This window comes from Pyrus communis, chromosome 5, assembly GCF_041283825.1.
Source record: "Pyrus communis isolate YQ-2024b chromosome 5, ASM4128382v1, whole genome shotgun sequence".
Taxonomy (NCBI): domain Eukaryota; kingdom Viridiplantae; phylum Streptophyta; class Magnoliopsida; order Rosales; family Rosaceae; genus Pyrus; species Pyrus communis.
Genome location: NC_142569.1, coordinates 30056047 through 30118817, shown reverse-complemented (window position 1 = coordinate 30118817; position 62771 = coordinate 30056047). Strand labels below are relative to the sequence as shown.

At 38.4% G+C, this 62771-nt stretch overlaps 5 protein-coding genes, 1 long non-coding RNA gene and 2 pseudogenes across 6 annotated transcripts; 3 read left to right on the top strand and 5 right to left on the bottom strand.

The window, feature by feature from the left end:
• Window positions 1-9476: 9476 nt before the first annotated feature.
• Window positions 9477-11777, bottom strand: LOC148697115 (uncharacterized). Its single transcript, XM_088693453.1, has 4 exons — window positions 11559-11777; window positions 10413-10586; window positions 9969-10361; window positions 9477-9803 (listed from the first exon to the last, which is right to left on the bottom strand). The coding sequence occupies exons 1-4, from the start codon at window positions 11775-11777 to the stop codon at window positions 9477-9479; spliced, it is 1113 nt and encodes a 370-aa protein (XP_088549579.1).
• Window positions 11778-14451: 2674 nt separating this feature from the next.
• LOC137725006 (uncharacterized) lies at window positions 14452-16640 on the bottom strand (annotated as a pseudogene).
• A 2604-nt stretch (window positions 16641-19244) lies between these two features.
• Window positions 19245-19984, top strand: LOC148697114 (auxin-induced protein 15A-like; annotated as a pseudogene).
• Window positions 19985-22049: 2065 nt separating this feature from the next.
• LOC137726825 (auxin-induced protein 15A) lies at window positions 22050-22677 on the top strand. The gene has a single exon (XM_068465780.2). The coding sequence runs from the start codon at window positions 22184-22186 to the stop codon at window positions 22487-22489; it is 306 nt and encodes a 101-aa protein (XP_068321881.2). The 5' UTR covers window positions 22050-22183; the 3' UTR covers window positions 22490-22677.
• A 1562-nt stretch (window positions 22678-24239) lies between these two features.
• On the bottom strand, window positions 24240-25117 carry LOC137725008 (auxin-induced protein 15A-like). Its single transcript, XM_068463626.2, has one exon. It carries the CDS (start codon window positions 24750-24752, stop codon window positions 24447-24449), a length of 306 nt encoding a protein of 101 aa, XP_068319727.2. The 5' UTR covers window positions 24753-25117; the 3' UTR covers window positions 24240-24446.
• Window positions 25118-27162: 2045 nt separating this feature from the next.
• Window positions 27163-35626, bottom strand: LOC137727056 (uncharacterized). Its single transcript, XR_015963073.1, has 2 exons — window positions 35150-35626; window positions 27163-27516 (listed from the first exon to the last, which is right to left on the bottom strand). It is a non-coding gene; the product is annotated as an uncharacterized LOC137727056 (long non-coding RNA).
• A 3098-nt stretch (window positions 35627-38724) lies between these two features.
• Window positions 38725-40313, top strand: LOC137723323 (2-oxoglutarate-dependent dioxygenase 19). Its single transcript, XM_068462490.2, is given in 2 exon segments — window positions 38725-39064; window positions 39234-40313. Coding segments are annotated over 2 exon segments (1089 nt in total). The 5' UTR covers window positions 38725-38794; the 3' UTR covers window positions 40053-40313.
• A 7884-nt stretch (window positions 40314-48197) lies between these two features.
• Window positions 48198-48826, bottom strand: LOC137726793 (auxin-induced protein 15A-like). Its single transcript, XM_068465753.2, has one exon. It carries the CDS (start codon window positions 48700-48702, stop codon window positions 48397-48399), a length of 306 nt encoding a protein of 101 aa, XP_068321854.2. The 5' UTR covers window positions 48703-48826; the 3' UTR covers window positions 48198-48396.
• Between the last annotated feature and the right edge of the window lie 13945 nt (window positions 48827-62771).

Sequence of the window (62771 nt, the reverse complement as noted above, 5' to 3'; positions counted from 1 at the left end):
GAATATATTAGGATTAGTGGTGTGTGTTGCTTATTGTCTCAGTTTACTACTGCGGTGAACAGTTCAAGATTCTATATTCACTGCGTCACCAAGTAACTTCGATAAGTATTCACTAGGGTAGGTTCAAGTCCAAAAGACACCTCTCCCGATGCATCTCTTGTCCGCTTGTACTCTCAAATTCTTCCTAATTTTTCATTCATGTGGGGGATTGTTGGAAATTATATATTATAATATGAAATATTGTAATATATAATTTTAATAATTGAATGAAAATAGTGTTAACCATATTTCTTAGAAAGGTTGTGTTATTTAGGTGCATTCCTTTGTCAAATGATGTATACTTATAGATGAAAAGTTACATCACTTTAACAAGAAGTATTTGGGTTCTATATAAACTCATGAAACCATCATCATTAAGATATAGAAAATTAGAGTTAATTTTTACTCTTGAGAAATAGGGTTTCCCCACTTTGTTTCTCTCATGGTTTGTGAGTCAAATTTCGAGTTGTGTTTTGAGAGTACGGAATATATAAACTTCACCAAAGTAGATTAAAGTGCTTTGACTTTGGATTATAGATTGTTGAATCCTGGGAGATGGACGCCTACCGAACTACAAGCACAAGAGTAGAGGCGAAATTCTATCTTTACGACATTGTGTTTATGCAAGCCTCGATCTCCAAGTTTGTCAGTTATTCTAACTTTCTCTCTAGTTGTTTGTATTAATCTCATATATAATTGATGTTGTGAATTTTTTTATGATTATTATTATTGGAATTCTTTTATATTTCTCATATTTTCTAATATTGTTTCAACATGAGCTAGATAGTATTCAAAACTTTCAGTAGGAGTAATTCCTTCATATTTAATTGCGACTTTAATTTGATTGAACATGGGAATTTCCTATGACATATATAGAAATGTAATAAACTTTTATAAAAAGCATTGTTTCGAGCGCAGTCCTAAATCCTTTCCCCTCACCATTGCGTCTAGCCCATTAGCAGGTTTAAAGACAATAATGGCTTAACTGAGTATACAAGAACTCAATTACAACCTCGTTAGCCCTTCATTTGGAAATCCATATATTAGGACAGTATACAAGAAATAGTAGCAACGGATGAATACTCTGACTTGATTCATCGATGCTTGTCATGCAGGATTAAACATGGATTGGTAGTTAGTAATAGTATTCATTTGGTGAGATCAAAGGATTGTTACTTGTATATATTTTAAGTTGTTCCCTGTGGTGATTAGTGACATTTCACGGCCAGTTCAACAAAAATACGTGTAAATGACCAAGGGAAGAAGGAAAATATATAGTACATTGTCAACTATCTTTGCAGAACAAGTAACAAGTACAAATGTTTGATATTTTTCAAGTTCATATTACATGCTTGTCGTTATGTCAATAAATCTATGTCTGTTTGGCTGACCGTTTTTATCCTCAGCTCTCAAGCGGTTTGAAATTGTAGCCCGTCAGTTTATCAAAAGCCTCTTCCATCAGAAGATATATACTACAAGAAAAAGGCCCTTTTGCGACCTTTTTTTTTGCGACATATAACATGGCTGTCACAAATAAAAGAAAATTTGAGCACTAAATTTTAGCTCAAAAGTATTCCTGACACTTATATAAGTAACGTCACAAATAATGTCGTAAATAACAAATATAAGTGACGTTGAGTAAAGTTTGCAACACCCTAAATGACAAAATAAAATTTAGCGCCTAAATTTTTTAATTTTTCAATCAGGCGCTTTATTTTTAGATGAAAACAATCCATCGCGCCTTCATTTTCATTCTCTAGAATCATCCTTCTCTTCCTGCACCTTTTTCACTTGGAGGAGGAATCTTTCCCCTCCTATTCTCTCTTCCCTTCCCTCCCTTCCTATTTGAATAGTCACGATTAAGTCACGTCAACGTCTGATATTGATTTTTTTATAGAGACAATAAGACAAAAAACAATATGTGAGCGGATGAGTCAGTCCGAATACGGACAAGGCGCTCAACGCGTTTCTGAGGGGTGCGGCTTCTGGGTCCCCCATGGCTATGGTGGACACCAGGCTCATATACTGGGGAGGGGTCTCAAGGAGAAGGCCATCGCTTTGTATCATAAAGTTGCGAAATTGGGAGATCATGCTGGGCAGTGGAATTTGAGAATTTTCTATTTGCAAGGTATTAATTTTACCAATTATCTTCCATTTTAGTATTTAGATTATGAAAATATGTGATAGAATTTGATTATTATGGAACTGAAATTTGCTAGTATAAATCTGTTTGCGATTGTACTTGTTTCAATCAGAGCATGAGTTCGATTATACTGAGAAAACTAGTTGTCCTTAAGTTGGATAGAACGGCAAAATATGTTCAATGTTAGTGTACTGCTGTTTGGGATTAGGAAAATTGATTTTGAACTGTTAGAACATTTGGACCAGAAAGAAGTTCGGGGGAAATTGAATTCCTCATTGTGAAAATATGATCAATTTTTGGTCCCAGAGTTAGATGAAATGTGTAATTTCAACTAGGTTTCCGATTCATTCAGGGTATGGTGGAGAGTTTGGTTAATCACTCTGCTTTGAGAATGTCCCTGTGTAGGTAAACACTATTATTTGTGAGCATGGCTCTGTATAGTACCGTCCAAGGTCCCAACGATAAATTATATTCAAAACATATGAATATTCTTATATTTGGATATGTTTTTTTTTCTTGTGTTGTGGTGATGGTATTGAAAGTTGAGCGCTCAAATCATCACCTCCGAGCATGAGGGAAACTGGAGTAAGGCCCTCGAGTACTATGGATTTTGGTTCCAGAAGTTTGTCAGTGGAAGAGACTCAATCAACATATCGTTTATCCACACCCACATTGGAAAATGCAATGAGGCAGAGGAAACCATAAAAAGGTTTGATTGGGTGTCATTGCAGCAGACTGGTTGTATGCATGTTCTGGATTTGTATTGCCAAGGATTGCCAAGAATTTATATGCAATGGATATGTTTGACATTCTAGTTAGCCATTTTTCTTGCTAGTTTAATTCTACAAGTACCAGTTTTCCTGATATATCTGATATACTATTTGCACAATAGGAATGTCCCATATAAGTGAAAAAATCGTAATATATGTTAGTGTTTAAGTATCTTAGAAAATGTTGTGTTTCCTCTTGTAAAAATTTAAATGTTTGAGGGCACTTAATGAGGGAGATTACAATGAATTCCATGGAAAGCTGAAATATTCAAAGCAGGTGATATGAGAGTCAACTTTGTCTCCCCTACAAGTTGGACATATATAATTTTACTTATGCTATGTGTTCATATATTTTAGGAGCTTCGCAATTTGTTTCTAGCGTTGTGTGTTCATATGTGTCAGGAGCTTCACAATCTATTTGTAGCAATGTGTGTTCATATGTGTCAGGAGCTTCGCAATATGTTTCAAAAATGTCACTTGTTGCGGGTTCTAGATAAAGACTACATAATGCAGTTGGTGTATAATACTATAATTGATATGACCATTCAACTAACTTTAAGTACAAGTGCAGTGTTGATTTCCCACTTTTGTTGGTACTTCTATATGATATATAATACATTGTATTATAATTTACCTAATTTATAGTTCATTATTAATAACAATTCGTATGTAGTTTATAGAAATTTACATAATTTATTTTAATTTGGAACCTATAGTAAATTTCACATAAAATAATTTTAGTGAAGTTGTTAAAATAATGTCATTGTGGCATCCCATTTGACACCCAAATTTTTTTTAAACCCGAGGCCACTTATTTGCGACCCGTAAGTAGCCGTCGCAAGCCCATAGTAAATAGTACTTGCAACGTGCTCAAAGCGTTGCATATAATAAACCAAACATTTATGACACCACTTTGTTGCGACGCATTATTGGCCGTCGCAAGTTCGTCGTAAAAGGGCTATTGCGACGTTTTTAGATGCTTTCACGATGCTTTTTGACTGTCCTAAAAGACCTTTTTTTTTTTATATAGCGCATTTGGAACCCAATATTTATCAGAGTAGACAACCTTATTTCTTTTGCAAGTATTTTAGGTGTTTTTAACCCTTTTTGCATGTGTGGTAAAAATCCTATCAAGTTGGTGTGAGTGGTCGTGAATGAATTGAGTTAATACAGGTATTAGGGGTGGGTTCAAAAAACCGAAAACCGAAAAAAACCGAAAACCGAACCGGACCGAGACCGAAAAAAACCGAACCGAAAAAAAAACCGAACCGAAATTGTCAAACCGAACCGAACCGAATCTGACCGGTTCGGTTTCGGTTTTTGAGGCTCGGAAACCGAACCGAACCGAACCGAACCGATATATATATATATATAATTTTTTTGAATATTTATAAATAGTTTAGTCATACAATCATAACAAAACAGAACCTGTTGCCAAGTTGGTTTCAATGAAACTTTACAAGCATGGAGGCATGGGTTCGAACCCTCATGCCTCCAGGATTTGTGAGATTTTTTTTAATTTTTTAATCTTTTTAACAAAACCCTTAACTGTAACCCTAACCGTCCTCCTCCTTATTTTTCATTCCGCCTGGCCTATTAATATGAATGTGAACTTTCATATTTCCTTTTTTTTTTATAATAATTTTGGAGGGAGAAAGAAAAAAAAAAAAAAAAAAAAAAAAAAAACCCGAAAAAAACCGAAACCGAACCGAGAAAAACCGAACCGAAAAAAAACCGAACCGAAAAAAACCGAAAAAAATTTGAACCAAACCGAACCGAACCGAAATTTCGGTTCGGTTTCGGTTTTGAGAAAAAACCGAACCCAGCCCTAACAGGTATGAAACATTAGCATTTGATCAAAGTTCCTCTGTCTTCCGATTCAACACCATGACTCCTTGGTAGGGATTCAGACTTCCTATTTGCCTAACAATAAAAAAATAAAAGTAGACTTTGGATGCGGTCATTAGTTATAAATATTCTTTGATTGAAACCTTGTTGATTTTTAATTTTTGATCGAGGTCCCTGAAATTAATGTGATAATTTATTTCTATGTACATTACTATATTTTTTAAATTAAAAATTAAAAATTTTAGTTGTTTATATAAATGAGATTTTAAATAAAAAAACCATAATTTGTGGGACTAAAAATATTAAAATATAAATATACTATTGTGTGTGTGTGTGTGTGTGTAAACATGAGTACATTCTTCAAAATCACATTAAAAAAAAGAAGATATTAGGCTTAATAACACTAGTAAATTTCTTCGATTAAACTTGACATGAATACATTTTAAAATCAAAGAAAAAAGAATTTACCCATATAAGTTTAAAAATGGGGTAGAAAAAAAATTGAATAGATTATATATATAATGACACACCCCGACCGAGATCAGGGCGTGCTGGCCGTCACGCGAAGGTGACGTAACCATGTGCGCGTGCGGAAGCTAATGAGAAGGTAATATAAAAGTACGAATAATTAAAAACCTAATAACATACAAGGTACTAGTGTATGTGAGACACAATTCAGAGCAAGTCTACAACAGTCCAAAAGGAAAGATACGACATATATACACCCGAAGGTGACCCTACAATGGTGAATGTCTGTCAGAAATGCCGGGACGCCCTCTGGGATAAACCACCGAACTCGCTAGACCACTAGAACCTGGAGGGGCGCAAAAACAAAAGCGTGAGTGGGCAAAAACAAAGTTCTTTGAAAACTCTTTAGCAAAATACATTCTAACCCCTCGCCGTAAAACCTGTATACTTCCCAGAAAATGAACATATATACGTATGTATAGATATGTCAATCATGCTCCATGATATGCCATTCATGCTCGAGAATATGCCATTCATGCTTGAGAATATGCCACAACAAAATCTCATAATCAAATATAAATGCTCAAGCGTAATTCACATCAATAACATAATCTGGCAGCCGGGAGTCACCTAACGTGACATGTACCGCTGCATATAGAGCTCCAATCTCAACTCAATATCTGAATCTGCACACAAGTCGGAGCCACCTAACGTGGTCTGTACGACAAGACTGGGTGTAATATATATACGCTCTAGTGCTACGATCACGTGAAGACTATGCGAATAATCGCGGGTCACCTACGAGTCGGAACCACCTAATGTGGTCTGCACGACAAGGCTTGCACCTAACTTGGATCCAAGGCGAGCGTGTGGTGCTGGTGAACATACACGTGAAGGACTCTGCCCCTCTCTGGGCGGGAGCACTAACACCGGGGGTGCAGATTATGAGCTCTCTAAGCATTTCAAACTACTAGTGCATAATAAACAGGAATGCATAACCACATGAATACCGCTTACCTGGCACTTACCTGTGCGTCCACAGCACCAAATACACATTTATAAATGTATGTCAATTACCAATGCACGTGATAATGCGTAAACGTCAATCACATGATGCATGGCATAAAACAAATAACTTTTTCTATTCTATTTCTGGGAATTTAGAGGTATATAGGTATATACGGAAAACAAAAGCCCACTCACTGATAATTAGAAGGGTCGTAGCCCCCCTGCCTCGAGTGTGTACGCTCGTCCTCGGAATAGGAATCACCTATACGCGACAAAGTTACGAAAACATTAATTTAAAAGCACCTAAGCAACTTCTCGTAATAACTTCTCATACATTGCTCAAATTGGGCAAATGAATATACCAACGTGACCTACACAACCTCAGGATCACGCCCAAATTTTTAGAAAAATTTTTGGACCATGCACGCGCCCCCACGCGCCGGCCAAGGCACGGACCTACGCGCCCCCCACGCGCGGCCACGTGACCTGCACACTGACGGTGTCAACAGACGCCGTCAGGAATATTCCGTTAACTGACGGAATATTCCGTCAAATCTAACCGGATTCCGTCACTGCCGTTAGGAAGATTCCGTTAGACTTAACGGAATATTCCCCTTTCTTCTCCGGCGAACCTCCGGCGCCGGCGACGGCGCCGGAAAACTGGGAAAATTTCTAACTTTGTTTTCTCCTTCGTTTTTCAACCAAATTTCACGTTCTTTATACCAAAATGAAGCTTAGGACTAGTAGAATCACGTTGGACTACTTTTAAGGCCTAAAAATTAAGGAATATCACCTGCAACAACAATCCAAGTTCGGCCAACTTTGCACAGGACGATCCCGACGTCCAAACTCACCCAACGAACCACTCCGAGGCTCCTTGGAACCTCACAAACACAACTACAAGCTTAGAAATTCCAAAAACAAGCTAGATTAGGTTTGCATGAACAGTGTTTCAAATCGGCCATTGTTGAAACGACGTGAAAACGTTAGATTTCTTACCTGGAATTGGTATGGTTGTGCTCCTCACAACCTCACGAGTTCAATGGTATAATTGGTTTCTTGTTTGGTGAAGATTTGATTGGTTTTGTGTGTAGTCCGTGTGTTTGTATGAAGAAGAAGAGGAAATGGAGCTCGGGGAGAAAGAGAGAGAGACTGAGAGAGAGAAGAGACAGAGTGAGGGAATGAGGGAGGGAATCCCGGGAGAAAAGAAAGGGTATGAGTGTGGGTGGTCCTACACACCACACCATACAACACAAAACTACCCGTAAGTTTAACGAACTAAGGGGTAAAATCGTAAATTCACGCGTACGTTTTAAAAATCCCGGAACGGGATATTACATATAAGGGGTACATTTTACATATAACAAATTGGTATATTTAAGAATGAGTACATTTTAAGATTAAAAACTTTTACATGAATGGGTGCATATAATTAGCATGGGTACATTTGGCAAAATAAAAAGTACAAATAAAAAAAATATATGGGTACAAATACAAATAAACTTTAAAAAATATGGATACGAAAAGAAATTAATATATGGGTATAAATTAAAATTTAAAAGACAATTGGTACAAGTTAAAAAAGAAGTACAAATTAAAAATGGTTACAAACTAAAACTAAAAATATATGATAAAAAATTTAGTCATAAATATAAATATACTAATTGACACACCCCGACCAAAATAAAGGCATGTTGTCCGTCATGTGAGGGTGACATAGCCATTTGTGCAGTGCGGAAATGATAATGATATAAAGAAATGTGAATAACTAAGAACCAAACTAACTAATTTACACTAAGCAAATAAAAGTGCAATCCCGATATTTAAGTGTGGTTACACAATAATCAGAGTATAGGTAGCCAAAGTGCAGTCCAGCAGGACAAGTACTAATTATACAATACATGAGGTGGTCCTACATTAATGATAATCTGTTAGAACAGCCGTCAATTCCTCGTAAGCCACCAACAAGCACTTCTACCTAAAACCTGGAGGGGCGCAAAACAGAAAGTGTTAGTGGGCAAAAACAAAGCTTTCAAAACCATTTCACTTGTCAAAGGTAATAACCCCTCGTTGTAAAATCTGTATAATTTCCCAGAAAATAGAATACATACGTATATCAAAACCATGCTCGGAATAGCAAAATCCACATATATGCCATGTTAAATATCTCAGCATAAAATATGTAGGCCAGGTGATATAAATCAATGCAAATGATATGTCAGTCGGAGTCACTTAATATGACTTGTATGGCTAAATCTATAGCTCATCCATTTAGCCAGAGTCACCTAATATGACCTGTACGACTCAACCAATAGCTCAACAAGTACGCCTACACACGAGTTGGAACCACCTAAAGTGATCTGTACGATAGGACTGGGTGTAAATAAATACGTTCAAGTGCTACAATCACGTGAAGACTGTGTGAATGATCACTGGTCACCTACGAGTCGGAACCACCTATTGTGGTCTGTATGACAGGACTGTGTACCTAACTTGGATCCAAGGTGAGCGTATGGTGCGGGAGGTCAGAATTAGGTGAAGGACTGTGCCCTGACCACGGGCGGGAGCACTAACACCGGGGTGCAGGTTATGAGCTATAGATAATCTCAGTATAATCATGCAACTCACATTCAAAATCTATAAACTCACCTGGAACTTACTTGAGCGTCTGCAGCATCAAACATAAATATGTGCAACTACTAAATGCATATTCTAAGTATAAAATATTTGGCATGGCATTTCAAAACATAAGTCCATTTAAATGAGTTTCTGGGAAAAAAAGCGCATATATATATATATATATATATATAATGAAAACCAAAAGCCCACTCACTGATATGTGGCAGGGTCGTAACCCCCGAGCCCCGCCTGACTGTGCTCGTCCTTTGGAAACGTCTCACCTATATGTGCAATAACTATTTTAACATTATTTTAAGCACATAACCAAAACTAGGTAATAACTTCTCATATGTTGCTCAATTGGGGTATTTGAATATACCATCGTGGCCTATTCAATCCCACGAACATCCCTATATTTTTAGAAAAAATTTCTAAGTTCCCACGCGCCCTCACACGCCAGCCAAGGCACGGCCACACGCCCCACCCACGCGCAAGCACGTGCCTGGCACACTAACGGATTCCCTAAACCTACCCCCTTAAGAAATTTTGTCCCTGAAATTTCATACAATAATAAACAACCATTAATATCCATAAAATAAGAGTGGGTACAAATCCCTCATATGATCCTCCGTCTTCCAGGTGGCTTCCTCCACCGAGTGATTTCTCCACAAAACTTTCACTAAGCGTATGGTCTTATTCTTCAAAACCTTATCTTTCCAATCCAAAATCGTCACTGGCTCCTCATCATAAATTAAATCTGGATTAATTTTCGATGGTTGAGGAGGTATCACATGTGATGGATCTGAGACATAATGACGAAGCATGGAAACATGAAAAACATCGTGCACTTTAGATAACTCTGGAGGCAACCTAAGCCTGTAAGCAACTACACCGACTCGCTCGGTGATCTAATACAGTCCAATGTACCTAGGACTTAGCTTACCTTTTTTCCCGAACCGTACTACACCTTTCCACGGTGATAACTTTAAAAACACCCAATCACCAACTTTATACACCCGATCAGTGGTATGCTTGTCTGCTAGACTGTTTTGTCGATCCTGGGACTTAATTACCTGAATATTCTGAGTAGTCTCATCTACAATCTCAGGGCCCACCAATATTCTTTCACTAACCTTTGACCAGCATAATGGCATACAACAAGACTTACCATAAAGTGCCTCAAAAGGTGACATACCAATGCTCGAATGGTAGCTGTTATTGTAGGCGAATGCCATCAAATCTAAACGTTTATGCCAAGCATCACCAAACTGCAATACCGAAGATCTCAGCATATCCTTTAATGTCTGAATAGTCATCTTAGATTGCCCTTCTGTTTGAGGATGATACGCTGTACTATACAGTAACCTCGATCCAAGAGCATCATGAAATGCCACCCAGAACTTAGAAGTGAACTTAGGATCCCGATCAGAAATAATACTAACTGGAACCCCGTGGTATTTAACAATCTTTGATATGAATAAATCAGCTAATCATCTTAAAGAATATTTCTCCCTTACTGGAATAAAGTGCTCTGATTTAGTAAGCCGATCCACTATCACCCAAATACCATCATAACCATTTCGTGTACAAGAAAGTTTATACACGAAATCCATGGTGATATCTTCCCATTTCCACTGTGTTATGGGAAGTGGCTGCATCAATCCAAATGGCTTTTTCCTTTCAGCTTTAACCTGTTGACAAATGGCACACCTACTCACATATTCAGCAATTTCTCTTTTCATGCCAGGCCAGTAATAAAATGGTTGAATGGTATGATACATTTTAGTACCCCTAGGATGCATTGCATATGCTGATATATGCACTTCATCAAGAATTTCTTTCTTTAATTCAGCATTATTCGACACGTACATTCGTCTCTCTTACATAAGCATACCATCAGACTCCCGAACTCTAAGATCTTTCTTTTTCCCCCGTGATAAAACCTGAATTAACTCATAGGTTTCTTTATCATTCATCTAAGCCTCGAGCACATGATCAATTAAAATTGTTCTGACTTGGAAACTAGCAATCAAAGCTTCCTCCCGATCTTCCACCTATAACTTCACTCCAGTGGATCTTAAATCTGCAATAAGAGGTGACACGCCCCGACCCTGATATTGCTCGAATACCAGGATAGACACGTGCTGGCCGATACCCAAGGGTGACGAAAGCCATTAATTAATATAAAAGCTAAGAATGAGAAATAAATAAGGGTTATGAATTGAAATACAATGAATTAACAACTTAGGAACGTGTTCAGAGTATACAGCTAATTAGAACACTAAAAGAAATAATATAAAATTGAATGAATAAAGCAGTGGGTCCTACACCGAAAGGGCTCAAAGAAGTCGATGCTGAAGTGCCTTGACCCCGGGATTGTATGGCTCGATTCTAAGACCTGAATGGGGGTGTAAAACAAAGGTGAGTGGACCAGGTTCATATATACAATAATAATAAAACAATTATCAAGATAATAACCCCCACAGTTTATATAAAGAAAACTACTAGCATAATAAGTGATAGGTTTACTGAAAACCCTAGCATGCCAAAAACATCTCAAACGACATCGCGGAAAAACATCACGGAAATCAAAATATTAATCGTCTCATAGATCGTCTCATAAGCACGGTGTGCTACTTGTAAGATCATTGAATAAATATAACTTTTGGCCCTATGCCAGCACCATGGTCTCTGCGCCTATAGCCAGAGATTACCAACTCCTGGCCCAATGCCTGCTCCGTGTCCCTCAACCTGAAGCTAGGGATTATTTCTCCTAGCCTATCTGCCAACACCAGATCCTCGCCCCAGGCTGCATAGTGTCCACTAGGTACGTACAAAAAGTTACGCCTTTCATAAATAACCACTTCATAGTATAAAGTCATCCATCGTCTATACTATAAAGAGGGGTTTCTAAAACATGTTCTAGCATCCTATCATCATCCATTAGATAGTCTACCAGTTCATGGTTTTTATAGAAAATACGATATATTAAAATATAGCTCAATATGGGCCAACAATTAATTCCTTACAAAATAACGAGACAATAAACAACATTTCGATAAACATGCTTAACATAAAATCAATTCATAAACTCGTAAGGCATGCTATTCATTTATACAATTAAACTATGAAACCATGTAATTTTAGAAGCGGTTCACTCATAGATACTCCATAGCAGCAGAGTTGTACGGAAAAGGATTAAGGAAATCCCCACTAGCAAGTTCACCTAAGCACAAAAATGTACAATTTATCAAACTATGCCCAAACGATAGAATTCCAGGAAATGGATGCCAAAAACGGATTTGGAACATCAAAATTGGCCTAGGAGAGATTTTGGGTTTTCGGGTCCTAAGGTTTTTGGTTAAAAAGGGATAGGGTGAAAAGTGGTGGTTTGGGCTTAAACCCAAACCCACACAAACATACACACACACGACACAACACACACACACTAGCACACACTCACGCGGACACACATACACACACACACACACACACACACACTTCACAAACACACACAGATGCACAACACACACACACTCGGCCCGCAGGCCTAACTAAAAATAAAAGGGCTCGGGCCCAAGTTTAATAGAACCCAGAGTATGGGTTAGGTCTCCAAAAGGTTATTGGGCTTAACTTAAATAAATGGGTTAGACAAATTTGAATAGGGTTATAGGACTTGGACTGGAAAGGCCCAAAGGCCTTGGGTTTGGTGAGTCGCCGGATTCAAAGGAAGGAGAAGGCCGGATTTTGGCCGGAGAATTCCCAAGCTCCGATGGAGCTCAAAACTCAACCAAAACATGTCATTCAATATACCAAATTGAAGCTCCGAAGGTAAGGAATCGAAGTATACCCTTGGTTCCCGTCATCATGGCCAAAGTTGGCCGGAAAATGCCCTGGAAGCCACGGGTACCCGCCGGAATCTTGGTTTAACACACCCGAACTGATTTTAAGTCCAACCTTCACCAAAACTGGTATACATAGTTAGAAATTCGTACCAACATCCAAATTAAGATAGGGTAAGATGATTTTGAGCCTCACCTACTCGCAAATGGTGGAGTTTGACGGAGTTCACCATTGCACCCTCTCGGTGCTTGCCGTGGCAGAAGGAAGAGAGAGACTTTGACGTGTTGAAGATCCTGACGAGGGAGTCTCGAGGGTGATGGGTTCATCGAGGCTACAAAAGGGTGGGTGGTCTGCATGCATGTGTGTGGTGCTTAGGTAGAAGGAGAGAGTGCAGAAAGAGTTAAGAAAAGAAAGAAGGAAGAAGAGAAAGAAGATGGTCATGGGGTGGGGGACACAAATAAAGGGGTGGGCCTCTTGGGCTCACCAATTAAGAACTAAAAAACCATTTTTAAATAAAAGGAGGGGGTGGGGTTTAACAAGAGGGATATGACAAGTGTATAAAGCATTAATTCGGCCTTAAGACTTCCTACTAAGTGCGTCTGCCACCATATTTGCACTACCAAGGTTATACTCAATCGTGCAATCATAATCACTGAGCAATTCAATCCATCTTTGTTGTCGAAGATTAAGATCCCTTTGAGTGAAAATATATTGAAGACTTTTATGATCCGTAAAAATCTTACATTTTTCACCATAAAGATAATGTCTCCAAATCTTCAAGGCAAAGACAATGGCTGCTAATTCAAGATCATGAATAGGATAATTCATCTCATGAGGCTTCAACTGTCGTGAAGCATAAGCAATCACCTTACCACACACAACCCAGACCATTCAAGGAAGCATCACTTTAGATCTAAAAATGACCACTATTATGTAGGAGCATCAAAACAGGTGCATGAGTGAGACAATACTTCAACTGCTAGAAACTCTGCTCACAATTATCGTCCCACTCAAATCTAACATCTTTGCTTGTCAACCTCGTTAGTGGTAATGTAAAACAGAAAAATCTTTTACAAACCGTCTATAATAACCTGCTAGACCAAGGAAACTTCATACCTCCGTGACCGTTCGTGGCTGCTCCCAATTCTCAATGGTTGCTACGTTTTGAAGGTCCACCTATATACCTTGGGCGGATGTAACATGTCCCAAAAATGCCACTTGATCTAACCAAAATTGTCATTTGCTAAACTTAGCATACAATTGATGTTCCCTCAATTTCTTCAACACCAAAGTGAGATGTCGAACATGCTCTGCTTTAGACTTAGAGCACACGAAAATATCGTCAATAAAGACAATGAAAAATCTATCTAGATATGGTTGGAATACTCGATTCATCAAGTCCATAAAAGTTGCAGGCACATTAGTTAACCCGAATGGTATCACAAGAAACTCATAATGACCATATCGAGTCCTAAAAGCCATCTTAGGAACATCCTCATTTTTTATCTTCAATTGATAGTAACTAGACCTCAAATCAATCTTAGAAAACACATAGGTGCCTTAAAGTTGATCAAATAAATCATCTATACGCGCTAACGGATAACGGTTCTTAATTGTTACCCGATTTAACTGTCGATAGTCAATACATAGCCTTAAAGTCCCATCTTTCTTCCGTACAAATAAAATTGGAGCTCCGTAGGGTGAAGTACTAGGCTAAATAAAACCCTTATCAACTAGTTCCTGTAATTGAATTTTCAATTCTCTCAATTCAGTAGGAGCCATTCGATAAGGAGTTAAATATATAGGGTCTGTACATGGAAGTAAATCAATAGTGAACTCCACGTCTCGGTCTGGCGGTAGTCCAGGTAAATCATCAGGGAATACGTTAGGAAAATGCCTGACTACTCGCACATCCTCCACACTACTAGGAGTATTATCATTCAACACAACATGAGCCAAATATCCCTGACAACCTTTCTTTAATAATCTTTTAGCCCTTACGGCTGAAATAATGTCGTGCCTCATTCCACTATGTTCGCCCACGAATGTAACCTTAGGCAATCTAGGATGATGAAAAGAAACTATCTTCCCGTAGCAATCTATATTGGCACGATTATAATGTAACCAATATGTGCCCAAAATAACATCAAAATCAACAATATCCAACAGAATGAGGTTAGTGAGCATAACAACATCCTCCACCAGCACAGGACATCCTATACACACACAGCTAACATAACATGTCTCCCCTCTAGGCATTGAAAACTCTAAATCATACCCAAGATAGGATGAGGTTGTGTCGTCTGAGCAAACGTATGAGAAATAACAGAATGCATAGCACCACAATCAATTAATACTCTAGCAAAATGATCAAGAATATTCAACATATCCATGATCAAATCAGGATTATTCTGAGCATCCTGCAGTGTAATGTGGTGAATACGCCCCTGTGCCTACTGTTGTCTTCCTCGACCTCTGCTAGCCTGATTACCAGGTCTCTACATACTACTCCCCTAACTTGGTTAACTAGGCTACCTCAATAGTCCTGCACTACTAGAAGCAACCTCCATGTGCTGGGACTGTCCTCCAGGATACCATTGAGACCCACCAGCTGAATAGGGAGGATACGACATATAACCTCCAGAATACTAAGGGTAACCACTATGATAATATGGATCCTGTGAATACTGATACTGCCCTGCAGAATAAGGAGCTACATCACCCTGATAATGATAAGCACCCTCGCGACCCGTTTGAGTATAACTACTAGGTCTTGAAATTTGCTGGATCGGAACTGGTGGTGGTAAGGAATACGGCTAGGGCTTCTGCTGATTCTGTGGACAATGAATAACCGTATGCCTTATCTGACCACAAGTATAGCATCCACTGCTGCCTCGCTTACACTCCCCAAAATGTCTATTATTACATCTGCGGCATAAAGGAGCACTTGTGCTACCAGAATCCCTCTATCTCAGAAAATGATGACCTCCAGAAAATCTACCACCCCTTCTCTGCCCAGTGGAACTCAAACCCCCGCTAGAAGAACTGGAACTACCACCATTTCTCTTGAAGCTTTGAGTCTTACGAGGTCCCTGAGATGATTGACCCTTATCTTTATCATTTTTCTTTTGGTTACCATATTTTTCTTCTTCCTCCTCGCTATCACTGGCCATGTTCTCTGAATCTTTAATTCGAAGCAAAATCTCATAAAACTCCTGGTAAGTAGCACAAGGAGTCATGGTCGCCATAGAACGCCACTTCTTTAGAGTACCCAACCTAAAATGACGGAGCATCTCCACTGGATTAGCAGCAATCTCCAGGTGATAACGAGACAAATTAGTAAACCTCCTGTAGTACTCATTAGCAGTCATCTTTCCCTGCTTTAGGTGCGTAAATTCTTGCTTTTTGCGATCTATATGCTCTGGAGGAATGAATATCTTCTGAAATAACTGTTTAAAAACTTCCTAATCAGCAGTTTCCTCTGGTGATAACTGAAAAGACTCCGGTCTCCACCAGGATGCAGACTTCAGACCTAAAAACCAGGTAGCCGTCTCAACCCACTTATCCTCAGGGAGATTTCCATGTCTCTGCATCAAACGAAAAGTCTTCTCAAGATGATTGAGCCACCGCTTAGCTCCCTTATGTCCTTCATTACCCATAAACTTATCCAACTTCAAATTATACATAGTCTCCAAGGGAGTCCTCTGGGAAGGGCGAAGCGAAGGCTGAATAGCATTGGCTATAGCTTCCCCTAATTGAGCAATATCAGGGAAACTAGACACAGCCAAGGAACGTGGCTCTTTACGAGGCGGCATAGTTCTGATAGAAGACACCAAACTGATTAGAATATTCACAAGATATGTAGGACTGCCAACCCTAGGCTCTAAAACCAAACTAACACAACCCGACCAAAATCAAGGCGTGCTGGTCGTCATGTGAGGGTCAGATAGCCATGTGCGCAGTGCGGAAATGATACTGATATAAAGAAATGTGAATAACTAAGAACCAAGCTAACTAATTTACACTAAGCAAATAAAAGTGCAATCCTGATATTTAAGTGTGGTTACACAACAATGAGAGCATAGGTAGCCAAAGTGCAATCCAGCAGGACAAGTACTAATTATACAATACAAGAGGTGGTCCTACATTAGTAATAATCTGTCAGAACCGCTGTCAATTCCTTGTAAGCCACCAACAAGCACTCTTTCCTAAAACCTGGAGGGGCGCAAAATAGAAAGTATGAGTAGGCAAAAACAAAGCTTTTCAAAACCATTTCACTTGTCAAAGGTAATAACCCTTCACTGTAAAACCTGTATAATTTCCCAGAAAATAGAATACATACGTATATCAAAACCATGCTCGGAATAGCAAAATCCACATATATGCCATGTTAAATATCTCAACATAAAATATGTAAGCCAAGTGATATAAACCAATGCAAATGATATGTCAGCCGGAGTCACTTAATATGACTTGTACGGCTGAATCTATAACTCATCCATCTAGCTGGAGTCACCTAATATGACCTGTACGGCTCAACCAATAGCTCAACAAGTATGCCTGCACATGAGTCGGAACCACCTAAAGTGGTCTGTATGACAAGACTGGGAATAAATAAATACGCTCAAGTGCTACGATCATGTGAAGACTATGATCGCGAGTCACCTACAAGGCGGAACTACCTATAATGGTCTGTACGATATGACTGTGTATCTAACTTGGATCCAAGGTGAGCGTATGGTGCGGGAAGTGAGCATCACGTGAAGAACTGTGCCCTAACCACGGGTGGGAGCATTAACACCGGGGTGCAGGTTATGAGCTGTAGATGCATCTCAGCATAATCATGCAACTCACATCCACAATCTATAAACTCACCTGGAATTTACCTGAGCGTTCGGAGCGTCAAACATAAATATGTGCAACTACTAAATGCATATTCTAAGTATAAAAATTTGGCATGGCATTTCAAAACATAAGTCCATTTAAATGAGTTTATGGGAAAAATACCAAGCATATATATATATTGAAAACCAAAAGCCCACTCACTAATATGTGGCATGGTCGTAGCCCCCAAGCCTCGCCTGACTGCGCTCGTCCTCTGGAAACGTCTCACCTATATGTGAAAACAACTATTTTAATGTTATTTTAAGAACATAACCAAAACTAGGTAAGAACTTCTCATACATTACTCAATTGGGGTATTTGAATATACCTTCGTGGCCTACTGAACCCCATGAACATCCCCATATTTTTAGAAAATTTTTCTAAGTTCCCACGCACCCTTACGCGCAGGCACGTGCCTGACACACTAACGGATTCCATAACAGCGTTAAGGAATATTCCGTTAAATAACAACATATACCGTTAATTTTACCTGACGTCGTTAGCATATTCCGTCAAAATTGACAGAATATTCTCCTTCTTCTCTGATGGTTCGCAGAATTCTAGCGCCAGCCACCGCTGCACTCGCTGGTTTCTGGGAAAACTTAAGACTTGAATATCTTCTCCATTTCTCAACCAAAATTCATAAAATTGGTACCAATGTGAAGCTCAGAAAAGAACATATCCTTACCACTTTTTTAGTGTCCTAAAACTAACGGAATTTGGTCGGAAAAATCTCGATAGTCTGGCCACCCCTGTAACTCGACGAACTTGAGTGTCTCGACGTCCAAAACCTTCCAAAATTCTTCTATGAGCTTCACGAAGAAGTTTTAAGACTCTCTAGGACCCTAAAACTCAACGAAACATCCGCGATCATGACGGAGTAACAGTGCACCTCGTCAGAGCTCCCTGGTTCTCGAGTTTCCGAAGTCCTCGCAACCAACCAAAGCTATAGTTTGACTCCTGAGCTTGAAAGGAGCACGAAGATAAGATCCACAACCTCAATCTGTGAGTGATGAAGTGGTTTGAGTACGGAAAATGGAAGAAAATCCGAGAGGGAGAGGGAGAAAGGTCAACGGGTGTGTGTGTGGGGTCCAGGTTTGGCCAACCAAACAAAATAAACAAAAATCTTAATTTCTAATTGGGTCCAACTACTTAGGAAGAAGAATGAATTGGTCCAAATCCTAAGCTCATTCACACAACACGCTCAACGTTCAAGGGCATAAAAGTTATTTCCACGCTATCAAGGACAAAATATATTATAATTCGTGACGAGTTGTCACACTAATTGTAACATTTTTAACATTAAATGAATATATTTAGAAATAAAAAAATATTTTATTATTGAAATAATTAATGATGTTATTAATACCCAAGGACCTTGATCAAAAATTGAAAAGGAGTAGGATTTTAATCAATGGAGTAGTAAAAGGAAGGATGAGAACCTAATTTCTCCAAAAATAAATGATGGAAAGAGAAATAGTTAATTTGATCCACATATTTTCTTAAAGGGCCTTTAAGCACGGGAAGACAACCATTTGATCCCTCATGAGCTCTTGTTCCCTTCTATTCCCCATCCGGATTGCCTTCGCCATATATTTTCTCCAATAGAGGATATTGTACAAGTCTCTTCAACTATATATACCGTATGAACTCATTGGTTAATGACCACCAAATTAAGTATACAACATGACGTCTAATTTTCCTTGTTTCACAAGTTCCTTGAGATCTTCCAGTTTATATAAACTCAATTACCAGTCTTCTCTCAAGATTCACAACAATGGGGTTCCGTCTTCCAGCTGTAATTCCTGCTAAGAAACTTCTTCGACGGTCTTTTTCAAATTCAAGTCAAGGAGCTTTGTATAATTTAGCAGATGTCCCAAAAGGTTATTTTCCAGTTTATGTTGGCGAGAGTGAGAAGCAGCGGTTCGTTGTTCCTATATCCATCGTCAATCAGCCTTCATTTCAAGACTTGCTAAGTGAGGCTGAAAAAGAATTCGGATATGATCACTAAATGGGCGGTTTAACAATTCCCTGCAGACAAGATACCTTCATTGATCTCATTTCCCACTTGAGTGCATTGTGAGACTGGATATTTAATGGAGAATAATTACATCAACTTTGTGATTGTTACAATTTTGTACACCAGACATATCCCCATCTTGTACAATTTTTTTTCAATTTTTTTGATCCAGGAGGAAGAAATATTGTCCCCCTGGAATCGATTATGTAAATGGAGACTCTAGTAATATTCATAGCTTCTTTACAATAAAGAAATATTGTCCCCCAAGAATCGATTATGTAAATGGAGACTGTAGTAATATTCATAGCTTCCTTACAATAAAGAATTATTGTCCCCCTGGAATAGGATTTTGTAAATGGATAAATTTCTTCAACAGATTCTCATAGTTAAGTTTTCAATAGATCTCTTTAAATAGCTATTAGTATATTAATGTGCTAGATAGCAGTCAAATTTTTCAGTAGGAGTATTCTCCTTCATGTCTAATTGCGACTGCAATTTGTTAATACTTGAGGTGTATGATTGAACATGAAAATTTCCCATGACATTTAGAAATGTTTAAAACGTATAAAAAGCTCGTTGTTTCCAGCAGAGTCTTAAATCCTTCCCCCTAACCCTGCTTCCATTCGGGCTAGCCCACTCAAGGTACTTAGCTTAGGTGTTTAGAGCACATAAATGACGTGCACTTCTAATGGTCATGTTAATGGTATCCTCGCAAGGCTAGTGAGTGTAGCCGGTATAAAGACAACAATGGCATAATTGAGTATACAAGAACTCATTTACAACCTCGTTAGCCTTTCATTTGGAAATCTATTAGGAAAGTACACAAGAATTAGTAGCAATGGATTAATGCTCTGACTTGATTCATCAACGCGTTTCACATAGGATTAAGCATTGATTAGTACTGTTATTGATTAGGTGAGATCAAAGAATGTTACTTGTATGCAAATTAATTTACTCCCTGTGGTGAATAGTGATATTTCATGGCCAATACAAAAAAAAGAATTAAAGAAAGTGTAAATGACCGAGGGAAGAAGGAAAGTAGCATATTCTCAACTATCTTTGCAGAACAAGTAATAAGTACAAATGTTTGACATGTTTCAAGTTCATATTACCTGCTGGCCGTGGTGTCAATAAATTTATATCTGTTGGGCTGGCCACTTTTATCCTCAGCTCCCAAGGGTTTGAAATTGTATCTAATGAATTTATCAAAAGCCTCTTCCGTCGGAAGATGCAAAAATTGGAACCAAAAATTTGTCCGAGTAGGCAACTCGCTTTTGTACAAGCCAATAAATGAAGCCTACGTAACCTTCTTCTTATACACTGAAGCAAGAGGTGAAATCAAGGTATCTTCACTGCACGGGATTGTGATAGCACCCATGGGATGATCATACCCAAATTCTTCTTCAGTTCGACTTATCAAATCTTGGAATAAAGGTTGGTTCAAGTATGAGATGGGAATCACATATCGCTTAGCTTATTTGGGCCCTCCCCAACATAGACTCAAAATAGTCTTTAGGAACGTCCAAGGCCTTCGAAGGTACTTTGTTTCTCTTAGCATGAGCAATACCAGGCAAACGGAAACCCATCGCTTAAAATTTCTTAACAAGAAAACCAACAATGTAAATTTCAATTAATTACTCAGCTTGTAGAAAAGAAAGATTTGAGATGATTAGGAGTTGGGAATTAGAAGAATCGTGCTTTTAATTTGCTTCTTACTCTTATCATATGTATGTATAATTGTACTTATAGATAAATTGGCCTGTCAAAAGCCATCTGTTAACTAAAATCATTGGTGAAAAGCCACCAGGATGGATGCAATGAAAAGACATCAGCTCAGGCAAAATCAGATGTCAGATTAAAACTAAAATAAACAATTGAAGCCTTTTGGAAGGATAAATATAAGCCTAGAAAATCACAGACATACTGAAGACAAGGCATTTTCTTCTTCAGCTGCCTAATTAAACATTCAAGTTTTTGAACCACTTGGTAACTAATTTGCTTTTTATTTCATGTCCAAACAGAAAAAAAATAAAAGGACCGATCTGTCAAATAATATCTCAAGTAGTTGATGTGAGTGGTCTTGAGGCAATTGATTTGGGATTTTTAAGAGACATATAGCATTGGATCAAAGTTCACATGGCTCGGTCTTCCTATTCATCACCAACACTCCTTGGTAGTGATTGAGACTTCATACATCTGCCTCCTAACAAACAAAAATATGTGACCGAAAGAGAAATTGTTAATTTGATCCGTATATTTTGCCTAAAGGATTGATGGGAAGACAGAACCATGTGATCCCTCATGAGCTATTGTTCCCTTCTATACCCCATCCGGATTGTCTTCACCATATGTTTTCCTCAATACATGAGGATATTTTACAAGACTTTTCAACCATATATACCATATGAATGCATAGGTTTATGACCACCAAAGTAAGTCTACAACTTCTCAGTATAAGTTTCCTTGTTCCGAAAATTCCTTGTGATCTTCTTCAAGTCTCTGTAAACTTGATTACAAGTCTTTACTCCCAAGATTTACAACATGGGGTTCCGTCTTCCAGCTGTGATTCCTGCTAAGAAACTTTTTCGGCGATCTTTTTCAAATTCAAGTCAAGGAGCGTCATATAATTTAGCAGATGTCCCTAAAGGTTATTTTCCAGTTTATGTTGGCGAGAGTGAGAAGCAGCGGTTCGTTGTTCCTATATCATTCCTCAACCACCCTGCATTTCAAGACTTGCTGAGCGACGCTGAGGAGGAATTCGGATTTGATCACCCAATGGGCGGTCTAACAATTCCCTGCAGACAAGATGCCTTCCTTGGTCTTATTTGTCGCTTGAAAGCATTGTGAAATTGGATAATGGAGAACGATTATATGAACTCGTCTCTATGATTGTCACAATTTTGTGCAATGGAATATTTACACATTTTTTTCCGATTGAGGAGGGAGAATTATTGTCACCCCAGATCGGATTTGTATGTAAATGTAGACTTTAGCAATATTCATTGCTTCTTTACAATATAGAAAAACATTCCTTATCTACTTCTTGCTTATGTTCGTTCAAGTATCCACTATGTGATTAACCGTGATATCGTTTCTTGCGGTTGTATTCTGCAAATGAGCATCAAAGTGTTTCTATTCGGTCTGACGAATCAACTGATTTAAGTTTGCCTAAAGGGATTTGTCCAATTCCTGTTCGTAAATTTTATTTTTCCTAAAATTAAAGTTTATACAGTTAGGAGAGAACAAATTATTAATTATAATCGGATTAAGGTTCATTGTTAGGAGGGATTTGCCTTTATTGTCATCAACCCTAAGGGCGAGTTTGACATTGTTCTGCTTTTTAAAAAGAATAATGTTAGACACATCAAATTTCTGCACCAAATGACGTAGAACCAATCGAATTTATATTTTAATTCAAGTTGAAATTTGATTAATAATTTTAATAAAATTTTATATAGTGTAGAATGTGCCACATCATTTAGTGCACAAATTTGGTGTATGTAGCACCACCCATATTTTTCAAACACAGGGCCATTGACTCGATTTGGTTTGAGATTAGCTTTATTTCCCCTTTCCCACTTGAGACACCCTTACCATTTGCTACTGACACTAGTGGAGTTTTTCATTTTTTTCAAAGTCATGTAAATGTGAAGAAATTTTATTTGTCATACAATATGTGGCTCTTAAGTCTATTATCTAGTAATCATGCACAAGACTACCACTTAAAGCAGTTGGGAAAGCTTTTAGTATACTTGGGATATGTGGAAGACAAAACCATGTGATCCCTCATCAGCCCTTGTTCCCGTTTATACCCCAGCCAGATGGAACACCATTTAGCAGTAAACAAATACAATCTGGCTGGGTATAAACGGAAACAAGGGCTGATGAGGGATCACATGGTTGTCTTCCAAATATCATCAAGCAATTCGACAAAATATGTGGAGCAAAATCAGTTGTTTCTATTTTTCATATTTAATTTTAGGCTCCATGTGATTCAACGGATACGAAGTCTCAATCACTACCGAGGAGTCTTGGTGATGATTGAAAGATAGTGCCATGTGAACCTTCAAGTGCTAATGTCTCGAAGACCGGTCACGCCAACTACTAGAGATTTTCCCTACATCGATTGTCTTATCAATTTGGGGTTGGCAGTCCAGCATATCTTGTGAGTTCTTGTATACTCAATTATGCCATTGTTGTCTTTATACCGGCTACACTCACTAGCCTTGCGAGGATACCATTAACATGACCATTAGAAGTGCACGTCATTTATGCGCTCTAAACACCTAAGCTAAGTACCTTGAGTGGGCTAGACCGAATGGAAGCAGGGTTAGGGGGAAGGATTTAAGACTGCTGGAAACAACGAGGTTTTTATACGTTTTTAACATTTCTAAATGTCATGGGAAATTTTCATGTTCAGTCATACACCTCAAGTATTAACAAATTGCAGTCGCAATTAGACATGAAGGAGAATACTCCTACTGAAAAATTTGACTGCTATCTAGCACATTAATATACTAATAGATATTTAAAGAGATCTATTGAAAACTTAACTATGAGAATCTGTAGAAGAAATTTATCCATTTACAAAATCCTATTCCAGGGGGACAATAATTCTTTATTGTAAAGAAGCTATGAATATTACTACAGTCTCCATTTACATAATCGATTCCAGGGGGACAATATTTCTTCCTCCCGGATCGAAAAAATCGAAAAAAAATTATACAAGATGGGGATATGTCTGGTGTACAAAATTGTAACAATCACAAAGTTGATGTAATTATTCTCCATTAAATATCCAGTCTCACAATGCACTCAAGTGGGAAATGAGATCAATGAAGGTATCTTGTCTGCAGGGAATTGTTAAACCGCCCATTTGGTGATCATATCCGAATTCTTCTTCAGCCTCACTTAGCAAGTCTTGAAATGAAGGCTGATTGACGATGGATATAGGAACAACGAACCGCTGCTTCTCACTCTCGCCAACATAAACTGGAAAATAACCTTTTGGGACATCTGCTAAATTATACAAAGCTCCTTGACTTGAATTTGAAAAAGACCGTCGAAGAAGTTTCTTAGCAGGAATTACAGCTGGAAGACGGAACCCCATTGTTGTGAATCTTGAGAGAAGACTGGTAATTGAGTTTATATAAACTGGAAGATCTCAAGGAACTTGTGAAACAAGGAAAATTAGACGAGATGTTGTATACTTAATTTGGTGGTCATTAACCAATGAGTTCATACGGTATATATAGTTGAAGAGACTTGTACAATATCCTCTATTGGAGAAAATATATGGTGAAGGCGATCCGGATGGGGTATAGAAGGGAACAAGAGCTCATGAGGGATCACATGGTTTTGTCTTCCCGTGCTTAAGGGCCCTTTAAGCAAAATATGTGGATCAAATTAACTATTTCTCTTTCCATCATTTATTTTTGGAGAAATTAGGTTCTCATCCTTCCTTTTGCTACTCTATTGATTAAAATCCTACTCCTTTTCAAATTTTGATCAAGGTACTTGGGTATTAAGGGCTGTTTGGTATTGCTGTGCTTTGAAAAAAAACCGCTTCTGTTGTGCTGTAAGAATAAACAACTATAAAATAAAGTAGCAAAGTGTTTGGTAAATTTTTTTGTAAAAGTGCTTTTGGAAATAAAAGCAGTATGATAGTGTTTGGTAAATTTTTATGTAAAACAGCTATGACTGTGTGAAATGACCTTTTATAATACTAGATGTGCTATGATAAGCCACGACATCGTTCGTTTTTTCATCACACCACCATGAAATCCTCACAACCTCCATCGTGAATTTGCAGAAACCTAAGAACCAAACACCTGCACAATCACTACCATGATCCACCATACATTGATGCCACTCAAACAATGAGATGACGACGACGCGAATAGCAACTCTGAACCCGTTGCTCCTGCATACAGTTTCTTTCCTCTGTGCGCGAGTCCACCACCGACGCCTGGGCCTTGGGCTTGCAGTCCCGAGCGAAAGGGCATGGTGCAGCGAGGCGAGCGAGTAGACTCGTTCGGAGAGTCCATTGTCCTCAACGGAGAGGTCCAAGCTAAGAGGCTGTGCGTGAAAGGGCCACCGAACTACCCTCGCTGGGACGACCCTGACCACTGCAAGTGGAAAGATAAAGGAACGAGAGATTTTAAACGACATCGAGCTCGTCGTTTTGCTAGCCAAGGAGATTCTGCACTCTGATAGGTATATGGATGGTGAGTAGCTAACGGAGGAAGATGAAAAGATTGTGGTGGAAAGGTTTCTTACTCATCATCCACACTCTGAGGATAAAATTGGATGCAGAATTGATTCTATCATACTCAATGATAGCGCTCGTGGACCACCAGTTTTTCCTTTAGTAGGCTGTTCCCGACAGCCCCACCACCAATGGAATCGGGGGACTCGAACTGTTATCACCACTCAACCCGAGCGACGTCGGCGCTGCAGGCTCGCTGGAGGCAGCTCCTCTGAAATTTCTGGCCACGCCGTACATGTCGTCTGGCCACAATGTTGTTCTTCCTCTTGAGAGGAATCAGGAGAAATGAGAAAGGAGAAAGGAGGGCAATATTAGCAGCTTCCACAATAAGCCATTTTTTGAAGCTTCTTTTTATAGCTTCCACTTTTTAACTTTTTTCATCTGAAACTTTGAAAAAAAAGTTGATTTGGGGTGTTTACCAAACACCAAAAACTCCCCCAGCTTTTTTTCATACCAGTTTTTTTTTAAAATCACCTCAACCCCAAACCATACCTATGACCGATGGATGAGAAGTGAGAAATTCGTAAGGGGGAATTAGAGTAGTGTGAGGCAACTTAACACCTCTGATAGAATAGACATAAATCTCACCAAAGTTGAACGAGTCTTGAGTTCCCGGGTGTAGAATGACATACAAAAGATGTTGTCAAAGTAAACATCAGCTGCCAAACAAATATGGTTACAAATTACAAACGATGCCATCACACATGCTTCAAATTTTCTCAGTTTTACAACATACACAACATGCAGTCTCTTTTTACTTCGACTCCATGTTGTCACTTTTGTAACGACATCTTGCTCGTGTTGTTAAAAACTATTTCCTACTACATGTTTCGACAACACCCATCTCTCGATGTTAGAGGGTGCTTTTCTTGTAGAGACGGGTCATGCATAAGTAAACAGAGTGACACCTGAAATGGTATATAAATCCTCCAACGCATAAGTCAGATACTAACTCAAAGAAGTAAAGAGTAGTTTACAAAGCTGAAGTAAGAGAAGTTGTTATAAGAAGTAACGAGTACAAAATCTTAAGCACGACAAGTTACTTACGAGTACATTCATCATTTTTTTATCCTTGAGTTACCTACAAATGATATGTTGATGCGTTCCAAAAACTATTTTCATAAGTTCCAAAAGTATTAGATGCAAAGTCTTCTACTTCCTATGCCATCATAGAATGAATTAAAAAGTAAAAATACAAACGGGGGAACAGAATTTCAACAATTGTAGTATCATGAAGTTGACGAAACATGACTCTAGAATGCTTCAAGTGCTACTAACTCACTTTTGTAGGATAACTTTTTCAATCAATTCACTCGTAACTACTATGAAAAACAATTTTCAACCGCTGTTATTACATGTTCTATAAACATCGGGCATATTTAATTTCGTGGTCTAGGTAATTGCCAGAATCTATAACACAATGCTTACATCTCTAAGGTATATATGAGTATTAAAATCATCATATGGATAATAGTTAACAGATCGATCTTACCTGACTTGCAATGATGTATGACGAGCTCGGAGTACACTGCACTTGCAATGGAACAAATGACGGGAAGGATAAACAGACTTTAATTTTCCATAAGACAGTACTTGAGACTTAAACCTTGAAACAACACAGCAGAAATATTAACCCACTGAATGCTGGCATATTATTCAGTCATTTGATATATGGAAGCCTGTAAGAACTCTTAATTATTCCCTCTTCAAAACAATCCAGACATCATAAAATTGTCACATATATGTTCCATTACCTCCACCAAAACTGATTTTCAGTTCTACTCTAACGAATTTGAAGGATCACAATTCTTCTGAATCAGAATTGTCTTGAAGTTGTGGGCCTTTTCTGTCAACCCAATGTCTGTGAAAGCGTGCAAAACCCTACTGCAGGCAGTAGCAGAAAAATCTGTAGTAGTTGATTGCTTCCACCGATCAATAACTTCTCCGACTTCTTTTAACTGCCCAAGCATTAGATATGAAGAAAGAATGCAAATATAGTTTCTACTTGTCATCTTTTGTCCAGTCATTATCAGGGATTTCCATATCTGATCAATCCTTTCCTTATTTCCTAAACCAGCATGCAGAATAATGAGAAAGTCGTACGTAATCCATTCTTTTTGTGTGATTCCTTTCTCAGCTTCAACTACTAGAGTGTTGGACTCTGCATTCACAAGATGCCCAACGCTAACATATATATTTGTCAGGTTAATATACCTCTTCCAGCCTTCACCAAAACCAGGATCATGTCTCATTTCAACTAAAATCTGTCGAAGCTGATCAATCTTTAGAGTTGCAGCACATGAACTAATCCAAAGATTGTATGTGAAGATATCCAGTTCAACCTTGTGCCGTTTCAGATGACATGTACAGAGTCATAATCTCATTGTATGTAAGGGCACTCAGGGACAGGTTGAAAGAATTTCTGATCTGAATAATTCACTATTTCAGGCCTTACGGGAAGACTTTGTTATATACACTACAACATACAAACTTTACAATTTAAAATACAAGGAATGCACTCCACACATGCAGCAGCACATCAACAGCACACCGTAGCACTCGGAGCAATAGCACAACAATAATAAAAATGTCCTCCCTGCTGTCCATGAGTCAGCAATCATATGTCCTCTTGATGTCTTTCCTTTATGGCAATGATGACTCTAGTTGTAATGATGGCAGGCACTTAGCATACTGATCTCGTCTACCTCCACCAGACTCGGACTTGGTCTAACAGCCCCCCGCAAGCTGACAGGAGGAGAAACAACTGGAAGCTTGGAAACAAGATGCTTGAACCGTGAAGAGGACAATCCTTTTGTAAACAGATCAGCAATCTGGTCTTGAGAACATATGAAATTCACAAATAACTCTTGACGAACCACTTTCTCACGAACATAATGATAATCCACCTCCAAGTGTTTGGTACGGGAGTGAAAAACTGGATTTGAAGCAAGGGCAATGGAGGAAACATTGTCACACCAGATTGTTGGTCTATCAAGATGCAAGTGTAAGTCACGAAATAAAGAGCGGAACCATGATACTTCTGCAGCAGTATAAGCAAGCTGCCGATATTCAGCTTCGGAACTTGACCTACTGACAGTTTTCTGCTTTTTCGAACTCCAAGACACGAGATTAGACCCTAAGTAAATGCAAAAACCACCTGTGGAATGCCGTGTATCAGGATTCCCAGCGTAATCAGCATCAGAATATGCTGTAAGTTGTGCAGTACCAGGTTTATACACAAGACCATGATTGTATGTGGCTTTAACATATCGAAGGATCCGCTTAACTGCCATCCAGTGAGTAGTCTTTGGAGAGTGCATGAACTGACAAACCTGGTTTACAGCATAGGAGAGATCTGGTCGCGTGATAGTTAAATACTGAAGTGCTCCGACAACACTTCGATACATCTCGGAATTGTCATGTGGCTCACCAGTGTAAGCACTGAGTTTCTGTCCGCAGGAAACAGGAGTGGATATTGGTTTAGCATCCAAAAACTTTGTACGCTGAAGCAAGTCCACAGTATACTTGGCCTGATTCAAATGCATTTGATCACCACAATAGGTTACTTCGACACCCAGAAAATAATGAAGAGGCCCCAAGTCCTTCATTGAAAACAAAGTGCCCAGTTTACATATCAAGCTAGACATGTGGCGAGTACTGTTCCCTGTCAACAATATATCATCTACATAGATCAATAAAATCAAGTAGACACCAGAGTTATTGAAAACAAATAAACTGTAATCACACGTGGATCCTGAAACCCTAATTGAAGCAAAAACTCTGAAAAACGTTGAAACCAGGCTCGCGGAGCTTGTTTCAACCCGTATATACTCCTTTGCAATTTGCAGACATGTGTTGGATGCTGCTCATCAATGAAACCTGCAGGTTGTCGCATATAGACTTCCTCCTTCAGAAATCCATGCAAGAAAGCATTTTGTACATCCAATTGCCTGATATGCCATTTTTTCGAAACTGCCAAACTAAGAACCAGGCGTATGGTGCTGTGCTTGACCACAGGACTAAAGGTCTCGGTGTAATCAAGTCCAGGCTGTTGATGAAACCCATTGGCGACTAACCTCACCTTGTGCCTTTCTACAGAGCCATCCGCCCGTCGTTTGATCTTAAAGACCCATTTGTTTGGCAGCACATTCATTTTTGAATGATAAGGAACAAGCTCCCACGTACCACAGCGCTGCAGTGCATTAAATTCGTGAACCATGGCCTCCCTCCATTTGTGGTGCTTGGCTGCCTGACTAAAACAGGTTGGTTCAACTAAAGAAAGATCAGTAGAGACATGCATAGCATATTTAGGATTAGGTTTTTGTATTCCAGCCTGTGAGCGAGTCATCATGCACGGCCTTATGGAAGCACGATCATGGTCTGAAGGTGGCAGAGAATGAGGCGGGAGTGACACAACAACTGGGACTTGCTCATTTAAAGTTTGGTTCGTGGAACTAGGGTCAGGGGAAGATAAGGTGGTTTGAGGGTTGGAAGGAGCGGATAACATGGGAGGGTTAGGAAGGGTAGGATATTCAGGATTTTGCGGGTTGGTCGTGGTGATGTTTGGCTGGGATGAGGACGCTAAAGGAGGGATAGGATTCAGCAAAGAGGGAGAAGTATCTGTCGAAAGTATAGGAAATGTGAACAAAAGATCAGGAGAAGCAAAACTACCTGTGTCATCAACGTTTTCCCGCAAGGATGTGAGTTCCTTAAATGGAAATGAGTCCTCATCGAATAGAACATGGCGAGACAAATAAATTCGTCTCGTGGACAGGTCCAAACATTTATACCCTTGATGATTCAGTGAGTAGCCTAAAAATACACACGGTTTGGACTTGGGTTGAAGTTTATTTTGTGCATAAGGTACAAGCCACGGAAAACACTTACAACCAAACACCTTTAAGGTATCATAGTTTGAAGGTTTTTCAAATAATGTCTCATAGGGCGAGTTATGAGACAGAACTCGAGTTGGCAATTGATTAATTAAATAAGTTGCTGTTGAACATGCATCAAATCAATATTTGTTTGGAAGGGAAGAGTGAGAAAGCAAGACAATACTCGTTTCGACAATATGTCGATGTTTTCTTTCTGCTAGGCCATTTTGCTCGGGGTGTTTTGGACACGAAAACCGTTGAGAAATGCCTTTTGTTGCAAGAAACTGTTGAAAACTTCGACTTTTGTACTCACCTCCTTCATCACATTGAAGGGTTTTTATTGAAATATTAAACAAATTTTCGACCTTAGCTTTAAATTGAACAAATATTTCAAACACTTCAGACTTATTTTTCATGGGAAAAATCCAAGAGTACCTGGAATAATCATCCACAAACAAAACATAATATCGAAAACCTTCAATTGAAATAACTGGAGAACATCAAACATCGGAATGTAAAAGTTGTAAGGGAAGTTGGGAAACAGACTCAGAAGTACTAAACGGTAGCTTAGTACTTTTTCCTAAAGGACACGAATGACAAAACGTTACATCCGCAGTACCATGAATTGGTACTTGTTTATTGGACATTAAAAACTTGATAACAGACGACGCAGGATGACCAAGACGTGAATGCCATTTTTGAGCCGAGACTCGAATGCCTAGACACACTGAAATAGGGTTATGGAACTGTCCACTGCCACCAAAAAATGGGTATAAGCCATTCTCACATCGCCCGCGGAAAAGCGTCCTCCGGGTCTTGAGGTCCTTAACAAGAAAAAAATGAGGAAAGATGAGTAAATAGCAATTATTGTCTAGGGTAAAACGGTGTGCAGAAATAATGTTTGTAGAAGCAGTGGGGCAGCGTAAAATATTTTGCAATTTAAATGAGCAAGATTGTGTTTGTAGTTGATTCGAACCCATGTGAGAGATAGAAATGCCAGTATCATTACCTACACCACCTACATTCTGATTACCATTATACTCTTGTGGGTTTACCAGATTCTGGATGTCTGGAGTCACATGAGCATTAGCACCGGTGTCCAAAAGCCACTGTCCATTATTCTGCCGATTGAGAGGAACCGAAGATGTTGCCATGGCAGTAAGCTGTTTTGCTGGAATTCTCCCTTCATAGGCTGCATTCATTCTTTGATAGCAATCTAGGGCAGGATGCCCTTGTTTTCCACATATCTGGCATGTGAGTCGTTCTCCTGTGGGAGTGATTTTCTCACCATTGCATGCCGAGTTTGCCCTTTGATTATTGGTGCGAGGAAAGAACCCCCGCGGATTGATCGCACCACCACCACGTGCGGTCTGAAAAGCACCACGTCCAGTTCCACGAAGTCGTCCACCACGACCTCTGGTAGTGACAAAAGCATTCACCAGAGCAGCCTCCACAGACGGAGCATTCTGTGCAGCCATGTGTCTCTCGGTAGTCAGAAGGAGGGCCTCAAGTGTAGGATACGGGATTGGAGTATCACGTGCTTGAGCAGCACTCACTGTCATTTCATAGGCAGGGCCCAAATTGTTCAAGATAATCTGGACCAGTTCATCATCAGTCACGGGGTTGCCAGCTAGGGCAAGGTTATCAGCAATCGAGTTCATTCGATCAAGATAATCAGCAATAGACATGTCACCTTTCTTAGTTTGCATCAGTTCATTGCGAAGAAACAAAATACGGTTTTGGGACGTAGAAGCATACCGTTGCTCTAGAGCCTCCCAAGTATCATGAGAGGACCTCTTGCTGGCGACAGCGGACAATACAGAGGATGTGAGAGAGCCATTGATCCAGCTTAGTATCAGTTGATCATGCTGCACCCAGGTTGTGTAGGCAGGGTTGACAGCAGCAGCACCAGGAAGATGTTTGGGTGGACAGATGATGGACCCATCAACATATCCCATCAGGTTACGACTCTTGAGGATTGGAAGGATCTGAGCCAACCACAAAGGATAGTTGGTTCGATCTAGTTTTATGTTGACAAGCGTAGTCATGGAGGAGAAAGGATTCATAGTAGGGTTGGAAGTTGCAGCGCTGTTTGTGGTATCAGCCATGGAGAAACAAAAAAAAAAAAAACAGGATCTAAGTCGTTAGACTGCTAGGGCTCTGATACCATGAAAGAATTTCTGATCTGAATAATTCACTATTTCAGGCCTTACGGGAAGGCTTTGTTATATACACTACAACATACAAACTTTACAATTTAAAATACAAGGACTGCACTCCACACATGCAGCAGCACATCAACAGCACACCATAGCACTCGGAGCAATAGCACAGCAATAATAAAAATGTCCTCCCTGCTGTCCATGAGTCAGCAATCACATGTCCTCTTGTTGTCTTTCCTTTATGGCAATGATGACTCTAGTTGTAATGATGGCATGCACTTAGCATACTGATCTCGTCTACCTCCACCAGACTCGGACTTGGTCTAACACAGGTTAGATCCTTTTATTCTCTCATAGAGGTTCTCAGCCTTTTCCGTCAATTTTGCCCCAACATAAGAGCGGAGGAGAGCAGTATATCTCTCATAGTCAGAAACTTTGGTCATCAAGACAATGCAGACTGCATTATGCCAAAAATTTGGTCATCAAGACAATGCAGACTGCATAGTCAGAGTGGAGTAGCGCTCTGCTGCATTGATGCCAAAAACTTTGGTCATCAAGACAATGCAGACTGCATAGTCAGAATCCAATAACTCAAATTCATTATGGCTGACCATCCACTCGGATATATGCAAGCTTGTACAAATCACAAAACAGAATCCAATGAACACTCAGAAATTATGATAGAAACAGAGAACTGAAAGTGGCATATGAAGATTACATTGGAAAAACTTATAGGGATTTAAACGGGAGAGTTACTATCCGTTTTTCAATGCTCATGCTTACCCTGTGACTTAACACAATACTTGGATTAAGAAATTTACACCAAATCATTTAAACCCTGTAAAAAGAAAAAAAGAAAAAAAGCCAACCCTTTCTATTGTAAATGTAATATTTGTTGGGAATTGACTGAAATGATGAAAATACAAATCCTAATTCTTAAAATGATCACATTTTGGGATTTTATCAATAGAGTGTGAACATTTCATCAACAACATCATTAATGTTTGATCGATATGTGGTCCTTGTTTGACTCATTTCTGCAATTGGAATTTGCAAATCCTCATTTCCACCAAATTTTCGCATTTTATTCAATCTATTACAGCGCAATCTTATTCATTTAACCATTCCTTGGTCCTATTCTATTCTGTTCTAGAAAGCATGCATTCTGCTGCAGATGAACAAGGTGGCAATGAAAAAAGTTAATTAGCCCAAAGATTTTGCAACTACTCCGAAGAGATAACAACACTAGGGAGCCACAATCCAAGCTTTCAACTTTCCATCGTTTTCTTGCCAACCAAACACAATAAAGTTCTCATCAAAAGGTCTACCTTAATCAGAAATCAAACCCCAATTGCTGAACTGAATCAAATATTGTCAAATCCCGGCCTGGGCGGGACCACTTCCCGGGCCCGACTCCACCATAGCATGATATTGTCCGTTTTGGGCCCCCAGCACACCCTCACGGTTTTGTTTCTGGGAACTCACATGAAAACTTACTGAATCAAATATTGTCACATCCCGGCCCGGGCGGGACCACTTCCCGGGTCCGACTCCACCGTAGCACAATATTGTTCGTTTTAGGCCCCCAGCACACCCTCACGGTTTTGTTTCTGGGAACTCACACGAGAACTTCCCAGTGGGTCACCCATCATGTGAGTGCTCTCGCGCGCTACTCACTTAACTTCGGAGTTCCCATGGAATCCGAAGCCAGTGAACTCCCAAAAAGTCTTGTGCTAGGTAGGGATGAAAATATACATATAAAGATCACTCCTCTAGGTGATGTGGGATGTTACAATCCAACCCCCTTAAGGGCCCAACGTCCTCGTCGGTACACTCACGGCCAAGGTTAGGCTTTGATACTAAATTGTCACATCTTCGCTCAGACGGGACCACTTCCCAGGCCCGACTCCACCGTAGCACGATATTGTCTGCTTTGAGCCCCTATCACACCCTCACGGTTTTATTTTTGGAAACTCACACGAGAACTTCCCAGTGGGTCACCTATCATGGGAGTGCTCTCGTGCGTTACTCGCTTAACTTCAGATGGAACCCGAAGCCAGTGAGCTCCCAAAAAGCCTCGTGCTAGGTAGGGATGAAAATATACATATAAAGATCACTCCCTGGACGATATGGGATGTTACAAATATTGACAACATATCGATTAAACAGCAATCACGACATGCTAACAAGAACAGAGTCCAACCTCGAGGGCGTGCTTGTAACGGTGAGACTTGCTGAGGTCTTTAGAGATCTGGCGGAGGTCCTTGATGGAAATTTGGTTGCCTTCGGAGACCCATCTCTGAAGGACGTTGGTGGCGCTTCGCTTGGGCTGCCTGAGCCTCAACACTCTGCTCTTGAGGTCGTCACTTCCCTCAGAATCTTGGACAAACTAAGTATTCACAGCACCTGCTCCTCCTGACGACAGAACTCTTCCAACACCAAAACCAACGCTAACATTGCTGACGCCACTGCTCCGTCTGAGAGAGAGCAATAGTGACCGAGACACGATTGACACTCAACTTTCTAGTTTCTGCTCATGAAGCTCTCAAACTTCGGGGCACAACTGATTGACACTCAACTTTCGCTTTTCGGCCTCCTCGGTCAGCTCAGCTCGGCTCTGCCGAATATTTGGGCCTTCCCAGGCTGGGCCTCACATTAAACTGGTACTACCTTCACTTATGTACGATGTCCATTTGAGTGCTTTTCGGTTTTGTCATAGGAGCCTTCATTAATGCAAGTTGACATCTATTTCTTCATTCAACATTCATTTCATCTATACGGAGTTATTCAATCCAATTCAATCTTAGATGCAAAACAACCGATCGGCTGTTTCTGCAGTTGCTATTGACTCGGATGGAAACATTCCGTCATAGGGAATTCAATTCATCCAATTTTGAAAGGAATTATATCAAATTTGGTTGCATTATGTTATAAGTTTAGGCAGCAAACACTGCTTCGGGTTTATTTATAAGCCAAAAATAAAAAAAAGTACAAAATTATTTCATAAAATAAGGGAGGCTAGGAGGTGTTTGAAAAGTGTATGTATCACAAATATTCACACTGGAATCTTTTGATGTTGGTTTTTGTGTCTTATGGATGAATTTCTCTATTATAACTAATTCATAATTCAAGTGGCGTTGCTAACTAATCAACAATTACCATGTAGTCAGAAGTGAATAATCCATCAAATAGAGACTTGTCATTTGATAATTCGTCGACAAGAGTATCTCTCGTCTTTTGGGGTTTGGCCTCCATGCTGACCAAAAAATAATACTACTAATAATCTGATTTTTTGATAAAAAATGAAAACATTGCAGACAGAAAGTGCAAACGACTCCTATGTTATAAATAGGGAAAAGTGAGAGAGAGATAATTTTTGTTAAAGATAGAAATGGAACGGGTGCAATGTATCATACAAAGGAAGATGCTGGTAAAAGAGGGGAGGAATATTGATATTATTACTTTCACTTTTGATCTTGTGTGTTGCAATAAGGTTGCAGACATACCTCTGTATATAAGCATTTTGATCCGACATAACCTTACATGCATGAAGAAAAATCTTACTTCCCCAAGACTTTTCACCTAAGACTTTTAAAAATTATCACCAAAGTCTAATTTGGTTTGCTTCCCTCATATAATTACATATGTGAGATTCGCACTAAATTTCACAACATCTTATATATTTCTCAAGGATATAGTTAACAAAGATATCAAAAGTTAGTTCAATGGATATCAACATACCAAAGAGTGAACAACAACCAAAATTGTTAGCGTGCCATGGTGCCCTTCTCAAGTTTAGACATCTTGCTGTTCATGAAAACAGGGTTCTCCCCAGGCACATAGTCATAATCCGGCACCTTCACCTTAGAGACGTACATGTTTTCAACTGGACCACAACTCAAAAAACTCCATGTTTAACAACTTTGTGAACAACCCCCTCTACAATCTCTCCCCTGAAAAGCTTGAAGGTGATGGTGCTAAAATAACTGGAAACAACACATCCCCAGTCCGTTTCCTCACTTTACACTCTCCTACGCTCTCCAGTTGTGAGTACAAGATAGTATCACAGATCTTTCGTTGCATTTCTTGATGCAAGATCCTCCAGCAGGCGGACTACAAACGACTTTTGGAGCATCGATTCTCGCCACTATCTTAAAATCTATATTACAAGAATGTTTCTACCAAACACGAATTTCTTATTTTTTGACTCTTTGGATTGTGATAACATACATGTTTCAATGTTTTCATTCTCAACAATCACCGATTAAAATACCAAACGCATTCTTAAGTCATAGAAATGAGAAATCCTATTTGTCATTTTCGTTTTTCTTAACTGTTCTTCAAAATTCATTTTTGTTAAACGTTACCAAGAATACCCTTATTTTCTATTAGTTTGGAATTTGTTTTTGAGTACACAGTCAACATTATTTTGATGTTCTACAAAACATAAACTAATATAGTTTTCTACATTTTTCACAAAATTTTTATAAATTAAATATTGTTTTTTGAATTTCTCATGGTTTGAGTGTAAGAATATCCCAAATGTAACAGTATAGTATTAGGATTACAAAAGAAAACAATTTGCAGACTATACTCACTTATGCACGTAGAATGGCATTAATGAGTAATGACATGCATGCATATGATCCTGAAGTACTTACCTGTCGCCATGAGTGCTTTTGATGCAAAATTGAAGTAGTCTTCTACTTCCAATACCTGTTTTATGAACTCTACCAACTAGCGAAATAGGTTTGTTGTTTTGTGAGATTCAGAACTTGTTTGGATATGCTTTCGAAATGAATGAAAACGCTTTCGGTGAAATTATTTTTAGGACCAAGTCTTAGTAAAAATGCAAATAAATTCTAGAAAAGTACTTAAAGTGCTTCCTGGAAGAAGCACAATTTATGTGCTTTTGGAACCAAAAAAACATTTTTTCTAAAAGCGCTTACAGTAATTTGAAAAGCACATCCAAACGAGCTCTCAGTTGGTATGGAAGCAGGGACTGCTTCTTGGTTATATAGCTAGGGTTTCAACCAATTCCACCCTATTAAATGAAAGGATATCCACCCTATTCTTTTCTAATCAATTAGAGTCCCATCATGATTCTTATACCTTGTATTCTCTTAATAAAAGGCCCATGATTGATTGCTGTAATTAGGACTCCAATATGTTTATTCCTTTAAGACTCTGAGAATCATAAAAGATTTCATTAACTTGATTACCAAGTCAACTATCTCAAAGATTCTTGGCATAATTCATTGTCATTCACAAATGGTTTTACATTGAGTTCATTTAAGTAAACAAGCTGCCAAAAGCATTAGTTTATGTATCTGTAAAATGAAAACTTGTTTTACGAATCATTTTACTGTTATTTGACAGTCTGGAAGACTAATTCAAAGAGATAACCTGTCTTTAGATTTTGATGTTCAAGAGACGAAGTCCTTAAATCGTGGAAGTAGTTGGAGAATGCATAGGTCAAGAAAAGAAAAGGCCAGACTCCAGTGCAAGGGAGACCGAGCAAGTGGTTGACTGTCTAGAAGACTTGGTCAAGCTTGGAGACCTTATCGTGTCTCTTGCCCCATAAATAGAAAACTAAATTTATTATTTGGCAGCCTGGAAGCCTTGGTCAAGCTTGGAGACCTCATCGAGTAACTTGTCCTACAAATTTAAACTAAATTTAGATATAAACATTGGTTTCATGTGGGAAAAAAATAAAGATTTCTTGCCTATAAAAATAAACCATTCTGTATTAGCCGTCCATCCCTACGCAAACACACTGATTAGTTCCCCGATCTCAAGACAAGCATACTCTCTCTCTCTCTCTCTCTCTCCTTCAGACACACACACAATGGCACCTTCAATGACTTCAATGGAGGCATCAATTGGTAATGAATCCAAAGTAGCAAGCATCAAAACCCTAGCTGACTCAGCTGCTCTCACTTCTGTACCTTCCGAGTACACCTACACCAAAAATCCCAACGACATGGGCGATGCAAACGACCCAGAACATTCAATCCCCATCATTGATTTTGCTCTTCTCACCTCTGCCTACCCTGATCAACGGGCACAAATGATCCAGAAGCTAGGCAGAGCTTGCCAAGAATGGGGCTTCTTTCAGGTATTCACACTCACAGTTTGTCATTCTACGATACAAACTCAATATTTGACTTTTGTAATATACACTTACTAGTTATTAATATATGCTTGAACATGTGGCAAATGAATTGAAGAATGCTAATAATAATGAAACATGAATTAATTATTTTCATACGCACGATGTCTTTTAGGTGATCAACCACGGTGTACCAGAGAGCTTGATGGAAGCAATGGTCGATGCGTGCCAAAGATTTTTTGAGCTGCCGGAGGAGGAGAAGAAGGAGTTCCAAACAAGGAACCTGCTGGACCCAATCAAGTGCGGCACCAGCTTCAATGTCGCAATCGACAAAGTTCGCCTCTGGAGGGATTATCTGAAGGTCATCGCACACCCCGAGTTCAACTCACTCTACAAACCGGTTGGATAAGGTGAGGTTTCATTGGAGTTCAGCAAAAGAACCCGAGCAGTGGCAACCGAAATATTGAGTGGAATATCAGAGAGCTTGGGATTGGAGTCCGATTACATTGCTAAGGCCATGAATTGGGATCGTGGCTTGCAAATTCTGGCAGCGAATTACTACCCGGCTTGCCCGCAGCCCGACCTGGCAATCGGTATTCCTCCTCATACCGATCACGGACTAGTGACGCTGTTGATTCAGAATGATATGTGTGGCCTTGAAGTCAAGCACAATGATAAGTGGGTCTTGGTGAATTCCGCTCCGGGCTCTTTTATTGTTAACGTTGGTGATCAAATGCAGATTCTGACAAACGACAAGTACAAGAGCATATGGCATCGAGCAACTGTGAATAACACAGCGACGAGGATATCGATCGCCGTACCACATGGACCGGCACTGGACACGCCCACTCTACCGATCCCGGAGTTGCTAGAAAGGGAAGGTGAAACAGCAAAGTACATTGGAATGACATATGAGAAATTCATGGAACTTCAGGCAAGCCCCGCTGCCTACATGGTGCCTTGCTTGGATCACCTGCGCGTCAAGGACAATTGAAGTGGTCAATCTCCTATAAGAGATTTGATCTACTTTCTATGAGAGATTCAGAGCAGCAGTTGTCCAATTTTTCCCATGTTGGTCGTTTTCTTGATTTCATTCTACATTTATTCTTTTATTCTTGGCCTGAAGACTCAGATTTTATTTGTAAATCATTATTGCATTCTTATGAAATATTGACCAATAAAATAGATATCGATTTTAATGATTTATACCATATGTCTTCACGTCATTACTCAAAAAATTTCCTTGTTTACATTTTCTATGATCCAAGCATGTTACTTAACAGAAATGAAAATAGGAAGGTATGAAAGGCCTTAGAAATAGGAAAAGTAAAGAAATGGAATTTAGAAAGAAAACTCATGGTCAAAATATGAAAGGCCTTAGAAATATGAAAGGCCTTAAAATTTTCCTTAGCTAAAGTTTAATCGAAATGATTCCAATTTACATTCCTTGTAAGTAAAAATGCCCCAAAATTACCCGGACGCATTACCGATGGGCCATTGAGTTCATTTTCAATCAAAGAAGTTGCACATATCCGCTGCAAACGAAGTCACACATCGCCTGACTCGAGTAGTGCCGCACTTACTTCAACTGATTCTTATTCTAATTCTCGTTGTAATTGGTTTGAAAAACGCCCAGGCAGTGTTTATGACCTTGTGTTTGAGGAGGATCATTCCCATGTATAATCAGTCTTTTTACTTCTTGGCCTTTTGGCCTTTAATTATATTCGCCGCTAGATTTAAAAAATAAAAAATAAAACTCAAAAACTCCATGCTTAACAACTTTTGAACAACCCCCTCTGCAATCTCTCCCCAGAAAACTTGAAGGTGATGGCGCTAAAACAACTGGAAACAACACGTCCCAGTGTGCTGCCTCACTTTACCCTCTCCTACGCTCTCCAGAGTTGTGAGAACTAAATAGTATCACAAATCTTTCGTTGCCTTTCTCGATACAAGATCCTCCAGCAGGTGCACTACAAACGACCTTTGGGGCATCAATTCTTTCATATATAAGCTCTCAGCAGGGATTACGACATTTCAGGGCAACTGCACTATAGGAAACATGGTTGGTTTTTCCTACCTGTCATAAACCAAAGATGAAACAGCAACCAATTCTACGTTAGTTCTGATCCCTAAATCCTTCTAACATGCACTGTCCTTGCCCTTCGTAAGTTAATCATTCATGTGAAGTCAATGTTCTATGCATGTAAAAAAACATGAGGTGAAAGAGACACAGGGAATAACACCCGCTAGATGTTGGAAGCCAAACAGTCTCCAGCTTGGGTATTAATAACATCATTAATTATTTTCATAATAAAATATTTTTTATTTCTAAATATATTCATTTAATGTTAAAAATGTTACAATCAGTATATTTATATTTATGACTAAATTTTTTATCATATATTTTTAGTTTTAGTTTGTACCCATTTTTAATTTGTAATTCTTTTTTAACTTGTACCAATTTTCTTTTAAGTTTAAATTTGTATCCATATATTAATTTCTTTTCAAACCCATATTTTTTAAAGTTTATTTGTATTTGTACCCATATATGTTTTTTATTTGTACTTTTTATTTTGCTAAATGTACCCATGCTAATTATATGTACCCATTCAAGTAAAACTTTTTAATCTTAAAATGTACTCATTCTTAAATATACCAATTTGTTATATGTAAAATGTACCCCCTTTTTATATATATAAAATATATTCAATTTTTTTCTAATCCATTTTTAAACTTATATGGGTATATTCTTTTTTCTTTGATTTTAAAATGTATCCATGTCAAGTTTAATCGAAGAAATTTACTAATGTTATTAAGCCTAATATCTTTTTTATTTTTTTATTTTTTTTTATTTTGTGATTTTGAAGAATATTCCCATGTTTACACACACACACACAATAGTATATTTATATTTTAATATTTTTAATCCCACAAATTATGGTTTTTTTATTTAAAATCTCATTTATATAAACAACTAAAATTTCTAATTTTTAATTTAAAAAAATATAGTAACGTACATAGAAATAAATTATCACATTAATTTCAAGGACCTCGATCAAAAATTAAAAACTAACAAGGTTTCAATTAAAGAATATCCATAATTAAGAATCGCATTCAAAGTCTCTCTTTATATTTTTATTGTTAGGCAAATATGAAGTCTCAATCCCTACGAAGGAGTCATGGTGTTGAATCGGAAGACAGAGGAACTTTGATCAAATGCTAATGTGTCATACCTGTATTAACTCAATTGATTCACGACCACTCATACCAACTTGATAGGATTTTTACCACACATGCAAAAAGGGTTAAAAACGCCTAAAATACTTGCAAAAGAAATAAGGTTGTCTACTCTGATAAATATTGGGTTCCAAATGTGGCTATAAAAAATGGTCTTTTGGGACGGTCAAAAAGCATCGTGAAAGCATCTAAAAACATCACAGTAGCCCTTTTACGTTGCGACAGCCAATAACGCTTCTCAACAAAGTGGTGTCGTAAATGTTTGGTCTATTATATGCGACGCTTTGAGCACGTTGCAAGTACTATTTACTATGGGCTTGCGACGGCTACCTACGCGTCGCAAATAAGTGGCCTCAGGTTTAAAAAAAAATTGGGCGTCAAATGGGACGCCACAATGACATTATTTTAACAATTTCACTAAAATTATTTTATGGGAAATTTACTATAGGTTCCAAATTAAAATAAATTATGTAAATTTCTATAAACTACATACGAATTGTTATTAATAATGAACAAAAGTATGGGTACAAAAGTATGGGCACTACATACGAATTATTATTATAAATTAGGTAAATTATAATACAATATATTGTCATATAGAAGTACCAACAAAAGTATGAAATCAACATTGCACTTGTACTTAAAGTTAGTTGAATGGTCATATCAATTATAGTATTATACACCAACGGTATCATGTAGTCTTTATCTAAAACTCGCAACAAGTGATATTTTTGAAACATATTGCGAAGCTTCTGACGCATATGAACACACATCGCTAGAAATAGATTGCGAAGCTCCTGACACATATGAACACACAGCGCTAGAAACAGATTGCAAAGCTCCTGAAACATATGAACACACATCATAAGTAAAATTATACATGTCCAACTTGTAGGGGAGACAAAGTTGACACTCATATCACCTGCTTTGAATATTTCAGCTTTCCATGTAATTCATTGTAATCTCCCTCTTTAAGTGCCCTCAAACAATTGAATTTTTACAAGAGGAAACACAACATTTTCTAAGATACTTAAACACTAACATATATTATGTCACTCTAATAACGATCTTTTAATTGTGTGTGTAATCCCAAATGCCCTAAGTTCAAATGCAATAGATGAACATATTCTCAAGTTCAACCCGTGCCTTGATTGGTTGATGCATGTTAATTTCAAGTATTGGTTTCTTTATAATTAAGGCGTTTAGTATTCCTTGAATAGCTTTTGGAGATCCCTGTCCGGTTCATGCTCATGTGTGGGAAGCTCTTCTAAAAAGAGTTCAAGAATGTATATATATTTGGTATCCATGCCCGTTCATTAATCAACGGAGAGGAGAAGAAAGAAAAGATAAAGTTTTTAATTTTGCTACGTGTAATTAAGTAAATGGTGAAAATGACGGAAATCAAGGAATGAGATTTTGATTTCATTCTAACAGAAATTGTGGATCTTTATTTTAATGTAGTGGTGAGTAATGAGGGTTGAAATTCAAATGATTTTGGTTGGAATTTTTGTTAATGGATTTGTAAATTGTAGTGGTTGAGCTTGCCATTGTGATGTTTACTTAGCCACTGACAATTCCAGCTAGAATTTACAATATTTATTCTGTCAATGTATGTGGCTAGAAGTTATGGTATTTTTACGTATCAAGTAATGTGGTTGGAAAACTGAGAAAATGTGTGAGAATCACGATGAATTCTTCATTGATTATTTATTTCTAACTCGAATAAAATCGTAGACAGATGTTATAATTTTATTCACCATAAAGGAAATGGTGGAAATGGTGCTAGTTCCTTCTCGTAACTTGAAGGTTGAAATCTCGGGGATGAGATTTATTTTAACGGGGGGAGAATGTAATACCCTGAAATTTAAACATGTGAATTATCTATTCATAATTATGAATATGCGGAGAAGATCAAAAAAATAAATCGATTCATGGTTATGAAAATAGAAATTGGGAAATTTTAAAGTTTTAATTCCGAAAATTATTATAATGTACGAAGTTTGAAGTTTGAAGTTTGAAAATTTATTATTTAAAATTCATGAACCATTTGAGGTCACAATTTATATTTTTGAATAGAGCTTGATCTCACGAACGTGTGGGCACAAACCGTTCATGAAACGGAGTTATAACGAAGAAGTTATTAACATTTAAGGTCAGGGATAAATTGGTAATTTTAAACTTCTTTGGAAGGCTCCAGAAAATCTAGAGCCATGTGATATGCCACGTATGTGGCTGGGATGAAAGGAAAAGAAAAGGGAAGAAAGAAATGGACGGCTAGGATGAGAAGGAGAGAAGAGAAAAGATAGAAAAGGAGGGAAGAACCGGCCAATGAGGCAGGAAAGAAAGGAAGGAGAAAAGAAAGGGAGAATCGGACCCTCCCTCGGCCCACTGACCCGACCCAGCCAAATTTTCCATTTCTGACCACCGTTGATGACGGCAATGGTGCCAAAATGACCTTCACTCCAAGACCAATCGATCCCTCTTCCATTTTCACACTTAAACCGACGAAGGAGGGTTCAATTTTGAGGAAAATACCCACGGTGGGTGCCTTGGCCTTAGGTGGAGATCCACCAAATCTGAAACGTTTTTGCTCAATCACCACCACCTTTAGTACCTTCTTGAGCGTAGAAACAAAGCCCAAACAAGTTTGGGGGTGTCAGGGTTTGTTTGAGGTCAAATCGAACACACCCAAATTCAAGGTTCCGGTGGTTCAAGGTAGTTTTCAGGTGTTTCCCGGCCAAATTGGACTTGGCCACAAGTATTAAAATTGTTCCCCTCACTGAGATCTATTTACCTGTAAAATTTGGTAATTTTTAGAAATAGTTGAATTTTTCGACAAGCCGGGGCGGCCAACTGCAACCCACAGCGGCGAGTGCGGCGACGCAAGGCCAAGGAGCCGACATTGTGTTTTAAGGCGAATTTCGTTATTCTAATTATACTTTTGAGACCTAATTGTTGTGTTTTGAATATTAATATGATTGTGGTATATGTTGGATTAAATGAATATATTTGGATTTGGTTTGAATTTTTGTATATGTGAACTATGAATGGCTTGATCCCTGTTTAGGGTACGTAGGCAGTCTAACGAGACATTAGATGCAGCCATACAATAAGTGAAATTAAATAAACGAGACAAAGCTTTGATTGAGAAATTAAACTAAGTAAGGAGTTTGGAATTTTATTATAAAAGGAAATCTCATGTTTTGTATATTTAAATTCTAGTTATAAATTGTGTGAACGTTTAATAAATCAAACAGGAGAATTGAATTGGGCCTATCATTGGAACTATTTCCCGAAAATAAATATTTTTGGGCCGGGGCATGACATATTACGATTTCTTTACTTATATGGGACAATTCTATTGCAAATAGTATATCAGATATATCAGGAAAACTGGTACTTGTAGAATTAAACTAGCAAGAAAAATGGCTAACTAGAATGTCAAACATGTCCATTGCATATAAATCCTTGGCAATACAAATCCATAACATGCATACAACCAGTTTGCTGCAATGACCCAATCAAACCTTTATATGGTTTCCTCTGCCTTATTGCATTTTCCAATGTGGGTGTGGATAAAGGATATGTTGATTGAGTCTCTTCCACTGGCAAACTTCTGGAACCAAAATCCATAGTACTCGAGGGCCTTACTCCAGTTTCCCTCATGCTCGAAGGTAATGATTTGAGAGCTCAACTTTCAATACCATCACCACAACACAAGGAAAAAAAAAAAACATATCCAAATATAAGAATATTCATATGTTTTGAATATAATTTATCGTTGGGACCTTGGACGGTACTATACAGAGCCATGCTCACAAATAATAGTGTTTACCTACACAAGGACATTCTCAAAGCAGAGTGATTAACCAAACTCTCCACCATACCCTGAATGAATTGAAAACCTAGTTGATATTACACAGTTCATCTAATTCTGGGACCAAAAATTGATCATATTTTCACAATGAAGAATTCAATTTCCCCCGAACTTCTTTCTGGTCCAAATGTTCTAACAGTTCAAAATCAATTTTCCTAATCCCAAACAGCAGTACACTAACGTTGACCGTATTTTGCCGTTCTATCCAACTTAAGGACAACTAGTTTTCTCAGTATAATCGAACTAATGCACTGATTGAAACAAGTACAATCGCAAACAGATTTATACTAGCAAATTTCAGTTCCATAATAATCAAATTCTATCACATATTTTCATAATTCAAATACTAAAATAGAAGATAATTGGTAAAATTAATACCTTGCAAATAGAAAATTCTCAAATTCCACTGCCCAGCATGATCTCCCAATTTCGCAACTTTATGACACAATGCGATGACCTTCTCCTTGAGACCCCTCCTCAGTATACGAGCCTGGCGTCCACCATAGCCATGGGGGACCCAGAAGCTGTACCCCTCAGAAATGCGTCAAGTGAACAGAGGGCATGGGGAGAGTATGGAAATGGGAGGGCAGACAATCCACCTCTGGTTGTAGTGTCTTGTAAAATCTCCGATTGTGCTCTGGGATCTCCAATTTTGCTCCAAAGTTTCCAATGATTCCCCAAAATCTCTGATTTGATAGATTAGGCCTCTTATTTCTCAGTCGAATAGGAAAGTGGAAAGGAGTAGGATTCTTTCATCTCCTATTCCCATCTCCTTCCCTTTCTTCCTCTCACACATTGCTTTTTATCTTATTATCTATATAAAAAAATCAATATAAGATATTGACGTGGCTTAATCGTAACCATTCAAATAGGAGGGGTTTGAGGGGAGGGAAGGGAAGAGAGAATAGGAGGGGAGAGATTCCTCCTCCAAGTGGAAAAGGTGGAGGAAGAGAAGGATGATTCTAGAGAATGAAAATGAAGGGGATTGTTTTCATCTAAAATAAAGCGCCTAATTGAAAAATTAAAAATTTTAGGTGCTAAATTTTATTTTGTCGTTTAGAGTGTCGCAAACTTTACTCAATGTCACTTATATTTGTTATTTACAACATTATTTGCGACGTTACTTATACAAAAGTCGGGAATACTTTTGAGCTAAAATTTAGCGCTCAAATTTTTTTTCATTTGCGACGGCCATGTTATATGTCGCAAAAAAAAAGGTCACAAAAGGGCCTTTTTCTTGTAGTATATATCTTCTGATGGAAGAGGCTTTTGATAAACTCACGAGCTACAATTTCAAACCGCTTGAGAGTTGAGGATAAAACGGTCAGCCAAACAGGCATAGATTTATTGACATCACGACAAGCATGTAATATGAACTTGAAAAATATCAAACATTTGCACTTGTTACTTGTTCTGCAAAGATAGTTGAGAATGTACTATATATTTTCCTTCTTTCCTTGGTCATTTACACGTTTTTTTGTTGAACTGGCCGTGAAATGTCACTAATCACCACAGGGAACAACTTAAAATATATACAAGTAACAATCCTTTGATCTCACCAAATGAATACTAGTACTAACTACCAATCCATGTTTAATCCTGCATGACAAGCATCGATGAATCATGTCAGAGAATTCATCCGTTGCTACTAATTCTTGTATACTGTCCTAATATATGGATATCCAAATGAAGGGCTAACGAGGTTGTAAATGAGTTCTTGTATACTCAGTTAAGCCATTATTGTCTTTAAACCTGCTAATGGGCTAGACGCAATGGTTAGGGGAAAGGATTTAGGACTGCGCTCGAAACAATGATTTTTATAAAAGTTTATTACATTTCTGTATGTCATAGGAAATTCCCATGTTCAATCAAATTAAAGTCGCAATTAGATATGAAGGAGATTACTCCTACTGAAAGTTTTGAATACTATCTAGCTCATTAGTATACTAATAGATATTGAAAGTGATCCAAATGGAAACTCAATTAAGAATCTGTAGAAGATAATAATCCATTCACATAATCCGATTCCAGGGGGACAATAATTCTTTATTGTAAAGAACATATGAATATTGCTACAGTCTACATTTACATAATCTGATCCCAGGGGGACAATAATTCTTCCTCCTGGATCAAAAGAAAATGTACAAGATGTGGAACTTTTCCAATGTACAAAATTGTAACAATCACAGAGTTCATGTAATTGTTCTCCATTATGCATCCAGTCTCACAAGGCACTCAAGCGGGAAATGAGAACAAGGAATGTATCTTGTCTGCAGGGAATCGTTACACCGCCCATTGGGTGATCATATCCGAATTCTTCTTCAGCCTCACTTAGCAAGTCTTGAAATGAAGGCTGGTTGAGGATGGATATAGGAACAACAAACCGCTGCTTCTCACTCTTGCCAACATAAACTGGAAAATAACCTTTTGGGACATCTGCTAAATTATTCGAAACTTCTTGACTTGAATTTGAAAAAGACTGTCGAAGAAGTTTCTTAGCAGGAATTACAGATGGAAGACGGAACCCCATTGTTATCTTGAGAGTAAAGACTGGTAATCAAGTTTATAAAAACTTGAAGAAGATGTCGATGAACTTGTGAAACAAGGAAAATTAGACTTGAGATGTTGTAGACTTAATTTGGTGGTCGTTAACCAATTAGTTCATAGGTATATATAGTTGAAGAGTCTTGTACAATATCCTCTATTGAAGAAAATATGTGGTGAAGACAATCCAGATGGGGTATAGAAGGGAACAGGAGCTCATGAGGGATCACATGGTTTTGTCTTCCCATGCTTAACGGCCCTTTAAGCAAAATCTGTGGATCAAATTAACTATTTTTCTTTCCAACATTTATTTTGGATTGATAGGCAAATATGAAGTCTTAATCCCTACCAAGGAGTCATGGTGATGAATCGGAAGACAGAGGCATGTGAACTTTGATCAAATGCTAAATTGATTCACGACCACTCACACCAACTACTTGAGATATTGTCCGACACATAGACCCTTTTTCTGGGTTTGAACATGAAAAACAAGAAGCAAATTAGTTAGCAAGTGACTTCGAAAACTTGTATGTTTAATTAGCCACCTGCAGAAGAAAATGCCTTGTTTTCTTTTAGGCTTATATTCATCCTTCCAAAAGGAATACTATCTGATAGCCTAAGTATTTATATTGACAAGTCCATGTGATTTTGCTTGAGCTGATGTCTCTTCATTGGGTCCATCCTGGTGGCTTATCCCCAATCATTTTTATTTTATTTTTTTTAATAACAGATGGCTTTTGAGATGCTCATGTATCTATACAAACAGTTATGATTTATACATACATATGATAACAGTCAGGAGCAAATTGGAAGCAACACAATTCATCTAATTCATAACTCCCAATCTTTTGACACATTTCTTTTCCACAAGCTTAGTCAATTGAAATTTCTATTGTTGGTTTTCTCATTAAGAAATTTTGAACAATGGTCCATCCTGGTGGCTTATCCCCAATCATCTTTCAAATACTTTTGTATCTGATTCAAATATTTGTATTTATCTTTCAAGTGTAACAACCTCATCATTTGTAATTCTATATAAAGAAATGAATGAACATTCACTCTATATTGAGCTGAGCTTATACAACTCATCAACCTGCTATAACTTAGTTTTCAAATCACCTTTATGGTATCTCAGAGCTGACAATCTAACGACCAAAAGCTTCATTTTTTTTCTTCCCATGGCGTCCAGTTCCAGTTCCTCAAACCCCATCGTTATTCCCTCTCTTCCCAATGCTTCCCACTTTCTGACTATAAAGTTGGACCGTACCAACTCTCTCCCTCTCTTGTTCTCCCTGTCTCTGATTCTAATCTCGTTGCCATTATTTTAAATAATGTTGGGCCTGCTTATGAGAGTATTGTTGCTTCTACACAAGCACGGGATGAGGCCATCACTTACAGTGCCTTAGAGGCTATTCTTCTCGGCACACAAAAACGTCAAAAGCTTCATAGAGTGTTTGAAAATGTGCCCACTGCCCTTGTAGCTAGAGGAGGACATTCAAGACCTTACCATGGTCGTGGTGCTCCTAGGGTAGTCATGGTCACTTCAATGATGGTCGTGGTCAGTTTGTTCCTTATCCTCAAGGCCAAGGACAACATGCTCCTCAACCCCGACCCGCTCATGATGGTGTTCTCGATGTTCATCCTTCTCTACCCCAAAATGGTGATCGCATCCAGTGCCAATATGTCATCATCATGGACATTCTGCAATTGATTGTTTCAATCGGCTGAACATGGCCTATGAAGGACATGTCCCTGCTCCACGTCTCCAAGCTTATGCTACTGTTGCACCTCCTCCTGCTCCCTCTCCATCTGGCATTCAAAATTGGCTCTTTGATTCTGGAGCAAATGCACATATCACAAATGATTTGAATCAAGTTTCGAATCCTCATCCCTACACTGGTACCGACAATGTCAATGACGTTGTTGATGGTTGAGGTTTGCAGATTTCTCATGTTGGCACTTCTTTTATTCACATGCCAAATCACTCTTTTACTCTCCCCAACACCCTTCACTGTCCTAATGCTTCTACTAATGTTATTTCCATAAATCAATTTACCAAAGATAACCATTGTTCACCAACCTTATATCTTAATTCCTGCTGTCACATCCCGACCCGGGCCCCGACCATATCCCGGGCTCGACTCCATCGTAGCACGATATTGTCCGTTTTGGGCCCCGACCACACCCTCACGGTTTTGTTTCTGGGAACTCACACGAGAACTCCCCAGTGGGTCACCCATCTTGGGATTGCTCTCACGCAAACTCACTTAACTTCAAAGTTCCAATGAACTCCGAAGCCAGTAAGCTCCCAAAAGGCCTCGTGCTAGGTAGAGATGTGAATATACATATAATGCTTACAAGATCCACTTCTCTGGGCGATGTGGGATGTTACAATCCAGCCCCTTAGGGGCCTGACGCCCTCATCGGCACACTTCCGGCCAGGGATTGGCTCTGATACCAAATTGTCACATCTCGACCCGAGCCTCCACCATATCCTGGGCTCGACTCCACCGTAGCACGATATTGTCCGCTTTAGGCCCTGACCACGCCTCACGGTTTTGTTTCTGGGAACTCATACGAGAACTTCCCAATAGGTCACCCATCATAGGATTGTTCTCGCGCAAACTTGCTTAACTTCAGAGTTTCGATGAACTCCGAAGCCAGTGAGCTCCCAAAAGGCCTCGTGCTAGGTAGAGATGAGAATATACATATAAGGCTTACAAGATCCACTCCCTTGGGCGATGTGGGATGTTACACCTACCATGTCCATGACCTTTAAACGAGGAAGATGCTTTTACAAGGCCGGAGTAGAAATGGTTTTTATCCATTTGCAAGTTCTTATGTGGTTAACAATGGAGTCTTTGCATTTATTGGTGTTAGAGTGTTGAATTCCATTTGGCATTCTAGGCTAGGTCACCCCGCATTTTCTGTTTTATGTAGTTTAGTTTCCCAAAATAAATTACCATTAACTGGTAATGAACCTACCACTTTTGTTCATCATGTCTATCTTCCTCAATGTCATCTTTTCCCTTGGAATTAATACATTCGGATGTATGAATTTCTCCTTCTTATTCATTTAATGGTTACAAGTATTATGTTGTTTTTGTGGACGATTTCTCTCGATATGCATGGCTCTATCCCTTAAAGTCTGATGTTTTCCAAGCCTTTGTTAATTTTAAAAAGCTGGTAGAAAGCATGTTCAACACCAAAATTAAAATTTTCCAATCTGATGGTGGAGGAGAGTTTGTCAATTCATCTTTTAAACAACTTTTCACTCAACATGGCATTCACCACCAAATAAGTTGTCCACATCATCCTGAGGAAAACGGTCTCGTGGAACAAAAGCATCGTCACCTTGTTGAAACTGGTCTAACCCTTCTTGCTCATGTGTCTCTTCCTTAAACTTTCTGGGAAGATGCTTTTCATGCTGCCAACTATCTCATTAATCGTCTTCCCACAAAAATCTTGAATGGCATCTCTCCCTTCCAAAAATTGTTTTTTAAATCACAACAGTATGATTTTCTCAAAGTATTTGGCTGTGCTTGTTTTCCCTATTTACGTCCATACACTGATACTAAACTTAAGCTTCGATCAAAACAATGCATTTTCTTGGGTTATTCATTAAATTACCAAGGTTACAAATGTTATGATCCTTCCACTGGCAAATCTTTCATGTTTCGTCATGTTGTTTTTAATGAATAGAGTTTTCCATATAAAGAACTTGCTAGTCAAGGTCAATCCCGAGTGCATCGAACAATGTCTTGGATATTGATTCCTTCCATTTTCCACAACCACAACCTAACCCTTGACCTCCTAATCTTATTCAACCACAAACCATAGCCACCTTACCCACTTTACTGCACCCTACACCCTCTCCTACTCCTACCCTAACTCTATCTACTCCAGACTCCCATCCTACCCCACCTCTATCTACCCCAGACTCTCATTCCCAACCACTCACTACCACCACTCCCGTGAATATTGAAATTGTGCCAACATTTCTTCTCATGCTGCTCCATCCACTCATCGCATGCTCATGCGTGGTCAACAAGGCATTTGAAAACCTAATCCTTGGTATGCTTGCATCACTAATGTTACTAATTCTTTGGTTGAGCCAACTTGTTTCTCACAGGCAAATAAGTCTCCATAGTGCCGCCAAGCAATGGCAGATAAATTCAACGCTTTACAGCGCACTGGCACTTGGACTTTGGTTCCCTATAAGCCTTCAATGAATGTGTTGCCTAATAAATGGGTGTATTTCATCAAAAAGAAATCTGATGGTTCAATCGAGCGTTTTAAAGTGAGACTCATTGCAAATGGCTTTCATCAGCAAGAGGGAATCGATTTTGGGGAAACCTTCGGTCCTGTAGTCACTCATGCTACAATTCGCCTCATTCTCTTTGTTGCTCTTCATTTTCAGTGGCCTATCTGACAACTTGATTTCCAAAATGCCTTCCTTCATGGGACGTTGAATGAGGAAGTTTATATGAGACAACCTGCAGGGTTCATTAATCCTCAGTTTGCCTTTCATGCGTGTCCACTGTGAAGATCCCTATATGGTTTTGAAACAAGCACCCTGTGCTTAGTTTCAATGTTTTTCTCAGAAACTCGAAGACTTGGGATTCATTGCTTCACAAGCTGACTCGTCTCTCTTCACATATTTTGATGGTTCAACAATCATTTATCTCCTCATCTATGTGGATGACATTTTAATCACAGGGAAAAACAGTGCTCCGTTGTCTTAGTTTATCACACAGCTTGGTATCTTGGGCCATTACATTACTTAATCTACTATGTAACTCACTCAATCAAAGTATATTTTGGAGCTTTTAAAGAAAACTAATATGAATGATGCCAGGCCAATCTCAACGCCAGTTTCTACTGGTCAATGCTTGAGTTTATACGAAGGTGAGCCTCTCTTGGATGGGACTTCCTTTGGTAGTGTTGTGGGAGCCCTTCAATACCTTTTATTCAGATGCCCTGATATTGCCTACGCTGTCAACCAAGTGCACCAGTTCATGCACTTCCCAACTACTGCACATTGGGCTGCAGTTAAACGCATCTTAAGGTATTTGAAAGGCAACTATGATCATGGCTTAATTTACAAACCTAGTCCCCTTACTCTAACTGCCTTTGCTGACGCTAGCTATGCTGGGGATCCTGATGACCATTGATCCACTAGAGGTCACTGCATATTTCTAGGAGATAATTTAATTTCCTGGAGTTCGAAAAAGCAACGTGATGTGTTAAGGTCCAGCACCGAGGCGGAGTATCGTCAACTTACCTACACTTCTGCTCATCTATCATGGTTTCAAAATATATTCTGTATCTTACATCTGCCATGACAGCCACCTCGTCTCTGGTGTGACAATATCAGTGTCATTGATGTCGTTTCCAATCCGGTTTATCAAGCTCCCATGCGTCATGTTGAAGTGGATTATCACTAAATTAGGGAAAAGGTTATTCGCAAGGAAATAGAAGTTGGTTATGTTGCTACAATAGACCAAATTGCAGATTTTTTAACAAAGGGTTTGTTATTTGTATGCTTCAATTATCTTATTTCCAAGATTCCAGTTTGTCAACGTCCTATCAGCTTGCAAGGGCATTATAAGCCTAGTTCAAAGAATCCTACAAACCCTAAAGATTAGTCCACATCAGCACCACCAATTTAAACAAAATCTTCCCGCTGCAATCTGCAACAGAAAAGATTGGTTCCATCTCAAATACCTTCAGTGTTATATAATAACACAATCCATTATCCACACAAACTCTTTCAAATACTTTTGTATCTGATTCAAATATTTGTATTTATCTTTCAAGTGTAACAACCTCATCATTTGTAATTCTATATAAAGAAATGAATGAACACTCACTCTATATTGAGATGAGCTTATACAACTCATCAACCTGCTATAACTTAGTTCTCAAATCTCCTTTAGTGCCAACCTTCATTCTTAAGTAGAGTAGAAGAAGAATTCGGGCATGATCATACCATGGGTGCTATCACAATTCCTTGTAGTGAAGATTCCTTTATTGATCTCACCTCTTATTTCAGTGTATGAGAAGCAGAAGGCTACTAACAAGCATTTGTCAGCCCAAATTTTGACACCAGTTTCGTTCTCGGATAAATTTTTGGATCCAAGTTTGAAAGAAAAAAAAACCTTCTGGAGATACTGCTGCTGGACTTAAAGTAGGTGTTGCTATCTCACTTCGGTGGGTGAAAGAAAAAAAAAGAATGAATTTAAAAATGATTACCCACTCTAACTAATACCAAGACCTTTTGTGATACAACCTTACACCTGACGGATTAAGCATATGGTAATTACCAAGTTGGGGACAGTATCAGAGTTGTTGGAGTAGGGCCCACGACCCTTTGACCTGAAAAATTCAACATGGTATCAGAGCTAGGTTATAGGCCTGTTGAGCTTGTCACTAGAAAAAAAAAAAAAAAAAAAAAAGGACAGATTACAAGCCTGTGCAAGACATAGTTAAGTCATACTTACTCGGCCTATGCGCCAGACTTCGTAATTTTTACAGTCAACAACATGTCATGCTAATAATGTAATATGTGCATACTTTTTATTATCAGTCCCATCCCTTACTTTTTATTACCAGTCCCATCCCTCACATGTAATTAATTGTTTTGCAAAGATAGTTGAGAATGTACACTTTACCGTCCTCTCTTGTTCGTTTTCACTTTTTTTTTTTTTTTTTAGAATAGACTATTTGCTAAAAAAAATGCAAATCTCTAAAATGTGTACAAAAAAAAAAAAAAAAAAAAAACGTAGAACATTTGTTGTGTGAAAATGTCCAGACATATGGATAAGTGCTCATCACATGTAATTCCTCGAGAAAGTCACAATTTAGAGAAAAACACTTCAAACTAATAATTAGAGAAAATCCAATTTTACTATGTAATAATAAAGAAATTTCACGAGTAACACTTTAAACTCAATACTTTTGAAGAAGTAAATTCTTTAGAGCAAGACAAGTAGATAAAATAAGAGATTTTTCTCCAATTGTGTTATTGGGGCTTCAGCTTATTTCATTATTTGTCCCATCTTCTGAACTGTAGTTTGATGACTTTTTTCCAATGTATGTTTTGAGTTTGTATTTGCTCATGTGAGCTTTATTCATGATTTCCCCCTCTTTTTGTTTAATATTCTTCTCTATGTAATTATTGACTTTTAAGTGTAGTTCTTTCTTGTATTGCAAGGTAAAATATAAGGTTACAAAAGAGGAGGAAGAGGTATTTAAGGAGAAGGATTCAATGCACTTGCAGTGCACGAAGACATCCAGGAAAACCCCTTGAAACCCCCATAAAGGCTAGTCTAGATGACTTACATCAACATACCTCAATCTCCTTAAATCAAGGAATCTAGAGACCATACACTAATCTCCTTAAATCAAGGAAATGACAACAAGAAAAAGACTTAATCTCCTTAAATCAAGGAGAAAAAGACTACTTACAAAATGATAAAGTAAGAAAAACCTTAGAACCTATAGTAGCCCTAATAACCACTATTTTAATACTCCCCTTCAAGCTAAATCCAGCAAATTGATGGATCCAAGCTTAAGAAAAACCTTAGAACCTATAGTAGCCCTAATAACCACTATTTTAATACTCCCCTTCAAGCTAAATCCAGCAAATTGATGGATCCAAGCTTGCCCAAGAGACATTGAAACTGATGCATGGGTAAGGATTTGGTCAATAGGTCAGCAAGTTGGTCAATACTTCTGACATAACGGGTTTGAATAACCTGTGTTTGCACTTGTTCACGTACATAGTGGCAATCCACTTTGTTGTGCTTGGTTCTTTCGTGAAACACCAGATTGGAGGCAATGTACATGGCTGCCTCATTGTCACAATAAAGAGGCATGGATTGGGAGTTGAATACCCCTAAATCACAAAGGAGGCCGTGTAACCAGATTAACTCACAAGTAGTGGAAGCCATCAATCTATACTCAGCCTCAACACTTGATTTGACAACTACTGTTTGTTTTTTGCTTTTCCATGTGACTAAGTTTCCTCCCACAAGAATGCAATACCCAGTTGTTGATTTTTGATCTATTGAATTTCAAGCCCAGTCAACATCGCAATATCCCTTTATTTAAGTGCTTCCATTGTTCTTCTTGACTATACCACGACCCACCAATCCTTTCAAGTATTGCAGGATTCTTTTAACAATATTGAAATGTTCAAGAGCGGGCGAGTGCATGAATGGACTAGCAATACTTATAGAATATGAGATGTCAGGTCGGGTTATAGTGAGATATATCAAAGTGCCAACAAGTCTTTGATAGTAACCAACGTTGGGAAGTGATTCACCTTCCAAGCTGAATTTGAGTTTGCTATCAAGATATGTCTTGGCTAGTTTGACATCACTTATGTTGCCTTTCTTGAGGAGATCGAGCATATACTTTCGCTGGTTTAGAAATAGGCCTTTATGAGAAGATGCCATTTCTATACCTAAAAAGTACTTCAACAACACTAGATCGTTGATGTCAAACTGTTGTTGTAAGGCTTGTTTGAGATTGGCAATTTCTTCATCACTATCACCCGTAAAAATTAAGTCATCAACATAGATTTGCACCACTAATTTCCCAGTAGTTCCTGAACGTACGAACATTGAAGAATCTGCATTGCTTCTGCGAAAACCAGCACTAATGAGAATCGAGCTGAGTTTGGCATACCAAGCTCGAGGAGATTGTTTAAGTCTATAGATAGCTTTATGCAAACTGCACAGTATTTGTGAATCACAACTTTGAAGATAACCAGGAGGCAATTTCATGTAGACTTCCTCTTCGAGATCCTCATGCAAGAATGCATTATTAACATCCATTTGATACATTGACCATCCCTTATTCACAACAAGTGAGAGAAATACCCTTACACAGTTCATCTTTGCAACAGGAGCAAAGGTTTCCATGTAGTCCACATCTAGGGTTTGTGTGAATCCACAAGCTACCGATCTTGCTTTATGTCTTTCAATTGATCCATCTGAATTAAACTTGATCTTATATATCCACCTGTATCCCACAGCCTTCTTCCCTTTTGGTAACTTTACAATGCTCCAAGTATTGTGTTGATCGAAAGCATGTAACTCATCATGCATAGCTTTCCTCCACACTTCAGATTCACTAGCATTATGGAAATTTTGAGGTTCTGTGAGATCAGAAACCTTGTTGAGAAATGCAATAGGTGCAAGCTTGTGATAGGAGACATAATTGGAGGTTAGATGTCGTGGCTTGTAAGTCTCACAGTCAAGTAATCTTGCAGGCAATTGTCTCTCTTTTGCAGGGTTAGGTCGAGGTGCAATAGGTGTTAATTCATATTCCATTGCTTATGAAGTCACACTTTGCATGTTTTCACACTCTTCATCAGTTGTATTGCTAGGAGACCGACCTTTATTAATTTGTTCACTTGAAGAGAGAGTTTCTTGAGTAGGTGTGTTAACATTTGAAATTGGAACCTCAGTGATCATGACATATGTTTTTGGTAAGGGAAACAGATCCAAGTAGTTTTCCCCCTGAGTGGTAACTTCAAGATTCTTATTGAAAAAATGGTTAGTTTCATGAAACCTAACATCCTTAGATACAATAAGTTTCCTAAGTTGAGGGTTATAACATTTGTATCCTTTTTGAGTTGAAGAATACCCAAGAAAGATGCATTTTGCTTCCCGAGGATCTAGTTTATCTCAATATAGAGATTGAATGTGCACAAAACATATGCATCCAAAAACTTTAAGGTGTGAGAGATACACATTTCCTCCTTTTATTATCTCCATTGGAGACTTGAACTTTAACACTCTACTAAGTAATCTGTTAATCAAATAGGCAGCTGCTATAACACCATGTGTGACCAGAATTTTTTTAAGCACATTCATCTGCAACATCAGTGCCCTAGTTTTCTCCAATAAGTCACGATTTTTTCTCTCAGAAATGCCATTTTGCTGTGGAGTTCCCACACAACTAGTTTGATGCATAATGCCATTATTGCTCAAGTATTGTGTCATGATTTGAGACATGTATTCTGAACCATTATCAGACTTTAGAGTTTGAATGTTTGAAGAGAAATGATTTTTGACAAGATTATGGAAATCTTTAAACATGTCCATTACTTGATTTTTTGAATAATCATCAACAAAGGTTACAAAATACTTGTAACCATCAAAAGATTCATTAATTGGTCCCCATATATCTGAGTGTACAAGCTCAAAAATCTTGCTAGCCCTAGAAACTGACTCTCCCAAAGGTAATTTAGTAGCTTTGGACATGTGGTAGGTTTCACACTCCATTGCTTCTTTGCTTGACTTGGGAAACTAGGCTGACAAAATAGGTTGGGAAGGATGAGCTAGGCATTGGTGGCACCAAAGGTTGTCTTGGTTTGGAGCTAACTTGACTTGAAAAGTAGTTAGACTGTTTTTTGAGATGAAATATAGGCCATCTAGGAAAAAACCCTCACCAATCGTCTTCTTGGTGATACAATCTTGAAAAATTACACTTTGTGGTGAAAAAATGACCAAACAGTTCAAAGTATTTGTGATTTTTCCCACAGATAGAAGTTGAAAAAGAAATAAAGGAACATACAACGCCATAGACTCAATTTTATCTGAAATCAAGTGAACTTTTCCCTTTCCTACAACCTTGGCCCCTTCACCATTTGCAACTGACACTTGTGATGGTTTATGCAATTTTTCAAACTCTTTTAGTTTCAAAACTTTGTTAGTTATGTGGTCTATGGATCCAGAATAAACAATCCCAAAATCATGCAACAAATTGGCATTTAGAGTAGGCTTGAAAACATTCAAAATACCTTGAAGGTCTTGCTTTGGCATGAGCATCATTGGCCAGAAATCCAGCAAACTTGCCCAACAAAGCCATGATATTTCCATCTTCATAATCAATAACTTGATTAGCTTCTTCTTTTCATGTTTCCTTGTGTAGGAAAGTTGCAAACTTGTTTATAAGGTCTGCAGGATTGGCTGTGAACTACTTGTAATGATCATAACTGTTAATAGATGAAGATGAAGCCATGTTGGCTCGGTGGGAAAATTGATGAGGTTAAGGTCACCTTGGTGCACCTTTGTCTTTCAAGAAGTCTAGTTTCAACTCTAGATGAAAGATCCAACACGTCTGCTTTACGTGACCATTATAGTGGCAATGTTAACAGTTCAATTTAGGGTTTTTACCTCTGTATCTCTTCTCAGTTGTCATGTAGGCTCGAGTTTCAGTAACATTTGCTTTTGTTCCAACATTCATAACCTTCTTTCTCACTTCTTCTCGTTGAATGGTAGCACAAATGCTTATGAAGGTTGGTAGCTCAGGATTCATGAGAATGTGACTTCTCAGATCCTCTTAATCTGCACTCAAGCTGGATAATGGCTGGAAGATTTTATCTTCCTTAGCCATGTTTAAGAGAACTGTGGAATCAGTAGTATATGGCCGATAGACATCTAGTTTATTCCATATACTTTTCAAAGATCCAAGATGCTAAATAAAGCTCTTACCTTCTTGCTGGATAGCAGAGATATCTTTTTTAAGTTGAAACACGCAAGTGGAATTGTTTTGGTTCCTATACATCTCCTTTACCCTTGTCCATAGCAAGAGAGAATACCCTGAGTAGCAGAAGATTTCAACTATTTTCCTTTCCATGGAGTTGAGCAACCATGACATAACAAGTTAATCTTTACATAGTCAACCTTCATAATCCGAGGATGTATTTTCTAGGGTTGGACCATTATCATTGATGAACCCGAGTTTGTTTCTTCCACCAAGGGCAAGTGTAAGTGCCCATGACCATGGAAGATAATTGAACTCATTCAGTAGTACTGAGCTGAGCCTTTGGTTGGGATTGATACCCACTTCTGAAAGCTTCTTAGGCTAAGAAGTAATGGTGTTGTCAACTTCCTGGTTGACTGAGTTTTCTTCAGCCATTTCTTTGAAGATTGAAGGTATTTACAAGATGAGATACACAGAGACAGGTTAAAAAAAAAACCTGCTTTGATACCATATTGACTTTTAAGTGTAGTTCTTTCTTGTATTGCAAAGTAAAATCATTAGGTTACAAAAGAGGAGGAAAATGTATTTAAGGAGAAAGATTCAGTGCACGAAGATATCCAAGAAAACCCCTTGAAACCCCCATAAAGGCTAGTCTAAATGACTTACATCAACATACCTCAATCTCCTTAAATCAAGGAATCTAGAGACCATACACTAATCTCCTTAAATCAAGGAGATGACAACAAGAAAAAAACTAACACCAATCTCCTTAAATCAAGGAGAAAAAGACTACTTACAAAATTATAAAGTATGATAAACCTTAGAACCTATAGTAGCCCTAATAAACGCTCTTTCAATAATAATGAATTTGAATGGAGGGACTTGTGGCGGGTTCCGAGAGAGCCTCAGACCTTTTGCCTTTTGGTCCGAAGGTGGACACTTTAACTTACTACTCCGAGGAGCTAATATTGTCTAATTCTCTGTTTTACCATAAAATAAGTACACACCCTTGTGGCGCAAAAAGAAATTACGATTTTCATTTTGTTTTCAAATAATGTTATGGTTTATTATCATAAGGATTTGACGGACGATAGGAGTGCCAGTTGTCGACTACTTGATGCCTTCCCCCTTCTCCTTTATCCGGGCTTGGGACTGGCAATGTAAGATAAACTTACATAGGTTGAGTTTCAAATAATGTTATGGTTTATTATCATAAGGTTTGGAAGACCCAGGAAGACTTGAAAAGAGACTCTAAGAAAAGATTTGGACTATTTGGATCTAACAGAAGATATGGCACAAAACCGAGCGCAATGGCGTTCTAGGATTCATATAGCCGACCTCACTTAGTGGAATAAGGCGTAGTGGATTGGATGACATCATACGACAACCTAAAGCATTCTTCAAAAGTTCCCTACATGACATCATAATAAAGATACAATCAAAGATCATTACGTTCAATGAAAATCATAAGTATTGACAAAGCACTTGTAACTATGACATCATGATACTCATACTAGGAATTTACTTAACATGATTGTGAAAACAACCTTAACTACTTGCGAATATAAGTTTATGACGATTCTGTGAAACTCCCTTATATTCTAGCACCAAATTCAAGCATGTAAATTAAGTAGGCCTCCCTAATCAATATACAAGAATAAGTTATCCATCAAACGGTTAAGTAAATTGCATTCACAATTTATGAAATCACAACTGGAATTAATCAACTCATATCATAAATGTAATCATGGTTTTAAAGCATCCCCTAGCTAAAACGAGTTTAGCCTCTCATGTTCACAACAAAACAATGGAAAATAGAATTAAACATTGAAAACAAAAGATAGATTACACCTAAAAACATTCCAACACTCCAACTTGAATGCACAAACGTCCAAGGCTTCTTCTTTCTTCTCTTCTTCCTTGCAAAGTCACGGCACAAGAGTCTAGGGTGATTTGTGGATGATTTTCTGGGTTGTGAATGGATTTAGGATGGTAGGGTGGTGCGGCAAAGGTTGGGGATGGTGTATGGATGCTTGGATGAAGGTATGAATGTGTATGAATGGTGGAAGAATGGTTGGAAGGCTGCGGCAAAGAAGGGTTGTTTCTGTGAATGATGGTAGGTTGTGTATAAGAGTGATTAGCGTTGAATGAAGGGTGCGGCTTAGGTATTTATTTGGGAGCAAGAATCCCTAGAGTTTATTACATAGTTTAGGAAATGATTTAGACCCCAAATCCATCAGGAAAATGAGTCATAAAGTCAAAAATTAAAAGGGAAAAGGAAAGGTAGTTGCGGCATTCAATTGTGAGAAGGGGAATGTGGTTTAATTCTGAAATTAAGCAAGGATTTTGGGATAGAAAAGGTATGTGAGATGTGGCTGAGATTGAGGTGAAAAGGGAATGTGTTTTAATGACTTAGAATAGGAAATAAGGACCGCCCTTGCACGGCAAGGAAGGGAACCACCTATGGGATGCACGGCAAGGCACTTTGGTTGCAAGGAAGTTTGGTTTATGTCCTAGAATGTATAGAAGTCTTCAATGATGCTGAAACAAGGA

Excerpts from the sequence above, each read along its gene's own strand:
- LOC148697115 (XM_088693453.1), bottom strand. The coding sequence starts at position 11,777 with ATGACTTTATACTATGAAGTGGTTATTTATGAAAGGCGTAACTTTTTG. Across the intron at positions 10,587-11,558 it reads GTGCTGGCATAGGGCCAAAA|GTTAAAGCTGAAAGGAAAAA; the intron begins GTTATATTTATT and ends ATTTGTCAACAG. Across the intron at positions 10,362-10,412 it reads AATCAGAGCACTTTATTCCA|ATTGTTAAATACCACGGGGT; the intron begins GTAAGGGAGAAA and ends TTCATATCAAAG.
- LOC137726825 (XM_068465780.2), top strand. The coding sequence starts at position 22,184 with ATGGGGTTCCGTCTTCCAGCTGTGATTCCTGCTAAGAAACTTTTTCGG.
- LOC137725008 (XM_068463626.2), bottom strand. The coding sequence starts at position 24,752 with ATGGGGTTCCGTCTTCCAGCTGTAATTCCTGCTAAGAAACTTCTTCGA.
- LOC137726793 (XM_068465753.2), bottom strand. The coding sequence starts at position 48,702 with ATGGGGTTCCGTCTTCCATCTGTAATTCCTGCTAAGAAACTTCTTCGA.